The 72,089-nt window shown below is 41.6% G+C and overlaps 1 long non-coding RNA gene and 2 pseudogenes across 1 annotated transcript; 1 reads left to right on the top strand and 2 right to left on the bottom strand.

Moving 5' to 3' along the window:
- Positions 1-1,096: 1,096 nt before the first annotated feature.
- On the bottom strand, positions 1,097-2,371 carry LOC782058 (dnaJ homolog subfamily A member 2-like; annotated as a pseudogene).
- Positions 2,372-25,134: 22,763 nt separating this feature from the next.
- Positions 25,135-26,419, bottom strand: LOC112445869 (uncharacterized). The gene is made up of 2 exons (XR_003033877.1): positions 26,272-26,419; positions 25,135-25,289 (listed from the first exon to the last, which is right to left on the bottom strand). It is a non-coding gene; the product is annotated as an uncharacterized lncRNA (long non-coding RNA).
- A 9,505-nt stretch (positions 26,420-35,924) lies between these two features.
- Positions 35,925-41,103, top strand: LOC100140133 (ATP synthase subunit beta, mitochondrial-like; annotated as a pseudogene).
- The last annotated feature ends 30,986 nt before the right edge of the window (positions 41,104-72,089 follow it).

The raw sequence follows: 72,089 nt of genomic DNA, 5'->3' as shown, positions 1-72,089 counted from the left end.
GAATTTATTGAGACCTATTTTAGGGCCCAGAGTATGATCTAGGTGAATGTTTTATGTTCACTTAAAAATGTTTATTCTACTGTAGTTGGGTGCTATGTTCTATAAACATCAATTAAGATGGTTTGTCTACCTGTTGTATGATTACTGAGGAATATTAAAATCTGTAACTATACTCGTAATCTACCTGTACTTTCAGTTTTATCCATTTTTATTTAATTATTTAAAAACCTTTGTTATTAGATATGCATATATTTAATATTGTCTGTCTTCTTTTTCTGGATTGATTTTTAATAAAAATTATATGCTTAAGGTATACAACATGACGATTTAATAAACATATACAGTTGACCCTTGAACAATTTGGATGTTGGGGGAGCTAACCCCAAGCAGTCAAAAATCCAAGTACTACTTTTTTTTTTTTAATTTACACCAACTGCTTTTTATTATTCAGCTCCAGAAGCCTTTCACAAGATGGTAAAAAAAAGAAAAAAAAAAAAAAAAACAGGTGGGGGCGGGGGAGAAAGAAAGAAAGAAAAAGAAATGCCCCCCACCCCGCCCAAAACTTTACAACCACAGCTCACCTAATGATATTTTTTCCATTGTTCCCAGTCAGCTCCAAACCTATTGTGTGCAAAGCCCATTTTCCCATGCATCTAAATGATAGACACAGGCTATGAAATTCTTTATTCTATTTGTAGCAGCTTATGCAGGTGCAGCCAAACACAAAGCTTCAGGACGAACTGTACACAAACTTTACAATGTGGGAATTGAATTTAAAATATGAAACATAAAATCTACACAAAACTGATAAAAATCAAGCACAGATATCAGGACTGAAACTTATAACCCATGTGTGAAAGGGAGTCTTGTTTCCTTTCAAGTGCTTTATTCTGCTATAGAACAGTCGAAATGAAGATGGAAAGCTTTGTGGTTAGTTTAAATTATACACTCTGTAGATACTATACCAATTTTAAAAGTTACACATAGACCAACAGATGTCCATCAGTTCATCTGGGTTGACCAGACGCTCCAGCTGGATTGCGGAAAACAAACCAGGCCAATGTGGAAAGAAAATCCACCTGTGCAATTTGTTTGCAGAGTTTACTGACCGGCACATTGCACTCCTGGTCCATGATGGCTACTGCTTTCTTCATCAGAGCTATCATTATAGGCTTCATGCGCCTGGCTGCCTCCTGAGCCCCGAGTGCTATCAAATTCTTGAAGCTCTACTTCCTCAGTGTCTCCAATAACATTTGGAACTTCTGGTCTAAATGGCAGAAGATCTTCTAATTCAGAAAGTTTATCTGGGTTGATCTAGTTGTTTTCAGGAAACTGCACATCAAACTTTATGTAAAGATCACCTTTTTCAAAGGGATTACGATATTGTAGCATTCCTTCACCTCGAACTACACGAACACATCCTGGTTCAATTACTTTGCCGGGGGGTATTTCACCACAATCTGACGTCCATCAAGGTGCTTAAATGGGAACTGAAATCCTCAAAGAGCTTCAGCAAGTCCTATCTTATATGTCATGTGCAAATCATTCCCATCTCTCTGGAACACCTCATGCTCTTTTTCTTGTAGCAAAAGAACAATGTCTCCTGGTTCCACTCCTGGGGCCTGGTCTGCTTCCCCAGTAAATGTAATTCTCTGTCCATGTTTCATGCCTTTGTCTAAGTGGACTTCAAGAATCTTGACTTCTTTCATCACTTTCCTCCCTTCACATTTTTTACAGTGGTCCTTTTCATTAATTACCTCTCCTTCTCCATCACAGTCAGAACACACAGACTGCATCTGCTGTACCATCCCTGGAGCCAGCTGTCTGATCATGATGCGTAAACCTCGACCCCGACAAGCACTACACTTCTGAACAGCTCCAGACTTCCCACCTTGGCCACTGCATGCTCTACAGAGTACATTCTTGCTAAGTTGTAGTTTGGTTGTCCTGCCATTATACAGGTCTTCTAAAGATACTTTGAGTGGGTGCATCATGTCTTCTCTTCTGCCATTTCGACTTCTGCTCTGATTACCCATGAAGCTAAATAATCCTCTACCAAAGATGTAAGAGGAAATATCGTCCATGCCACCACCTCCACCAGTACCTTCCCGAAGACCTTGTTCTCCATATCTGTCATATAGTTTGCACTTCTCAGGATTTGATAGTACTTCATATGCAAAACTTATTTCTTTGAATTTGTCACCAGCATTTGGATTCTTATCAGGATGGTATTCTTCGGCTAACTTTCTGTATGCCTTCTTCAGCTCGTTCTCGCTGGTGCCAGGCGGGACGCCCAGGATGTCCTACAGTTTCATGTCGGCCACGTTCGCCATGGCGGCTGGCCGGGCAGCGCTCAGGAAAGAAGGCGGAGAAGGAGGAGGAGTGGAGCCGGGCCCTAAGCAGCGGCAGAGGTGGCGGCGGCACAGGTGGAGCCCAGGTACTACTTTCATTGCTTCAAAAATTGGTGGGAATGCAAACTAGTACAGCCACTATGGAGAACAGTGTGGAGATTCCTTAAAAAACTGGAAATAGAACTGCCTTATGACCCAGCAATCCCACTGCTGGGCATACACACTGAGGAAACCAGAAGGGAAAGAGACACGTGTACCCCAATGTTCATCGCAGCACTGTTTATAATAGCCAGGACATGGAAGCAACCTAGATGTACATCAGCAGATGAATGGATAAGAAAGCTGTGGTACATATACACAATGGAGTATTACTCAGCCGTTAAAAAGAATACATTTGAATCAGGTCTAATGAGGTGGATGAAACTGGAGCCTATTGTACAGAGTGAAGTAAGCCAGAAAGAAAAACACCAATACAGTATACTAATGCATATATATGGAATTGAGAAAGATGGTAACAATAACCCTGTGTACGAGACAGCAAAAGAGACACTAATGTATAGAACAGTCTTATGGATTCTGTTGGAGAGGGAGAGGGTGGGAAGATTTGGGAGAATGGCATTGAAACATGTATAATATCATGTATGAAACGAGTTGCCAGTCCAGGTTTGATGCACGATACTGGATGCTTGGGGCTGGTGCACTGGGACGATCCAGAGGGATGGTATGGGGAGGGAGGAGGGAGGAGGGTTCAGGATGGGGAACACATGTATACCTGTGGTGGATTCATTTCGATATTTGGCAAAACTAATACAATATTGTAAAGTTTAAAAATAAAATAAAATTAAAAACAAACAAACAAACGAACTGGGCTTCACTGGTAAAAAAAAAAAAATCACCCTACCAATATAGGAGACACAGGTTCGATCTCTGCTCTGGGAAGATCCCACATGCCACAGAGTAACTAACCTCATGCTCCACAATTACTGAGCCCATGCTCTGGAGCCTGGAAGCCACAGCTACTCAGCCCACCCATTCTAGATCCCGAGCACCGCAACTAGAGAGTAGCCCCTGCTTGCCACAACTCAGCACAGCCAAAAATAAATAAATAAGTAGTGTTTAAAAAAAGAAAAAACAAAGGAATTGATAAACGATGCAACCAAGGGCAGGAAGATGAAACAGTTTGGATAGAATTAGGACTCAAACCCTTGTTCTTTTGATTTCACAATGTTGTGAGCTCTAATTGAACACAAAATTTCCCCCACCCTTAGTTAATTTAGAAATCTAGAAAATGAAAATCTAGGTACTATGTTTATTGAAAAAAATCTGGGTATAGACGGACTGCACAGTTCAAATCTATATTGTTCAGGAGTTAACTGTATATAGTGAAATGATTGCTATTGTCAATATGTCTCCTTGATAAATCAAAACCATTATCATTATAAAATATCCATCTTTATTTATTTTTTTTTTAATATCCATCTTTATACTTGATATTATTTCTTTTCCTGAATCCCATTTCTGATATTAAGTCCACTTCAACTTTCTTTTGTTTGATGTTTGCATAGTATATTTTTCCTAACAGTGTCTTTATATGTCAAGTGCGTATTTGTAGGTAACATGTATCTGGATTCAGTTGTGGCTTTTGTTTTATTTTTGTTTGGGGTCTTTTTTAAATCAAATCTTATGATGTCTGTATTTTATTTATTATTATTTTTAAAATATCTATTTATTTATTTGGTTGGACAATGTCTCCCAGCACATAGGATCTTTAGTTGTGGCATATAAACTCTTAGTTGTGGCATATGGAATCTAGTTTTCTGAGCAGATATCGAAACTAGGCCCCCTGCATTGAGAGTGCAGAGTCTTAGCCACTGGACCACCATGGAACTCCCTCTGCATTTTAATTGGAGTGCTTTGACCATAACATTTAATTATTTAAGTTAAACATTTAATTAAACATTAAATATTTTACCTGTTAAACATTTAATTACTTAAGTTAAATACCACTTTGATATGTTTTCTATTTTGTCTACCAATTCTTTATTCTTTATTTCTTCCATTCAGTTCAGTTCAGTTCAGTCGCTCAGTCATGTCCGACTCTTTGCGACCCCATGAATCTCAGCATGCCAGGCCTCCCTGTCCATCCCCAACTCCCAGAGTTCACTCAGACTCACATCCATCGAGTCACTGATGCCATCCAGCCATCTCATCCTCTGTTGTCCCCTTCTCCTCCTGCCCCCAATCCCTTCCAGCATCAGTCTTTTCCAATGAGTCAACTCTTCGCATGAAGTAGCCTAAGTACTGGAGTTTCAGCTTTAGCATCATTCCTTCCAAAGAAATCCCAGGGCTGATCTCCTTCAGAATGGACTGGTTGGATCTCCTTTATTTCTTACTTTTAAAAAAATTAATCCAGTAGTTTTACTAATTCAAGTGTACTTCCTCTTGACTTACTAGCTATACTTCTTCATTTCATTATTTTAGTGGTTACTCTTGTGCTTACAATAAGCATCTTTGACTTTTTACAGTCCACCTTGAGATAGCACTATACCTCTTCATTGACATTATAAAGATCTCACCATCATTAACTTCCCTTTCACCTCTTTTCCTTTATGCTATGTTGTCATCTGTTTATTTCTTCATTATCTTATAAACACTAAAGTCCTGATGAGAACCAGCTCATTGGAAAAGACCCTGATGCTGGGAAAGATTGAAGACAAAAGGAGAAGGGGGTGGCAGAGAATGAGATGGTTTGATAGCATCACCAATTCAATAAGCATGAATCTGAGCAAACTGAGATAGTGAAGGACAGGGTAGCCTGGTGTGCTGCAATCCATGGGTTTACAAAGAGTTGGACACGAGTTAGTGACTGAACAATAGCAACAACATGATTAATTTTACTTTAAGCCATCTAATCATCTTTTTAAAAGATTTTTTTAATAAAAAAAATTATTTTTGTATTCTGATGATCATTAGTCCTAAGTCAAATTCAAATTCCTATTATTAGTTTTATTTTATCTGAAGAACTTTAAACATTTTTGGTTATAATATGGCATGATAATCTGTTAACATCTGATAACATTTCAGAGATTTTTTAGCATTATTTCATGCTCAGTTTTGAAAGATATTTTTGCTGAATATAGGATTCTAGATTGAATTTTTTGATATTTCTTTTTTATTATGGTAAAATGAGCGTAATATAAAAGTTACCATTTTAATTTATATTTTTAATGTGTATGGTTCAGTGGCATTAAATACTTAAATTTTTAAGGATGTCAGTCCATTGTATTTTGTCCTACTCTCTTTGATGAGAAGTCTACCATCATTCAAATATTGGTTTCTCTGTATAATTATTTATTCCCCTCTGGCTTGTTTTAGTATTTTCTCTTTATCTCTGGTTCTCAGAAATCTGATTATTACATACCATAGTGTGATTTCTTTATGTTTATTCTGCTTGAGATTTGTTGGGTTTCTTAATCTGTAGACTCACACTTTTCATCAAATTTGGAAAAACAATGGTCATTATTTCTTCAAATATATTATCTGCTTTTTCTTTCCTGTTCTTTTGGGACTCCATTTGTAAATTGAATATATATTCAATATGTTAGATCACTGATATTGTCCCATGGGTCAGTGAATCTCTGCTCACTTTTTCTCATTCTTTTTTTCTCTCTGCACTTCATTTTTGATAGCATCTATTGTTATGTGTTCAACTTCAGTGATGCTTACTTCTGTAGTATTTTCTCAATGTCAACCAATTTATTTTTCATTTCAGTTATTGTATTTTTTACTTAAATTTTTCTGAGTCTTTATCTTCTCCTCATCATGATGATGTTTTCTTTTACATTCTTGAGCAGAAGAAGTGTATTGGTCTGCTTGAGATGCCATATTAGAATACCCCAGATTTGGTGGCTTAAACAGAAATTTATTTCTCACGGTTCTGGAAGTTCACAAGTCCAAGATGCTTGTCTATTTGGTACCTGGTTAGAATTCTCTTCTTGGCTTGCAGATAGCAGTCTTCTCACTGTGTCCTCACATGGGTAGAGGAGAGAGTGAGAAAAACAGAAACAGAGAAAGATAGAGAGGCAGAGACAGAGAAAGCACTGGTGTCTCTTCTTGTAAGGACACTGATCCTGTTTTATCAGGGCCCCACCCTTATGACCTCACTTAATCTTAATTAACTTCTTATAGGCCCTATCTCTAAGTACAGTTACATTGGGGATTAAGACGTCAACATATGGATTTTGAGTGGTGACACGATTCAGTCAGTTACAAATTCAGGAGCATATTTATAATAGTTTTAAAGTCTTTGCTGCTAATTCCATCAGTACTGTTTTTCTCTTGGTCTGTTTCTGACTTTTGTCCTAGTTGTAGGTAAATCTGTTGCTTTGTATATTAGCAATATTAGAGTAGAGGCTAGAAATTGTGAATTTTATCTTGTTGGATGCTATATTTTGATGTTACTTTAAAGAGTGTTTAACTTTTATCAGCAGGCAATTAAGGTATTGCAGATTAGTTTGAGCTTCTTGCAGTTTGTTTTTAAACTCTTTTAAGGCAGGACCGGAGTTGTCTTCATTTCAGGCTAGTTTAGTCCTAATTGTAAGTTTGGATATTTCTGGAGACTGTATTTTATGCCCCATGTATTATATAAAGATTTCTCCAATTTGTCCAAAGAGAATTTTTACCATTCCCAGCCCTGTGAGAGCTCTTGAAATCATCATATAATTTTGAGTAATTGCTCTTGTTTCAGATGTTACTCATGCAAAACTTCACTGGATTTACTCTACATGTATACAGATAGGTATTCAATTCTTCTTCAGATTTCTGGAGCTCTTCCTTGGAGTCACTCTCTCCTCTTGTACATTCTATCCTTGAAATTCTTGCTGCTTCAGCTTTCCAGAACTCTGATAGTTGTCTTTTCAAAAAACAAGATTGGGGGAGTGGGAGTACAAACTGTCGGCTGTCAGATAGGCTCTAGAAGGTATTATACAACGTGGGGAATATAGCCAATATTTTGCAATAACTGTAAAGAGAAAACAACCTTTAAAAACTGTATAAAAATAAAAATAATTTTAAATAAAAGATAATACAGTTATATATTTAAAAGAAAAACAGGATTGGTGGAGTCTTTTGGGGCTTCTCCTTCCTGTACCCCAGTCTTGGAATTACCCCCAGACAGAAAGCGTAGGCACTGGTAAGCCTCACCTCATTTGTCTCCTTTTTCTCACTGACTGCACTCTTGTGCTATCATCCAGTGTCTGAAAATAGTTGTTTCCTATATGTTTTCCAGTTTTTAGATCAGGTCCCATGGGAATATAATTCCAGATCACCTTATTTCTTCATCACTGGAAGCAGGTGTTCACATCTGAAAGATTTCTTTGGTTTTATTTTTTCTTGTTTGGATTTAAAATCATAGAACGAAAAATAATTAAGAATAGTGGAATCGAAAGTCTGGAATGAGAACCTTTTTACATTTTACGGTACAATTAAGGCCTATGTACATACAACAATCTACAGATGATATATTACAGGGTCTAAAAATTCATGTCTAGTTCCTTCCCCTCTTGAAACTGTTTAATCCTCTGTGTCAGTGGTACAGATATTCTGTGTTCCGGTTCTATTTGAATATATTCTTCCAGGTTCTCTTGATATTTTCGTGTAGATGTCAAAAGGTGTTCTTTTCTTATCCCAGGTTGATCTTTGATCTTTGATGAACCATCATTTTCTTGTACAAAGTCCCAACTTTCAGGCACTCTTTTGGTAATCTGCTGCTGTATAGCAAAACCACCTCAAACTTCATGACCGAAAGTGGCTTTTCGCAAAGCTCATGGATTCTGTAGATCAGAAATTCAAGGATGCTGCAAGGATAGCTTGTTTCTGCTCTCTTATCTGGGACCTTGACTGGGGTTGACTCTAACACCTGCAAAATACGATCATTTGGAATCATTCTTACTCAGATAACTGATGCCTGTGGATTTGATGCTTGGGCTCAGCTGGAGCTGTTAGACCCCCACGTGGTCTCTCCAGGTGGCTTAGGATCCTTAGATCATAGACCTGGCTTCTAAGAGAGACCAACCTGAGAGGAAGCATCCAGAGTGAGTGTTCTAAAAGTCAAAAACTGAAGATGAAAATGTTTAATCTAGTATCAAAATTCATGCAGTGTTATTTCCACCGCATTCTCTTATTTAACGTAGATTCAAGGAGAGGGAAATTAATTTCCATCTCTCAGTAGAGTGACAAATAGGAAATGACAAGGTCACATTAAAGATGAGCATGTGGATGGTAGATATTGTTGTGGTTCTCTTTGGGAAATACAATTGGCCACAGTTCTCCATCTTATATCCTTCCTACTAGCAACATACTCCTTTCCCTGAATACCTTAAATTCCCATCTCATTACAGCATGAGACTTGGGCTCATGGTCCAATGTTGTATCATCTAAATCATGTCCATATGCAATTTGAAGACTTATGAGCTAAAAAGATAAGTTCTCTCCTCCCATCCCACACCTGACATATAACGGTGTGATGGGTATTGAATGACTGCAATTGATACTGCTGTTCAAAAAGGTGAAGCCAGAGCAGTCACTGGTCTATGGCAGTTCTGAAAGGTATCAGGGAATATGTTGCCAGCTCTTTGATTAGGGCTGTCTTGCTCTCTGGGTGTTGTACTCCATGATTCTAAGCTTCACCCTTTCAGTGATCTCTACATTTCCCTGAGAAAAGTCCATGCTTGCAAGAGTAGTTTTACCAAGCTGTTTCCTGTCCATAGAAATTATGGACATATAATTTTATTTTATATGTCTTTATTTTACATTGTCTTTAATCCTTTAGGGCCAACCTAGTGTAAAGTTTTAATTTATTGAGTTTCTCAGGTACCAATTTATAATTCACTTCATTATACAAAAGCTGTACCTTCAAATCTCAAAATCCTTCTTCCCTGAGTTCTCCATGAAACTGCTGAGGGACAGAAACCTGATCATTCCTAGATGCTCTCTTACACACCCAAGAGAGGATCTTGGAGGTGTACACCTGAGATATTGAAAAAGGCTATTTTTCTAAATCTGTTAGGCACTGTCTACAGTATATCTAAACTCTTAGCAAAGGGTTTTACACTTATAAACTTGGCTTCAACTTTACCCTGAGCTCACATTTTTTTGATCTCTGCCTTAAGGCCATTTCTCACTTAGAGAAAATTTTGTTGGTAGAAAATTGTTCTCAAACCTATATATTTTTGCCAAGTTCTACTTCAAAACTTAATAATTCCTATTTTTCATTATCTCCATCAGTACCCTATGCTGTACAACTAGAAACATTCAGGTAAATTCCTCAACTTTCTGCTCAGATATAGTTTTAACTAAATCATCATGTCTATTATATCCATTTCCAATCTCCCATATTTTCACAGAAGACAGCGTCGCAAAAATTTCTACCACTGTGCACCGTGAGTCCCCCTTTCGTCCAGCTGTCAGTAACAATTTGTCACTTTTCTTTAGGCTGTTACCATGGCCTCCTTGAGCCTATTGGACTTCTGCCTGCTATTCTGTCTCCAGACTTATGCTGCGTAGGTTAGAATTTATTACAATAGTACCCACTTCCAGCACCAAATTTTGTATCACTTAACATTTGAGCAAAGAAGGTAAAATTACTGAGTGATCTAGAATATGTGATTTTTTATGGGAATCTTAGCTTATGTAAAACGACATTGCTAGATAGGTTTTTCTCCCTCAATTTTTGCAAGTCACTTCCAACTTCTAAATGGCAAACCCGAAAATGACTTCATCGTTTGGCACCCTTGCCTAGGCCGTCCATCCATGGCACTGTGCTTCCAGCTTATCTGTCTGAAACTTTGTGGCGTCCTTCACAGCAAGTTGCTGCCAGAGAGTTCTTTCTCACTCTTGCCTCGGTGACCTTGCCAGCTGTTGACTACAAATTTCCTCACCACTTCCAGTTGGTGGCCAGTGGCTGACTCCTGGCTCTAGTTTTGCCTCTGCCTGCTAGATTGGCCTTGATGCTTCATACCAACCCTTTGTTTCTGGCTGGACTCTCACCCCAGTCTCAACCTTTAGCTCCCTTTCCAGTCTAACTTCCCAAGACCTACACAGCATTAGGGCCTCAGCCTTCTCGCACTGGAGTGGATACTGGAGAGTGGACTGATTTCTTGAAAGTTCAGGAGTAATGAGAGGGAAAAGTAATTTTTTGATTGGAATTTTAACTAAAAACCAATTATTCCATCTACTTTACAGTAGGAAGTGGTCACTATGCTGCTTCTTATACTTTTCTAGGGGCTTCCCAGATAGCTCAGCGGTAAAGCATCTGCCTACCAATGCAGAAGATGCAGGTTCAATCCCTGGATTGGGAAGATCCCCTGGAGAAGGAAATGGTAACCCACTTCAGTATTCTTGCCTGGAGAATCCCATGGACAAATGAGCCTGGCAGGCTACAGTCCATGGGGTGGCAAGGAACTGGACATGACTTAGCGGCTGGCACACACACATGCATTTCTAAGTTTGCCTTGTAGTGGTAGTGACTCAGAGACACCCCTGTTTGAGGATTTAATTGCTGTGGCTGAAACTGCAGTAGCACTGATGTGCTACTTATTTGGCATTTTCTATTAATTTAATAGTAGAAATAATAATTACCATCTATTGAGACAAACACTCTGCTAAGCACTTTGTGTACATTGTCTCATTTAATCCTTATAATAATCAAGGAACTAAGAAATATCTTCATTTTACAGACAAACAAAACAAAATAAATGTGTTCAATAATTTTCTGAACACCGGATACATAATAAGTATGGGAACCAGTATTTGATTTTAGGTCTATCCAAGGTCCATGTTCTTAACTCTATGCCAGTCTGTCCAAAACACGCAGACAAAGAACCAAAGCATGGGGACTGAGTCTTATTTCTGAGGCAGATGAGAACATGCACTTAAGCCCTGGCCTTAAACTGCTAGGTCAGTAAAGACCCTTATGACCTGGAGCCCCACAGATCCCTGGGCTCTGAAGCTACACCTGACACCAGAATGTGTCACTACCACCTTATCCAGATGAACAATGTCAAATATCTGGCAAGCTTTTTATAATTCTAATATTCCACTTCTTTAGACTGATTTTTTTTTTCTAAAAGTCTGAATGGGTAAGATGTTGCTATAAAACAAAACTTTAGAAATCAATGCTAGAAATGGTTAAAGGATTGGAAGCATCATTGCATTTACTCATGGGATAAATCTGAGACTTTCCATAGTGAGTTCCCATGAGAGTTTTAAGGCTTAATTCAGGAAGGATCCCATCATGCTAAATGCTGGGCTGAATGAAGCACAAGCTGGAATCAAGATTGCTGGGAGAAATACCAATAACCTTAGATACACAGATGATGCCACCCTTATAGAATAAAGCAAAGAACAACTAAAGAACCTGTTGATGAAAGTAAAAGAGGAGAGTGAAAAAGTTGGCTTAAAACTCACCATTCAGAAAAGTAAGATCATGGCATCTGGTCCCATCACTTCATGGCAAATAGATGGGGAAACAATGGAAACAGTGACAGGCTTTATTTTGGGGGGCTCCAAAATCACTGCAGATGGTGACTCTAGCCATGATATTAAAAGACACTTGCTCCTTGGATGAAAAGCTATGACCAACCTAGACAGCATATTGAAGAGCAGAGATGTTATTTTACCAACAAAGGTCTGTCTAGTCAAAACTATAGTTTTTCCAGTAGTCATGTATGGATATGAGAGTTGGACTATAAAGAAACCTGAGCACCAAAGAATTGATGCTTTTGAACTGTGGTGTTGGAGAAGACTCTTGAGAGTCCCTTGGACTGCAAGGAGATCCAGTCAATCCTAAAGGAAATCAGTCTTGAATATTCATTGGAAGGACTGATGCTGAAGCTGAAGCTGAAACTCCAATACTTTGGCCACCTGACATGAAGAACTGACTCATTGGAAAAGACCCTGCTGCTGGGAAAGATTGAAGGCAGGAGGAGAAAGGGATGACAGAGGATGAGATAGTTGGATGGCATCACTGACTTAATGGACATAAATTTGAGTAAGCTCCAGGAGCTGGTGATGGACAGGAAAGCCTGGTGTGCTGCAGTCTATGGGGTTGCAAAGAATCGGACATGATTGAGCAACTAAACTGAACTAAACTGAAGCTTTAGGATTTACTTATATTCAGGAGTTCAAGGGAGACGTGTTCTCACATGCTATGAAGAGGGATTGATCACCACTGAAAGTTCCCACATTATTTATGTAAAAGACTGTACTCTATAACATGTTTTAGACTGGCATAGACACAATAGCTTAACTCTCTTAATCATTTCCTTAAGACAGAGTTTGTTTAAAATATAGTGGACTCATTTCTTACATTGGTTTTAGGTTCTAAGTTCTTGACTATTAATATTGCATTGGAGTGGCTAATCAATATAATTAGTTGAGAGAGAAAGCAATTGAAGCATAAGAATTAGAAAGAAATAAAACTATCTTTATTTTCAGGAAACATAATTATTGAAAACCCTAAAAATAGATGTAGAAAGTATTAAAATAATAAAAGAATTTAATAGAGTAGCAAGTTATAAAATTAACATAAACTCAATAGGTTTTATATTACATATATAAACAAAAAACAGTTTGAGGTATAATGGAAGAGGAGAATCCATTTATGATAACAAATAAAAAAATAAAATATTTAGGCAGAAAATTAACAAGGAATGTCATAAAACTCTAAAACTCTTCTTAATGATACAAAGGTAAACCTAAACAAATGCAAATATTCCATGTTCTTATATAGAAAGACTCAATTTTATAAAGATGTTAATTCTCTCTAATTATTATGTATGATGCAATCCCAAAAAAAATCCTCTCAGGTTATTTTTTAGACCTAGACAATTTGGTTAGAAAATTCATTTGAAGAACAAATAAATAAGAATAGATAGGATAACCCTGAAAAAGAGAATTCAGTTAGACTGGACACTAAAACATACTATAAAACCTTTAAAATAGATTTATGTTAGTATGTGAGTAGACAGACTAATTACGGAGAAGGCAATGGCACCCCACTCCAGTACTCTTGCCTGGAAAATCCCATGGATGGAGGAGCCTGGTGGGCTGCAGTCCATGGGGTCAAGAAGAGTCAAACACGACTGAGCGACTTCACTTTTATTTCTCACTTTCATGCATTGGAGAAGGAAATGGCAACCCACTCCAGTGTTCTTGCCTGAGGAATCCCAGAGACGGGGGAGCCTGGTGGGCTACCTTCAATGGGGTCGCACAGAGTCGGACACGACTGAAGCGACTTAGCAGCAGCAGACAAATAAAACAAAATAAAAACTAAATAGATCCTATTGTTTATGAATGTTTTGTATACAATAAAAACATCATCTCAAATCAGCAGAGAGAAAGATCAATATTTTTTAAGTGGTATTAGGATAATTGACCGAGAAGGCAATGGCACCCCACTCCAGTACTTTTGCCTGGAAAACCCCATGGATGGCGGAACTTGGTGGGCTGCCATCTATGGGGTCGCACAGAGTCGGACACGACTGAAGCGACTTAGCAGCAGTAGCAGCAGCAGGATAATTGAATCACCACATGGAAAATAATAAAATTGGATGTATCCCTTACATTTGCTCACTAGGTTAAATTCCAAATGGATCATACAAATACAAGTACCAAAAAAGTGGCTATTTCAATAATTTGAAAGTAGTGAAAACTTAATCTAAATATGATTAAGGAAAAAAGTGACAAATGTGATTACATAATTTTTAAAAATTCCACATGGAAAAATAACACAAGTAAAATAAAAGACAAGAGATAAACTAGGAAAAATGTTTGCAACTTACATCACAGATTAATAGCTAATATATATAATATATTAAAAATAGAGAAGAAAAAAGCCAGCAGCCCTATAGAAAAATAAGCTAAAGATATAGACTACTGAACAAAAAACATGGAAATAGCTCTTAAGTGTTATGGGAAAATGTTCAGTCCTGCTCATGACAGGAGAAACCACACTGGGATATCATTTCTCATCTATCAGATTGGCAAAAATTCAATTCTGGCAACAAAGTCTATTGGCAAGCCTATGGGGAATTAGGTTCTCTCAAAATTGCTGGTGGAGATATAAAGTGTTGAATCCTATGAAGGGGAATTTGGCAAGATCTAGTAAAATTATCTATGTATTTGTTCTTTATTCTGGCAATCTACTTCTAGGAATATTTCCCAAAGATACACCTGCAAAATAATGAAAAGATATTTTCACAAAGCAATCCGTTGTAGTCCTATTAGTAGCAAAAGCCTACACCAACCAAATATCCGTCTGTAGGAGACTGCTTGAATAAATTATGCTGTATCTATGAATGGAACACTTATGCACCCGTATAAAGGAATGGTGATTCTCTTCATACATTACAATACGACAATGGTGAGATCCCCAGGATTTACTGTTAAGTAACAAAAGGCATGGTGAAGAAAAGCATGTAGAGTAATTCATCTTTTTATCTATGAATAGAGGATACACATACAGTTCATACATATACATATATTAATACGTACACATTTATATTTATATTTAAAATTTTAAATATTAAAGTGTTACTATGGTATTATATGAACTGGTGGTATCTCTATAAAATCATGATTTTTCTAGCTCACCAAAAAGACTTAGAGGCAGTGAGCAAAGCAATATTATTGAGCCCCTCTAGGACCCAAATTTTGCATAGAAGCATTATTTCCCACTAAAAGGAATCAGGCTTCTTAGAGAAAAGGCTGATTCCAGATCTGGGGGTGGAATGTACAAGATAAGCCTGAAGCATCTTGTCATACCAAAGTCAAAAATAGCCGTCAGCAACTACTGGGATCATGTCAAAAGGGCAGTGGGCCAATTGAACAGTCTCTCTTTGGGTGGAAAGGGAACAATTTGAGCATCAGTAAGGAAAATGACCGCCGTGGAATGAAATGCATCGAATATATTTAAATCCATGAGTTCATTTTTTAATTGATTGCCTCTGAAGGATATTAGAGAATGACTGAAAACAGAAATAAAACAATTGGATATTTATTATTGACTCCTAAACAAACTGTAGCTTAGGATTAAAGAAAACATTAGATGAAGAAAAATCTGCCTTTTAGAAGTATTGCATTTAATATATGAAGAAGGTATGACCACAAGTCCATTCCGTAGGTCTGCCTCTCCATTCCTTCCGATAAAATAGCTTCATCAGTGTTATTTACTGGAATTAGATTTTCACCAATTTGCAAAACCTAATGAAATAATGAGTCAGACATGCCTGAGCGACTTCACTTTCACTTTTCACTTTCATGCATTGGAGAAGGAAATGACAACCCACTCCAGTGTTCTTGCCTGGAGAATCCCGGGGATGGGGGAGCCTGGTGGGCTGCCATCTATGGGGTCGTACAGAGTCGGACATGACTGAAGTGACTTAGCAGCAGCAGCAATGAAATAATGGATCTACATGGCTATCATCAATGGCTGCTAAGGTCATAAAAAAGAGACATTTTGCACCTCCTGATAGAAACACACAATCCCTCCTGTGAAATGGTTTTGAAAAAAAGAAAAAAGAAAAAAACCAAATCTGAATCTAATTAAGCCTTCAGATCTAACTACCAATTTAAAGGATACATAGGGAATAAGGTAACATGTTAAAGAACACCATGAGGATGCAATTAGCAAAATCCAGACTGCAGGAAAGTACAAGTTAAACAATATAGTTTCTACAACAACAAAATAAGGTAATTTTTTAAAAAAAAACAATGGAGAAAGATCCTACAGATTAAAAGAAATTTGCTGCTGCTGCTGCTCAGTCATTTGTCATATCCGACTCTTTGCGACCCCGTGGACTGTACTCTGCCAGGTTCCTCTGTCCCTGTGATTTTCCCAGCAAAGATACTGGAGTGGGTTGGCATGCTGTCCTCCAGGGGATCTTCCCAACCCAGGGACTGAACCCCATGTCTCCAACATCTCCTGCACTGCAGGTGGACTCTTTACCACTGAGCTACCCGGGAAGCCCAAAAGAAATTTAAGAGAGTAACTAATTGAAAGGTATGGAATTTATTCAGATCCCAATTAAAACCTCAAACATATATATATATATATATACACACATATATATGTATGTATGTATAGACATTCATGTGTATTTGATAGTATGAAGGAATTATTGTTGGGTTTCTTTGTATGATGATGGTTTGTGATGATGTTTAAAAAGAAATCCTTATTTTGGAGATACTAAACTATACAGAGGAAAATTTTCAAAGATACAATAAAATCAGAGTGTAAAGTAAAAATCTCTTCTAGACAAAAACTATCCTTTTATAGACAAAGAAAAAAATCCCTTAAAACTCTCCATAAAGTACAGAACAGAGTCTGCCATCTTTAAATATATCTAACAGTTTTCTGTTTGCTGTTGGGACATATGAGTGTTTTTTTGTGCCAGATGAAATAGATGGCATTATATTTAAGACCTAAACAGTGTTTTAAAATGTGTATCAATAAATTCTAAAGCCATAAGTAGTGCTGAGAGTACATAGTTGAAATTATACAAGTGCAATGTGCAGCTGTGTGATTCTACCATGATCAACGTTAAACAAAGTGTCCTACCATGGGACATGGCAGCGCAAAATTCTTAATAGGGCTAGTCAAAGCACTCATTGTGAGAGGAGTGTTAAGTAAGAGAGATTCCGGCACTTGAACCACAGGACTTGGGGAAGTGGATAGTCAATGTCAGAGGCAACATTTGACATCTAGGATGGATAGCGAAAAACACGTCTCAGCTCAGACCACCCTGATAGGAAGAAGTCTTCCACTCATTCATTCATTCACTCACTTAAAAAAAAAAAAAAAACTTTTATTGAATACTATGCTAGACACTATCTTAGATGCTTCTGCTGCTGCTAAGTCACTTCAGTCGTGTCCGACTCTGTGCGACCCCATAGACAGCAGCCCACCAGGCTCCCCTGTCCCTGGGATTCTCCAGGCAAGAACACTGGAGTGGGTTGCCATTTCCTTCTCCAATGCATGAAAGTGAAAAGTGAAAGTGAAGTCGCTCACTCGTGTTTGACTCTTCTTGACCCCATGGACTGCAGCCTACCAGGCTCCTCTGTGCATGGGATTTTCCAGGCAAGAGTACTGGAGTGGGGTGCCATTGCCTTCTCCCTATCTTAGATGATGGGGATACAAAGATGAACATATATTCCCCGTCCTCCGTTTGCTCACAGTTGAGCATGGACAGGTGAGTGGATGAGTGATTGCAATGCACCTTACTAGGTGGTGGTAGGTAGAGATGCACCCAGGAGGCCATGGGAACCTAGAGGAGGAATGTTCACATTACCTAAGGGAAGGCAGTCCCGGGTAGGCTTCAGAGAGAAGGTGATGGTTGAGATGAGCTTTGAAGCAGGAATAAAAATTAAAGACGTGAGGAGGGGTTGAGAATAGGAGAGCACTGAGACATGAAACCACGTTGAGGGCCTGGTCTTAATGGAGGCCAAAGGTGTCTTGCAATAGACAATATCTGAGAAATTCAGACACTTGCCATCCAGGAAAAAACATATAATAGACTTGGATCCTAGGGCAGGAGTTCAGTCCTGGATAGATCCGATAAAGGCAGGAACCCTCATCCTAGTAACAGAACAGAATGATGGCAAAAGTTCAGTCATTTACAGTAGGATTTAGGGCAGGGAAAGACCAGCAGAAGGCTGATTCACACTACGGAGCTACAGCTGCCTTACTCCTTCATTGTACAAACATTTGCTGAGTAATTCCTATTCGTCAGGCACTGGCTAGATGCTGGGAATACAGAAGAGGACACAGTAGCTGCCTTCAGCTTGAATACTTCTTGCTGCCTCCATAGATCATAAAAGCAGATGGTAAGATATGTCTTGTTACGGGTCTGGTACTGTTGTTGAATACTTGGATGTGTCAACTAATTTGGTGTTAAGAGCCTCTGGATGTGAATTAAGTAGCTCATCTTGGAAGAAACTCAGGGTTCACACTGGAAGCCAAGCCTTACGGGGCCCAGCAGAAAAACATGGGAAAAGTTGTAACCTGTTGGCTCCCTGTCTTCACACTGACCATTGTGCCCAATCTATGATTGATACAAGTGATTCTCTTTCCTTTAGTTTTACCAGGGACCCAGGCAGGGTGTGACAATCTTGGCTCTCTGTGAGCTTGCCCCATGGATCGAGGAATGGCTGGTGGAAGAGGCACCCCCAGTGACACGGAGGTTACCTCTCTGCTTTCCATATCCCACTCTCTGCTTTCCATATCCCACTTTCTCTTTTTTGGATTCTAGCTTGACTCTGCTCTTACTCCCCGCTGATGCTGATAGAAACTGAAGATGTGGCATTGCTCAGGACTCAGAAATGGTCAACAGTTGTTGAATGTTTGCTCTAGCTTGCATGCCTGTGTGCTAAGTCACTTCATTCGTGTCTGACTCTTTGCAACCCCATGGACCATAGCCTGCCAGGCTCCTTTATCCATGGGATTCTCCAGGCAAGAATACTGGAGTGGGTTTTCATGCCCTCCTCCAGGGGATATTCCCAACCCAGGTGTGGAACCTGTGTCTCTTATGTCTTCTGCATTGGCAGGCAGTTTCTTTACCACTAGTGCCACCTGGGAAAGACAGCATCCTGAATGATATGGGAAGCTTTTGGAGAGGAACTTTTTCTGATTTTCCCTCTCCCTTCTCCTCTATATCAAAAGTCTAGCTAATCTTCCAAAACTACTTCTTTTATGGAGTATTTCACAATAGCATCTATCCACCATTTACCCATCCAACCATCCATCCATTCATCTATCCATCCATCTATCTACTTATTCATTTAACAAATATTTATTGAGCACCCACTATGTTAAAGACCCTGTGTATACAACATCGAACACTAGATTTTGTCCCCACCTTCATGGAGTTTAACCACTTCATCTACAGGTATCTCTCATTTTCCTGACTGACTGTAGTTCTCTTTAGAAAGTTAGTCCCCTACTACATCCTGCTGTGGCCGGACGTTTTCATGCATTTGTGACTTATCTCTCCAGTACAATTATAAGCACAACAAAACCAGAACTGTGTCTAATACTTTCTGATATCTGTCATGGGGCAGGTCCAGTTGCTACACAGAGAGTGTTTAATCTGTACTTGTGAATGAATCTGCAGGCGCAAATACTCTGCCCAGGTAGGAATGCAAGGTTCCTCTGGTGACTGTACTGGGACTTTGAGACACTGACTCATCCCTTTCCTGGCAGGCCTGCACTGGCCCATGGGTGGGGACTGAAGAGTGAGATGCTTTGTACAACAATCAGATTTAAGTACAAGGAAGAGCATGTACAATATAAATTTTAAAAAGGAAAAGTGAAATATGACACTGGATGTCCGTGATGAAAAAGTGTGACTGCAGCTGTTTTCTCAGAGTACCATTGGGCCACGTGACATCCTGCCATACCATCCTTATGTCACCTACTGCAATCTGATACATTCTGGACCAGAAACTCCTGTATGGCTACAAACTGAGGCTGGAGTATAAGGGTGGGCTGTCTTAGTCTTAATTATCAAAACCATCAAACTCACCTGTCCTAGAAATCTTAGGCATAGAATTTCATTTTTTATCTGTGAATTTCTCCTTTTTTTTTTTTTTTCACCTAAACTGAGAGCAGGACTGGCCTTTAGCAAACTGCAAATAAAAAGGTTTGGAGTACCCTCAATCTTTATTTTATTCACTCTTTCTCCCCTCCTTCCACCTTAACTACACTCCTTTTTTCACCCATGGGACTTTCCAGGTGACTGAACTAAACCTGAGCACTATATAACTACTGCAGCCCACTCCTTAGAGCCCAGGTTCTGCAACAAAAGAAACCACTGCAATGAGAAGCCCCCACATCTCACCTAGAGAGTAGCAAATGATCGCTGCAACTAGAGAAAGCCTGTGCGCAGCAACGAAAAGCCGGCACAGCCAAAAAAAAAAAAAAAAGATAAAGAAAAGAAAATAAGGCTATAAAAAATAAATAGAATCAAGACTGATGGTAAAGAAGAAGTCTTCCAGTGGAAGTTTGGATATCATCACTTAGAGGTAAAGGCATGAGAAACATTTGGGGCAAACATACAGTGGCTCTGAGATCATATTAATTGTCAATGACTTGATACTGACTTTAGTGCTTCTGTTTCCTCCTTGCCTTTGTTACCAGGTAGTTTATCTTGGGGTTTCCCTGGTGGCTCAGCAGTAAAGAATCTACCTGCAATGCAGGAGACCAGAAGACTCTGGTTCAATCTCTGGGTTGGGAAGATCTCCTGGAGGAAGAAATGGCAACCCACTCCTGCATTCTTGCTTGGTGAATCCAATGGACCAAGGAGCCTGCTGAGCTACAGTACATAGGGTCACAAAGAATCAGACGTGGTTGAAGCAACTGAGCATGCACACATGCAGCTTACCTTAAGCTCAAATCTTTTAAAAAGTCAACTTTTAATCTTTCACTATTGGGAAGACATGAGTTATAAACAAAGGGCATGGTTTCAGATATATTTATTTCCTAGATGCCCTGGGTTTATAGAGTTCGATAGCATGCATCTTTAATAGAATTGACTAAAACTGTTGACATTGTCAAATATCAAAGGAGAGTTTCTTTTGCTGACTAAGGAGATGAACACATGTCATAAAAGCAGTGACTCTTCAATTAGCTAATGACCTTCCCTGACGGCTCAGATGGTAAAGAATCTGCCTGCAATGTAGGAAACCCAGGTTTAATCCCTGGGTCAGGAAAATTCCCTGGAGAAGGAAATGGCAACCCACTCCAATATTCTTGCCTGGAGAATTCCATGGACAGAGAAGCCTGGTGGGCTACAGTCCATGGGGTTGCAAACAGTCTGACACAACTGAGTGATTAACACTTGCAACAATTTTGAGAGTCATTCTAACAGTCTATGAGGATAATTCAAGCAAGAAAAGTTGTCACGGTGTGATTGATTGTCATTTGCTGCTAAGATTGTCCTGAGTTCAGGTGGGGCGTGCTCAGGTCTATGGAGACTGGAAATCAAGACTTCTTGATTTGAAGTCTTAACCCTGAACAAAGGTCATTTTTTCCACAAAGTCTTTCCTGGTTTCCAGTCCCTGTGGAATTGACCAATCGCCTTATCTGTATCCTCGGCTTATCAGGAGTATGGCCTCTTCTGTTAGACTGTGAGTCTTACAGGCAGAGATTAGCCCATTCACATCTGTAGCCTCAGTGCTTACAAAGTGTCTGTACAAGTGGATGCAATAAAATATTTGTGAATGAATGAATAAATTTAGCCTTACTCCATTTGTGTGGGTGAACATATCTTTTTTGGATTGAACAGAAATCATAGAAACTTGGAATAAGGTAACTGTTCAGTCTTCACTGGTCTCATCCATTTAAGGTACTGGATTAAAGACACATACAGAGGAAGGTTATGGTAAGGACAAGGATGCTCTATCAATTTCAGCTTCCCAGATGATAGTGCAGATAAGTCGTCAAGTGTGTTTTGATACGCATGGTTTGCCCAGGAGTTGGTCAGAGCTCCAGGAACCTATGGGACTTACTCCAGATGTGGCTATTTTAGCAAGTATTTCCTAAGGTAGATAACACAAGTTTAAAGTTGAACTGTTCTATGCTATGATTATGTGGGGACCTGAGGCAATACTTTATCCTGTTCAAAATAGCTGAACTCCTCGGCATTGAGATAGTTCTAGCCAAGCTAGGATATTAAAATACCTCCTCTTGCCAAATACAACATGCAGCATGAACCCAGAGCCAATCTGCTAAGACACTGAAAGCAAACACGAGCAGGCAGACATACAAACAGCAATGTACACTGCTTGTAGCATAGATGGTTTTGGACAATTCAAGAATTCTGCATCCCAGCCAAGTGGTAAAAAGTTACAGGATGTGTTTTCATCTTGTTAGTAAAGGTGGGGCTGCCTGTCCTCCCAGAGCGTAAGACCTGGCCCTTCTTTGTTGGGTTAAGCTCATGTCCACTGACAGATCCTCCTGCCCCACCAAGTGATCTTGGGCCTCCGAAGAGCCAGCTCCTTCCAGCAATCAAAAAGTTGCTACAGTTTCCATTCATTGGGGTATTCCTCTCCTTCAGCCTCACCCTCCAATTGTAGTTGGCCTGCTGTGATGATGCTAGTAGAGGCAATGCCAGTCACTCCTCTCTCCTTTTGGATAGAGGAGGAAACGTTGCTGGGAGGGAAGAGGAAGAAACGCTATTCTGGAGAGGATTAGGAGTAGCTTTGAAGTACAGTGAATGCCACTATTGTTGACTGAATTCTACTCTGTGCTGGGCACTTTATCCCTATTTCATTGAATCCTTCAAACAATCTGTAAGGTAAATACTAATATGATGAGCTCCACTTTGCCAATGAGGTTCAGAGGGATTAAATAATCCACCAGCTCAGTTAACCAGTGAGGGCTGCCCTCTGATGATTCAGCTTACCCTTCTGTTCTGTGTGGCCTCCTCTGTGTGTTATGTCCCAAAGGAAAGCTCCCTTAACACCTAGTTCTACAACAGTCTATTACACAGAGTGAAGTAAGTCAGAAAAAGAAAAACAAATATCATATATTAATGCATATCTATGGAATCTAGAAAAATGGTATTGATGAACCTATTTGCAGGGCAGGAATAGAGACTCGGACATAGAGAACGGTCTTATGGACATAGTGCAGGCAGGAGAGGGTGGGACGAAATGAGAAAGCAGCATTAAAATTTGTACGTTACCATGTGTAGCATAGCTAGCTAATGGGAAGTTGCTGTATAACACAGTGAGCTCAACCTGGTGCTCTGTGACAACCTAGAGGGGTAGGATGGGGTAGGAGGTGGGAAGGAGGTTCAAGAGGCAGGGAACATATGTATATCTGTGACTGATTCATATTGACGTCTGGCAGAAACCAACACAACATTGTAAAGTAATTATCCTCCAGTTAGAAATAAATGATAGAAAAAGACCTGGTTCTACCCTTTCTCCAGGACAATTGAAATGGGGAGAGATGAGCCGAGGGCCACCTCTGAGATAGGAAGAGGCTTCACGCCCTAGAGAATGACTTCCTCCCTACGCTTGTGTGATGGCCCTTGGCCTTAAATAATTGAAACAAGATGACAAGGATGATCTCAAAAAGAGACCAGGCCTCGGAGCCTGGGCTTCTAGTTGGGGTTGCCTTCCATTCATTCAAACTCCTTTGGAGCCAATTTTTCAGAATTTAAGATTTTGTTTATTTAATATAAATTGATATAGTTTTCTTGACAATAATATACCCTTCACTGTGCTTGGGAAGGAAGTTTTATGATGGTCATTCTTGGTTATCAGATATTTTCTGAGCAACAACTTAATAGCTGAAGGGGAAATAGCATTGAAAAGTTTGTCTGTTGACAGCAGCAGCAAGCTAATATTAAACTTAATCTCATGTTTATCCTGGTACGACATTATTTAAACAACACGGAAAGAACCACGCTGGCCACTAGGACCAGGCAGTGGTCCTAGGCATCATAGGTCATAATCAGTGACCAGGCACCATTACCAAAATGATGACTTTGGTAATATATGACTTCCAAATTCTTATTTTTACCTCTCATTAGAAATTTTACTGTCCTGATTTATCCATATAATTTTAACTGATATTTGGTGTTACCAGGGGGGTTTATTTCAATATCCTTAACAATTCCCACTAGGAAACTATTTTTACTACTCACTGTAATTGGATTGTTAAAGTTTCCTGTGTAAGAAAATTAGCATTTTTCCCATAGTTTAAAAAAAAAAAAAAAAAAAAGCAGACATTAAAAAAAAAAAGACCTTAAGGGAGAAACTCAGTTTGTGCTCCTGATTTGTGGTGGCTTTTTCTGGTTCATTTTTAAAGTATCCATTACCCAAAAAATCTCTAGAACATGTCCATGTTACAAAGTATAGTTAACCTATAGTTATATTTATAGTATTTTTGTATTTACTTATATTAAATTATATGTTTAAATATAGTTAAGTTACACAAACAATAGTTAAATGAATTACAGAAGCTAGAGTAGGAAATCCTCATAAAAGAGAAAGAAGCCAGAAAAATAATGTCTGAGCATCTCTAACCCTCGGAGCCTGCCGTGTAGGTCAAGAGACAGGAGTGGAAAGAGTTGATGAGAAATCTCTTGAAGCACCCTTTCTTCTTCCTGAAAAATCCAGGGATAGCAGAGGAGAGTGGGGCATTCAAAGCCCTGGGCTGCTGTGCCAGGAATAAGGATAACCTGGTATCATGGGCCAAGATGCCCCTCAATAAATATTTGTTGATTTCACTGAGAGTGATGAGTCTTACTAGTGCCCAGGTTCAGAATCATAAACTTCTTGCATTGAAGCAATACTCTGAATTGCCCTTAGATGCAAGCAAAGAAATGCAGGTTTTGGAGGGCAAGCTAATGTGATGGAGACAGTTGGTAATTAGACTACTCTGAAATAGTTCCTGTTACACAAAGCTCTTATTTTGACGCAAATCAATGCATCACTCTTTCCCTTTAAACTTTCTCCATTTCCTATGCAACTAAATCACAGCATGACCTTTAACAGCCTCTCAGTCTAAAATTCCCTTTTTCTTGGCTTGGAGGCACCCTGTTGTGTGATCATTCTCTGTAATAATAACGTATTGATGTTGGCTCTTAGAATAATGACTATTTCACTAGGACACTGACTATTGTAACCAAAGGATTAGTTGAAACTACTCTTTTTTTTTGAAAGGAATCCAGCTGGAGAGGATCTTCTGTCCTGTTTGGAACTAATAGTCTTGAGAGGAGACTGTAGATTACATTTAATCCCAGGAATTATGTAGATGACGGAGGACGTTGCTAGAGCCAAGACGACTTGCTGGAGGGAGTCTTTTCTTCAGTCCATCCCTGCTGTACATGCTCCACCATGAACACTTAGAATGCAGCAAAGGTTGTTCACCTGTAACAAGAAGAGCCAATTCTGACTACATGTTGGATCTGTTTCTTTGACTTTCATCTCTGCCTTTCATTGCTTTTATTATTATAATAATAGCCTGCCTTAGAGAACCTTACCCCTCTGCCTGACTGTTAAACTAAAATGACTTAGTTCAGCTCATAAGGAGCTAACCCTGCCCATCTGTGAATGGCTGAAGGAAAGGAGAAATTAACACATCTCCAATTTTGCAAGATAATGGTCTTTTACTTTACTTCCCTACCTCCTTTCCCTTTCTGCTATATAAAAGAAACGGGCATGCAGACCTCAATGAGATGGGTTTGGAGACACTAGTCTGCAGTCTTCTTGGTCTGCTGCTGTGTGCATGCTCGTTGTGCCCGACTCTGAGGCCCCATGGACTGTAGCCCACCAGGCTCGTTGTGTCCATGGAATTTTTCAGGCAAGAATACTGGAGTGGGCTGCCACTTCCTACTCTAAGGGATCTTCCTGACCCAGGGATGAAACCCATGCCTGTTGCATCTCCTGCATTGGCAGGCAGATTCTTTACCACTAGCGCCATCTGAGAAACCAGATTTTGGAATAAAGTCGTATTCCTAGCCTCGACACCTCAGTTTATTGGTCTGTCATGCAGAGAGCAGAGTGAACTCGGTGTTGATAGCATATTCTTTGCTAGAAATTCTTGCCTCTTGCCTTCTCCCTTGTCTCTCTCCATTCAGAAAATGCCTACTCATCTTTCTAGATTCAAGTTCAAGTACTGCTTGCTCTGCCAGCCTTCCCCAGCCTTCCCCCAACCCTGTGCTGGAGCAGACACACTGCAGGTGGAGCTGGTGGCGTGCATTTCTTCCCAAATCTTTGCTCAGTGACTTCACTTTGGTATCTTGAAATCAATCAAGCTGGATATTACAAATCAAGGAAATTGCCAAATGCTACAAATAAGAACAGTCTCCCCGACCCCAAAGAGCTCATTTTTATCCATACCAGCACCTACTGGGTAACACTCAGCTGGTTACTGTACACAGAGAGAAAAACCTCGATGATAGTAGAACAAGGATTATAACATGGAAGAATGATCTTTTCAAGTTGCAAATCTCGCATGAGGAAACACACAGAGAGAAGGTCTTTGCCACTAATTCCAGTTCTCTTTCTACACACAATTGTGAAGTTCTAAAGTTCTAAGCAGTCTAAAGCGACAGGTTCTGTTTTGGCAACATTTAAGGTGGCAAAGGCTCCCTAGAAAAAGGTACTCCTGGGATTCAGTAAGACAAAGTGACAGTGAGGAAAGCTAAAATGCTGGGTTGGAGGGAGAAGCCAGGAGGTAGGGTGGGACAGGGACTCGGAAGTCCTACCAAGACAGAGAAACCCAAATCCAATCTTTTGATCTCCCTGTGGCTAACAGCTCCAAGCCACACAAAGCTGAGAGAGCCTTTCAAGATGAAGGATTTCCACTCTGTATTTTGTCATTAGCTTTGTTTTTTGTTTTATTTTTGTTATTTTAGCTGAAGGGTGGATTTGGACTGGACTGAGTGTATGTGCTATGGGGGAGGGGCACGCAGCTGTCTCAGAGGTGACAGCAAAGCTTTCTGGGAGCTGAGCCATAATTAAGTGATAGGACAAATGTCAAATTTCAACAAGTGAAGCTCAGGAGAATTATCCGGATATGTTTCTATCCCACATGAAAACACAGGACTAATCCCCAAACAGGGTGTTGATAACAGATACCAGGAACTTATCCTTTGAGATCCTCTTACGAGTTTAAAGCCAAGTTAATACCATTTGAAAGGTGATAAAAGTTGGGACTTCTATGAAATTGATTTAAGATCCATAAAATATTGCCAAGTGAACTCTGACGAGACTTCTTCTCTGAAGCTTTCAGGTAAGAAGAAATGAAAGAGGGACCAGAAAAACAAATAAAATTTCTAATATAGTTGAAGATTATCATTAGAGATGATACACCCCTAATGAACTCTGCATTAGGTGGGACAGAGACGGTCACTGAGTTTGGTATTTCTAATAAAAACGAAATTATATGAGCAATCCATGGTCCTTAGTAGTATTTATTTTCAAAGCTCAAGAGTTGTTTATATGTTTTTCCTTTATCCTGTGTTCCTAAAGCCAATTAGTCATGAAGCGGTGTCTCCCACTGTCTTGTTCTGTGGTATGTTTGCCTTCAGTCTGATACTCAGAGCTCTGGCTCTGGGGAGGAGGTCAGGGGGCGATCTGCTTCCCAGAACTAGCTTTAAAATGCTTTTCTTTCCCCTTGGTTTGTGGTTATCGTTAGCAGGGTCATAGACAGGGTTATGTTTTTGAGAAATGCATTCTTTTCTACCCAAGCTGGTGCTACCTACGAAATATCCCTCTCTGCCTGCAAAGAGAGGTTCAAGACATCAAGCGTTCTTGAGTGGGGTTCTCAAGAGAGGGGCTAAGGCACAGTGGTAGTCCTTGAGAAAGCAGGCAAAAGAATTTCAGCAGGCCTTTCTTTGGGTGCCCTCAAGCCTTCCCTTCTCATCATACCATGAGCCGGGCCCTCCGGAAAAAGCTCACAGGGTTGACAGCCAGTCCCCCCATCTGGAACCCAGTGATCCCAGAGCTCCAGGCTCTCAGCATATGGACGGCATTTATCTCTACTAGCTCCTTCTAATACATTCTTTCTGCACTCAGTCTGCAACCACAAAGGGATATTATTAAAAACACAAAAAAGACGTAGATAAGAAACTTAATATGCCAATTAAAATACCAAGCAGAAACCAGAAGAATACCATTCTCAGACTTACAATTCCCTGTACATATGCTGCCCCAAAGGAACTCCAGAAACCGCTACCCAAGCTAAAAGGAAATCTTTTAGTCATCTTGGAGCACAACACCGCTTAGAGCTGAGAGATTTACCTCCTGGCTTGAGAGAGGTTTTACACTGAATTATTTGACATCCCCAACTCCCACGTATTGGCAGCTCTGTAATTGTTTGTGAATTCCTAATAATAATAGCTACCATTTCCTAAGTCCTTGGGGCTTCCCTGATATCTCACTTGGTAAAGAATCTGCCTGCAATGCAGGAGACCTGGGTTGGATCCCTGGGTTGGGAAGATCCCCTGGAGGAGGGATAGGCTACCCACTGCAGTATTCTGGCCTGGAGAATTCCATGGAATATATAGTCCATGGAGTCACAAAGAATCGGACACGACTGAGTGACTTTCATTTTCACTAAGTCCTTATTTGGATCACAAACCATTAGATGTTTTATATATATATATATATATATGAAGGAAATGGCAACCCACTCCAGTACACTTGCCTGGAAAACCCCATGGATGGAGGAGCCTGGTAGGCTACAGTGCATGGGGTCACAGAGTTGGACACGACTGAGCGACTTCACTTCACTTCACTTCATACATGTACATATACATATAGACACACATATATATACAACCCATATATATGGTCTACCTGGTGGTTCAGATGGTAAAGAATCCATCTGCCTATGCAGAAGACCCAGGTTTGATCCCTGGTTGGGAATATCCCCTGGACAAGGAAATAGAAACTCACTCCAGAATTCTTGCCTGGAGAATCCCGTGCACAGGGGAGCTGCTGCTGCTGCTAGGTCGCTTCAGTCGTGTCCAACTGTGCGACCCCATAGACAGCAGCCCACCAGGCTCCACCATCCCTGGGATTCTCCAGGCAAGAACACTGGAGTGGGTTGCCATTTCCTTCTCCAATGCATGAAAGTGAAAAGTGAAAGTGAAGTTGCTCAGTCATGTCCGACTCGTAGCGACCCCATGGACTGCAGCCCACCAGGCTTCTCCGTCCATGGGATTTTCCAGGCGAGAGTACTGGAGTGAGGTGCCATTACCTTCTCTGACAGGGGAGCTAGGCAGGTTATAGTCCTGGGTCGCAAAGAGTCAAACATGACAGAAAGACTTTCATACACACACACACACACACACACATAATTTTATGTTCATAAGAACTCTATAAGAGAACTCTATACTAAGCCATAAAAAAGAATGAAATAATGCCATTTACAGCTACATGGATAACCTAGAGATTATCATACTAAGTGAAATAAGCCAGACAAAGGCAAATATCATATGATATCACTTACATGTGGAATCTAAAAAAAGATACAAATTAATTTATTTCAAAATAGAAACAGACTCATAGACATAGAAAAATAAGCTGTGGTTACCAAAGGGGAAAGGTGGAAGGGAGTGGTAAATCAGGAACTTGGGTGTAACATATACACACTGCTGTATATAAAATAGATAATCAATAAGGGCCTACTGTATAGCACAGTGAACTATACTCAGTATTATGTAATAACCTATATGGGAAAAGAATCATTGTGCTGTATACCTGAAATTAACATAACACTGTAAATTATACTTCAGTAACATTTTTTTTTTTAATTTCTACTATCCAGAAAAAATAGAACTCTATAAGATAGGTATTGCTGCTGCTGCTAAGTCGTGTCAGTCGTGTCTGACTCTGTGCAACCCCATAGACGGAAGCCCACCAATACCCCCATATTATAGATGAAGAAATTAAATGTTTAAAAATTTATTAATTTTCTTACCTAATGCCAGGTACTGGGATAGGGCTTTTACACAAATGACTTCATTTGTCCTTGGCCCATCCTTGGCAAGAGCTTTGCACATATTAATGCACATAATTCTCCCAACAGTACAATGATGTAGATGCCATCATATGGCCACTTTTCAGATGGTGAGGCGGAGCAGAGAGGTTAAGGGCTTTTCCATAGTTAAGTGGTAGAGCCAGGAGATGAACCCAGTCTGGCTTTCAGACATAGACTGAGCACATGGAGCCTAAACCACCTGAACACATTGCCTCTTCTCACAGCTGCCCTCTTAGGTGGGTGGGTGTTGTTTCAGACAAGACCATTTGCCCAAGAACCTCCAGCAGAAGAGGTTTTGAAGTGAGGTCTCTGGGACCCTAGGGCCTTGTTCAAGTTGCCTGCTATCTATCCATCCTGCCTTTCCCCATTAGGGCCTTGGAGCTTCAGATATTTCAGGAATAAAAAAAGGAACTTTACCAACTGCTCACCAGAATGAAGGACTGGACTCTGTTCCTAGTATATATTCAGTAAGCATTCTTAGCTAATTCTGAACATTAATTAGACATTACTTAGAAGGGAACAGATGCTCACATAGCATGGATCAGGGACCACAAAGATATTTCGTTTGGTTCTCATCCAAATTGCACAATATAGAAATCTTTGCAAAATAATACTTGTGTAAAAGTAATGGACATTGTGCCAGATGCTGCTTATCACTGTTATTTATCATTCTCTTTATTTTATTCTTATATTTTAAAAATTGAAACCAGCATGAAAAGAACATTTTAATATTGTTATATATATATATATATATATGTATATATGTGTCTATGCATATATATCCACATACATACACACATACAAACAGAATTACATTTTTCAATCTTTGAACTGCCTGTTTTAAAGTTGCATGTAACTTCTCTCAAATTCTTTCCTAAAAAATTTACAATAAAGAAAAGTTCATGAGAGATGCTAAACACAGATAGAATGTTTGGTTTTACTTAAGCAGAAGTTTAAATATAAATAATTTTTGTAAAGCAAAGAATATCTTAGGACTTAAAATCAAGTTCAGAGAGATGATTTCTATTGGACGCCCAGTGACCTCTACTTTGTGGTATTCATGTCTTTGTATAACCCCCTCTACTTGATCATCAGTTCAGTTGCTCAGTCATGTCTGACTCTTTGCGACCCCATGGACTATAGCATAACAGGCCTCCCTCCCCATCACCAACTCCCAGAGTTTATTCAAATTCCTGTCCATTGAGTCGGTGATGCCATCGAACCATCTCATCCTCTGTCGTCCCCTTCTCCTCCTGCCTTCAATCTTTGCCAGCATCAGGGTCTTTTCAAATGAGTCAGTTCTTCACATCAGGTGGCCAAAGTATTGGAGTTTCAGCTTCAGCTTCAGCATCAGTCCTTCCAATGAATATTCAGGACTGATTTCCTTTAGGATGGACTGGTTGGATCTCCTTGCAGTCCAAGGGACTCTCAAGACTCTTCTTCAACACCACAGTTCAAAAGCATCAATTCTTTGGCGCTCTGCTTTCTTCACAGTCCAACTCTCACATCCATACATGACCACTAGAAAAACCATAGCCTTGACTAGACGGACCTTTGTTGGCAAAGTAAAGTCTCTGCTTTTTAATATGCTGTCTAGGTTGGTCATAGCTTTTCTTCCAAGGAGTAAGCATCTTTTAATTTCATGGCTGCAATCACCATCTGCAGTGATTTTGGAGTCCCCCAAAATAAAGTCTGTCACCGTTTCCATTATTTCTCCATCTATTTGCTATGAAGTGATGGGACCAGATGCCATGACCTCAGTTTTCTGAATGTTGAGCTTTAAATGAACTTTTTCACTCTCCTCTTTCAGTTTCATCAAGAGGCTCTTTAAGTATTCTTCATTTTCTGCCATAAGGTGGCATCATCTGCATATCTGAGGTTATTGATATTTCTCCCAGCAATCTTGATTCCAGCTTGTGCTTCTTCCAGCCTAGTATTTCTCATGATGTACTCTGCATAGAAGTTAAATAAGCAGGGTGACAATATACAGCCTTGACGTTCTCCTTTTCCTATTTGGAACCAGTCTGTTGTTCCTTGTCCAGTTCTAACTGTTGCTTCTTGACCTGCATACAGTTTTCTCAAGAGGAAGGCTGGGTGGTCTGGTATTCCCATCTCTTTAAGAATTTTCCAGTTTATTGTGATTCACACAGTCAAAGGCTTTGGCATAGTCAATAAAGCAGAAGTAGATGTTTTTCTGGAACTCTCTTGCTTTTTCGATGATCCAGCGAATGTTGGTAATTTGATCTCTGGTTCTTCTGCCTTTTCTAAAACCAGCTTGAACATCTGGAAGTTCTCGGCTCATGTACTGCTGAAGCCTGGCTTGGAGAATTTTGAGCATAACTTTACTAGCGTGTGAGATGAGTGCAATTGTGTGGTAGTTTGAGTATTCTTTGGCATTGCCTTTCTTTGGAACTGGAATGAAAACTGACCTTTTCCAGCCCTGTGGCCACTGCTGAGTTTTCCAAATTTGCTGGCATTTTGAGTACACTACTTTCACAGCATCATTGGTTGGACTTACTGACTCATTTCTACAGACAAGAACACAGGAGAAGTGATGGCATGTTATCTCAAGATAAGTTATAAAAAGACAGTGGCTTCAGTCTCCAGTGTTCTCTCTCACTCTCAATTACTCACCCTGGAGGAGCCAGCTGCCATGCCGTGAGCTGCCCTTGTGGGGAGGTCCCCATGGCAAAAATGTATGTCTCCTGCCAACAGCCAATGAGAACGTGAGACCTACCAACAGCCATGTGAGTGAGCCTGGATATGCTGGCAGCCCCCAGCCCAAACCTTGACTGCAGCCTTGGGAGAGACCCTGAGTCAGAAGCACCCAGTCTAGCTGCACCCAGACCCTTGACTCATAGAACTTGTGAGATAATACATTTTTGTTGCTTTAAGCCAACTGAGTGTGGTGGTAATTTGTTTAGCAGCCCTGAAGAATCAATAAAGAGCTTCCTTGGTGACTCAGTGGTAAAGAATTTGCCTGCAATGCAGGAGACCTGGATTTGATCCCTGGGTTGGGAATATCCTCTAGAGAAGGAAATGGCAAGCCTCTCCAGTATTCTTGCCTGGGAAATCCCATGGACAGAATCCTTGGTGTCACAAGAGTCAGATAGGACTTAGTGACTAAACTACCACCACCATAGTCAATAATGCAACAACAACAAAAAAAAGGATAGGCTACAGAACCAAGGAAAGCTTGACTAAAGTCTACTTGAATAACACAGCTGTGCGACGGTGGACAATTTAACCTCTTTGAGCCTCCACTTCCTCATCTATGAAGCAGAATAATGGTTATTACCTTACAAGACTATTACCATTATTCAATTGAATAACGTTTATTAAGTGACTAGTGAAAGGTCTAAGATAATTTGGGTGCTGTTGGGCTACATCCCACAAGCCTGCAAGCCCTATACTTGCTTATCCTGAAGACCAAAAAGCCTGGAGTCAGTGACAGAGACATCAGTGGTTTAATGGATGGGGCAATCTTACATGTATGAAGCCAGGTCCTGGAACAACATCTGACTGTGTGTGGCCAATTGCAGGCAAGACATGGCAGCAGGCTTTGTTCCATGGTAGGGTAGGGGTAGGGGGATAGGGAGGGTAGTGTGTGCGTGTTTTCAGTTATAAGTGGAATTGACAGTCAGATTGACAGTCTGTTACCAGGGAAGCCCACAGAGGAAGATGCCCTTCACTGCTATCATAGTGGAGATGGTTTTGATCTAAAGATTAGAACCATCATTGCTGGGTCTGAGGGCAAGTACTGATTAGGCTCTGTGATTATGAGGGAAGGCCAGGTGAGTAGGATGTTAATGAAGCAGGGACTGGTCAAGCAGGGGATGTACAGAGAGCAAGAGAGCTGCCATCTTGAGTGGCCTGACCATTCAGATGCTAGTCTAATATTTCCTGTCTCTTTCCTCCCCTCTCAGTACTCCCTTTAATCCCATCTTTCTTCTTTATTACCCTTTATTGAGCAATGAAATATTTGAAACAATAGTGAGGGTGGAAAATTTTGAGTCCAATGGTGTTTAAGAAGACAGGATACAGCAGAATCTCAAACATAGTGACACTAACACTTGACCTAGAGGTGCAGAAAGAGATGAGCAGTCACCCCTAAAGATGCGTTTTCTTGTCAACAGGTTTGTTTTCTGATTTCATTACAGGACTGGTTATAAAGATATGCAGGTGTTTAGTTATCTCTTCCCCTTAAACTGAATATTCTCAGAGTAATGAATGAAAGATGAACTCAAGTTGCCATGATTTTTCCCGTAGTGTTAAATATACAATGTCTTCTCCCAACATTTCTGAAACTAATTTTATTCTTTTTCTGGGGAAGAATAAAACTGAACAAAAGAGCAAACCAGAGGTTCAGCAGCCTTTGACAGCTCCTCTGAGGTATACAGAGGCCCCAGGTTCCCAGTTGAGAGCAGGGTCTAATATCTGAAATGAAACAAAAGCATTTATTGACTGTTAGGCAGACAGACAGAGGAGCCTAGTGGGCTACAGTCCATGGGGTTGCAAAGAGTCGGATACGACTAAGCACACACATGCACAGAAGCAAACACCTTAAATTTCCTGATACTCCAAGACCAGTCCTAAATTCATCTTAGTTAAAAGTTTGGTTATAGGGCTTTCCTGGTGGCTCAGAGCCAAGGCAATGGCACCCCACTCCAGTACTCTTGCCTGGAAAATCCCATGGATGGAGGAGCCTGGTAGGCTGCAGTCCATGGGGTCGCTAAGAGTCGGACACGACTGAGCGACTTCACTTTCACTTTTCACTTTCATGCTTTGGAGAAGGAAATGGCAACCCACTCCAGTGTTCTTGCCTGGAGAATCCCAGGGATGGGGGAGCCTGGTGGGCTGCCGTCTATGGGGTTGCACAGAGTCGGACACGACTGAAGCGACTTAGCAGCAGCAGCAGCAGCAGAACTATAGAATCTGTTTACCAATGCAGGAGATGCAAGGTTGATCCCTGGTCCAGGAAGACCCCACATGCTGTGGAGCAATTAAGCCCAGGCACCACAATTATTGAGCCTGTGCTCTAGAGCCTGGGAGCTGCAAATACTGAGCCCACACATCATAACTACTGGAGCCTGCATGCCCTAGAGCCCATGCTCTGCAGTAAGAGGAGCCATTGCAGTAAGAAGCCTGTGCACTGCAACTGCAGAGTAGCCCAGCTCGCCACAAGTAGAGAAAAGCTCGAGCAGCAACGAAGACCCAGCACAGCCAAAAAAAAAGTTTGTTTACAGCATGGCAAGTGTCAAAGAGCACTAGAAACAGTGAGCAGAACCACCTGCTGGTCCTCTGTCATCCACATGCCACGTGACCATGAACCTAGGTAACAATATTTCTGAAGTTAAAAGAGAGGAAGAAATGGTTCCTAAGATTCCTTCTGGTGAAAAAAGCCATTAAACTAGTTACAGTCTTTCATTTTCCTTTCCCCTCCTGGCCTCCTGCTCCCTGAACTGAGCCTTCTACTTTGATATGTCTGAACAAGGAACAAATAAATATAACATTATGCTGTAATTTAGAGCACATAAAGTCTGCTTTTGATTATAAAATCTGGACTTAGAATGAGAACTCCTGATAGCCTGTAGTGGTGGGAGCAAAATGTATATGGAGCTAGGCATGGGGATAAAATTAAAGCCTCGTATCAAAGGGTCGGACACGACTGAGCGACTGAACTGAACTGAACTGATCGCTCAGTATGAAGTCGACAGAGAGTGCTCAACACTAAAAAGTGGAGAAGTAGCAATACACAAATGCTATTGAGAGATAAGAAAATAAATATCAAAAGAACTGACTGAAGACTTAAAAGTGAATGAGTCTGGGAAAAAAGGGGACTGCTATTCTTTATAACAAGAGTATTAAAATATCAATTCTTTGAAGTAAATACTTTTAAACTTTGATTAAAAAATAAAAATGACAACTAATAAACATATTCTCTCAAAAAATAAAAACATTTAAGCTGTAGTGGGTATGCAGGCAGACAGTAGATGAGGCTAGTATTAGTCGATATGAGGTAGGCCCATGTAAACACTGCAAGCCAGGATGAGATTTTTAGTCTTTGTTCTAAAATCTGTGGAAAACCCCAAAAATAACTTAAACAGAGATGCCACAAGATCAGATATGTTTTTGAAAACAGCAATCCATAAGACTAAAAGTCACGAGAAGAGGGATCAAAACAGCTTACTGTAACCACCGCATCTAGAGGCAGAGCCTGATGGCTGTCAATAAATAACTGATGAAGGAATGAAAGTCCATTTCCTTCCACATGTCTGCTTTCTCATCTGTATAATGGGGAGAATAAACCCTCTTCTTACCTTGTCTGCCCTCTTTTTATCTATTTCCAAGAAGACTGGGAAGATAAATGATGTAATAAATATAAAATATCTTGAGTATCTTATGAAGCACCAGTCCTTAAAAGAGTGGTAGCAAAAAGATCCTGGTAGGCTGAGAAGTAAAACATCTGTAAATTACATTAAATATGAATATCTGCTCTAGTTTATGACGGTAGAATTATCCCGAATGAGACAGTGAGTCTCATGAAGGGACTGAGAGTCCACTTCAGAAAAACTGATTCCTGAAATTGTTTTTCCATTTGCATTTAAAGATGTTTAGACTGAAATAAACATTTTCTTCTTGGGAGCATACTATAAATGCAGCCTAGTCAATAAGTCAGGTTGTGTGCGTGTGTGTATGTGTGTGTAAACACACACATATATATTGCATATTTATCATATGAGCATGCTTTCTAGAAATTTATGTGAGCAACAGGCGTTTGTCATAAGCAATAAAATCTTTTATGTGGATTCTTTCCCATTCTTTCCGAGGGGATTTCTCTCTCTCTCTCTTTTTTTTTTCCGCAGCTCAGTTTCAGACTCAAGTGAGTCCCTGCTGCTATTTTTTCCCCAGTCATTCTTGTCTTCCTTGCCTTTGCCAGAGCACACTGAAACGAAAGGCGGGCCATTCCTGGACTGGTATTTGCTTGATTAAATGAGGACTTTTGGCATCAATGGCTTTTTGCAGCTTGGCAGGTCATGAAGAGCTGGAGGAAACATTCCCAACCCATATTATTTGTGACAGAATTCAGGTGATTATAGAACAGAGAAATTCATGGAACTATTAACATTCCCCTGAGAGATCACTGTTGAAAGGATGAACCATGAGGGATATTCGAAGTGTGTGAAAGGCCTTTCTTGCCTCACTCCGACTCTTACTGTCAGAGCTGGATACTCTCAGCCTAAAGTCTGCACTCTGCCTTTGTGGCACTGAAATAGTCTCACTTTACTTTGACATTGTCAGGCACCCAAGCACTGAACTTGAGATTCACCATAATAGCTCTAGCCTCATTCTTAGTCTCCCCCTGCATCTGTCTTTCTACCTCACTCATTCTATCTTACAAATATGAAAAAATCTTCTCAGTTGTTAACTAAAAAATAAATTCCATCAGTCTTTAATTTGTTTGCAGAGAAATAGAAAAAGTGGAAGATTTATAAAGTGGAAAATACAAAACATTTTTAAAAGAAATTAAAGACCTAAATAAACAGGTCAATCCCATGTTCATGGATCAGAAGATTTAAGGTTGTTAAGAGAGCAATACTCCCCCAAACTTATTTACAGATGTGACATATTCTATTAAAATCTCAGCTGCCTTTTTTCTTTTTTACCAGATATTAACAAGCTGTTCCTAAATTTATATGGAAATCTAGGGATCCAAAATAGCCAAAACAATCTTTAAAAAGAACAGAGTTAGAAGACTCATACTTCCTGATCTGAAGACTCTGTATGCTGCTGCTGCTAAGTCACTTCAGTTGTGTCCGACTCTGTGTGACCCCCTAGACGGCAGCCCACTAGGCTCCCCCGTCCCTGGGATTCTCCAGGAAAGAACACTGGAGTGGCTTGCCATTTCCTTCTCCAATGCATGAAAGTGAAAAGTGAAAGTGAAGTCGCTCAAGTCGTGTCTGACCCCCAGCGACCCCATGGACTGCAGCCTACCAGGCTTCTCCTTCCATGGGATTTTCCAGGCAGGAGTACTGGAGTGGGGTGCCATTGCCTTCTCTGGAAGACTCTCTATAGATCTACAGTAATCAAGACAGTGTGATTTTGGCATAACGAAACACATACTGATCAACGGAATAGAACTGATGGGAGAGAAATAAACTCTTACATTTATGTCAAAGAACATGGGTGCCCAAACAATTCAATGTGTAAAGAATTATCTTCCACAAAGGGTGCTAAGACAACTAGATATTCACATGGAATGAATGAAGTTGAACCCCTTACCTTAAAAAATATATGGAATTAAGTGGAAATGGATTATAGACCTCAATGTAAGAGCTAAAACAATAAAAGAAAGCATAGGTGTAAGCTTTTGTGATTTGGATTATATAATCATTTTTTAGCATCACCAAAGCACAAACATACACAAAAAACATTAGACTTCATCAAAATTTAAAATTTTCATACCTCAAAGGACGCCATCAAGAAAGTAAAAGACAACTCAGAGGATTAGAGAAAATACGTGCAAATCATATATCTGCTAAGAGATTATATTCAGTGTCTATAAACAATACATAATTCAAGTATAAAAGACAAATAATCCAATAAAAAATGAATTTGAATAGAAACTACTCTGGAAGAGATGTGCAAATGGGCAATAAGCTCATGAAAAGATGTCCAACATCATTAGTCATTATATAAATGAAAATCAAAATCACAATGAGATACCATTTTGTATCCACTAGGATGGCTATAATCAAAAAGACAGATAATAACAAGCATTGATTAGTAAGTGGAGAAAGTAGGAATACCATTTAGAGGCAAATATCCAGGAGAACTGAAAACATGTCAACACAAAAACTTATACACAAATGTTCATAGTGGCATTATAATAATAGACCAAAAGTAGAAGCTGCAAATATCTATCAGTTGATGAATGAATAAACAAAATGATACATCCATACAGTGGATATACAAAGCAGTATAGCCATACAATGGGTTATTCAGTGATAAAAAGGACTGAAGCATTAATACATGCTGTAATATGCATGGGCCTTGAAAACATACTAAGTGAAAAAGTCAGACACAAAAGTCTACATATTATGTGAGTTCACTTATCTGAAATGTCTAAAGTAGGGAAATTCATAGAGATAGAAATTAATAGATAAGTAGTCTCCACCCAGGCACCACTCTGCTGGGACTCAAGGGTTGTGTGGCTGCTACCTGGGCCTCAGGGTCCTTTTGGGGATTCAGCCCTTCAGCACGGCTACCACAAGCCCAGCTCTTTCTGAGGATCACCTCAGTAGTGCTCCAGGCTGCCAGAGACTATGCTGACCAAACACTTCCATTGCCAAAGGCATGTGCCACCACTGGGCAATGGTGGCTGTCATTGGTGCAGTGGTAGATGTCCAATTTGGTGAGGAGCTGCCACCCATCCTAAATGCCCTGGAAGTGCAAGGCAGGGAGACCAAGCTGGTTTTGGAGATGGCCCAGTCTTTGAGTGAGAGAACAATAAGGACCATTGCCATGGATGGTATGGAAAGCATGGTTAGAGGCCAGAATGTCCTGGATTCTGGTACATCAATCAAAATTCCTGTTGGCCCTGAGACCTTGGGTAGATTTGTGAATGTCACTGGAGAATCTTTGATGACCGGGGTCCCATAAAAACCAAACAATTTGTAGCTATTCGTGCTGAAGCTCCTGAATTCATAGAGATGAGTGTTGAGCAGCAAATTCTGGTTACTGGTATAAAGATTGTGGATCTGCTGGCTCCCTATGCCAAAGGTGGCAAAATTGAGCACTTTGTTGGTGCTGGAATTGGCAAGACAGTACTTATCATAGTGTTAATCAACAATGTTGTTAAGCCTGTGGTGGGTACTCTGTGTTTGCTGGTGTTGGTGAGAGGATGCAAGAGGATAATGACTTCTACCATGAAATGACTGAGTCTGGTGATGCCAACTTAAAAAATTCTACCTCCAAGGTAGCACTGATATGTGATCAAATGAATGAACTGCCTGGTGCTCGAGTTGGCAACTCTGACTGTGTTGACTGTAGCTGAATACTTCAGAGACCAAGAAGGTCAAGATGTATTGTTGCTTATTGATACCATCTTTTGTTTCACCCAGGCTGGCTCAGAGGTATTGGCTTTATTGGGCAGAAGCCCTTCTTCAGTGAGTTATCAGCCTACCCTGGCCACTGACACGGGCACCATGCAGGAAAGAATAACCATCACCCAAAAGGGATCTATCACATCTCTAAGGCTATCTACATGCCTGCTGATTACTTGACCGGCCCTGTCCCTGCCACTACTTTTGCCCGTGTGGACGTGCACCACTGTGCTGTCCCATGTTATTGCTGAGCTGGGCATCTATCCAGCTATGGATTCTCTGGACTCCACCTCTTGCATTATGGATCCCATTGTTGGCAATGAGCATTATGATGTTGCCTCTGGGGTGCAAAAGATACTGTTGTTATTACTGCTTAGTTGCTAAGTCATGTCTGAGTCTTTTGTGACTCCAAGGACTGTAGCCCGCTAGGCTCCCCTGTCCATGGGACTTCCCAGGCAAGAATACTGGAGTAGTTTGCTATTTCCTTCTCCAGGGGATCTTCCTGACCCAGGGATAAAACCTGCATCTCCCCCATTGCAGGTGGATTCTTTACTTCTGAGTCACAGGGAAACCCAATTATGATAATAGGTAGAATTTATTGAAACCTCAACTTATTCCAGGTAGTGTGGCAAGCACTTTACATTATTCCCAACTATTAATTGTTTCCATGCAAATGATCCTGTGTGTGTTAGTCACTCAGTCGTGTCCAACTTTTTGCGACCCCATGAACCGCAGCCTGCCAGGCTCCTCTGAACATGGAATTCTCCAGGCAAGAATACTAGAGTGGGCTACCATTTATAGGATTACAAATCCCTCCAGAACATCATTGCTGTCTTGGGTATAGATGAACTTTCTGAAGGAACTGTGTCCTGTGCACTGAAAATACAGCTCTTCTTGTCTCAGGCATTCCATGCGGCCGAGGTCTTTACCTGTCATATGCGGAAACTGGTACCTCGAAGGAGATCATCAAAGGATACCAGCAGATTTTGGCAGGTGAATATGACCATCTCCCAGAATGGGCCTCTATATGGTGCGACCCACTGAAGAAGCTGAGGCAAAAGCTGATAAGCTCACTGAAGAGCACTAGAGAGGGTGTCCTTTCAGCAAACTAAGCGCTCATCCTCCAACTGTCCCTCTCCTTGCCCCGAATCCCAAAATCACCGTTTTCTCTCTGGGCCACTTGAGAGGCTGTATTAAAGATGTTGTATTCTGTCTGAAGAGTATTTAGGGTTTCTAGTGTTGCCAAGGACAGGAGGGAGAGGGAAATGGAGAATGACTGTTAATAGACATGGAGATTTTTGGAGGGAATGACAAAATGTTCTGGAATTAGGTAGTGATGGTTGTAAAACCTTGGGAGCATACTCAAAACCACTGAATTGGGCACATTAAATTTTGAGGGAGCGTATTATATTGCAAAACAAATTTGAAAAGATTGTTGTTAAAATGCATAATCAGTTCAGTTCAGTCACTCAGTCATGTCCAACACTTTGCAACCCCATGGACTGCAGCACGCCAGGCCTCCCTGTCCATCACCAACTCCCAGAGTTTACTCAAATTCATGTCCATTGAGTCGATGATGCCATCCAACCATCTCATCCTCTGTCGTCCCCTTCTCCTCCTGCCTTCAGTCTTTCCCAGGAGCAGGGTCTTTTCCAATGAGTCAGCCCTTCGCATCAGGTGGCCAAAGTACTGCAGTTTCAACTTCAACATCAGTCCTTCCAATGAACACCCAGGACTGATCTCCTTTAGGATGGACTGGGTGGATGGATCTCCTTGCAGTCCAAGGGACTCTCAAGACTCTTCTCCAACACCACAGTTCAAAAGCATCAATTCTACAGTGCTCAGCTTTCTTCACAGTCCAACTCTCACATCCATACATGACCACTGGGAAACCCATAGCCTTGACTAGATGGACTTTTGTTGGCAAAGTAAAGTCTCTGCTTTTTAATATGCTGTCTAGGTTGGTCATAACTTTTCTTCCAAGAAGCATCTTTTAATTTCATGGCTGCAATCACTATCTGCAGTGATTTTGGAGCCCAAAATATAAAGTCTGTCACTGTTTCCCCATCTATTTGCCATGAAGTGATGGGAATGGATGCCATGATCTTAGTTTCCTGAATATTGAGCTTTAAGTGAACTTTTCACTCTTCTCTTTCACTTTCATCAAGAGGCTTTTGAGTTCCTCTTCACTTTCTGCCATAAGGGTGGTGTCATCTGCATATCTGAGGTTATTGATATTTCTCCTGGCAATCTTGATTCCAGCTTGTGCTTCATCCAGCCCAGCGTTTCTCATGATGTACTCTGCATATAAGCTAAATAAGCAGGGTGACAATATACAGCCTCGATGTACTCCTTTCCTGATTTGGAACCATTCTGTTGTTTCATCTCCAGTTCTAACTGTTGCTTCCTGACCTGCATACAGATTTCTCAGGAGGCAGGTAAGGTGGTCCAGTATTCCCATCTCTTGAAGAATTTTCCAGTTTGTGGCAATCCACACAGTCAAAGACTTTGGCATAGTCAATAAAGCAGAAGTAGATGTTTTTGGGGGGCTTCCCTCATAGCTCAGTAGATAAAGAATCTACCTGCAATGCAGGAGACCCAGGTTCGATTCTTGGGTCAGGAAGATCTCCTGGAGAAGGAAATGGCAACCCACTCCAGTATTCTTGCCTAGAGAATCCCATTGACAGAGGAGCCTAGCAGGCTATAGTCCATGGGGTCGCAAGAGTTGGACACAACTTAGTAACTAAAGCACCACAGGTGTTTTTCTGAAACTCCCTTGTTTTTTCAATAATCCAACAAATGTTGGCAATTTGATCTCTGGTTCCTCTGCCTTTTCTAAAACCAGCTTGAACATCTGAAAGTTCACAGTTCATGTATTGTTGAAGCCTGGCTTGGAGAATTTTGAGCATTACTTTACTAGTGTATGAGATGAGTGCAATTGTGCAGTAGTTTGAGCATTCTTTGGAATTGCCTTTCTTTGGAACTGGAATGAAAACTGATCTTTTCCAGCCCTGTGGCCACTGCTGAGTTTTCCAAATTTGCTGGCATAGTGAGTGCAGCACTTTAGCAGCAGCATCTTTTAGGATTTAAAATAGCGCAACTGAAATTCCATCACTTCCACTAGCTTTGTTTATAGTGCTGCTTCCTAAGGCCCAGTTGACTTCGCATTCCAGGATGTCTGGCTCTAGGTGAGTGATCACACCATTGTGATTATCTGGGTTGTGAAGATCTTTTTGTGTAGTTCTTCTGTGTATTGCTACCACCTCTTCTTAATATCTTCTGCTTCTATTAGGTCCATACAATTTCTGTCCTTTATTGAGTCCATCTTTGCACAAAATGTTCCCTTGGTATCTCTAATTTTCTTGAAGAGATCACTAGTCTTTCCCATTCTATTGTTTTCCTCTATTTCTTTGCACTGATCACTGAGGAAAGCTTTCTTATCTCTCCTTGCTATTCTTGGGAACTCTGCATTCAAATGGGTATATCTTTCCTTTTCTCTTTTGCTTTTCACTTCTCTTCTTTTCACAGCTATTTGTAAGGCCTCCTCAGACAGCCATTTTGTTTTCTTGCATTTCTTTTTCTTGGGGATGGTCTTGCTACCTGTCTCATGTACAGTGTCATGAACTTCCATCCATAGTTCATCAGGCACTCTGTCTATCACATCTAGTCCCTTAGATCTATTTCTCACTTCCACTGTATAATCATAAGGGATTTGATTTAGGTCATACCTGAATGGTCTAGTGGTTTTCTCCACTTTTTTCAATTTAAGTCTGAATTTGACAATAAGGAGTTCATGATCTGAGCTACAGTCAGCTCTCGGTCAATCTGACTTCAGTGTTGACCATCTGGTGATGTCCATGTGTAGAGTCTTCTCTTGTGTTGTTGGAAGAGGGTGTTTGTTATGACCAGTGCGTTCTCTTGGCAAAACTCTATTAGCCTTTGCCCTGCTTCATTCTGTACTCCAAGGCCAAATTTGCCTGTTACTCCAGGTGTTTCTTGACTTCCTACTTTTGCATTCCAGTCCCCTGTAATGAAAAGGACATCTTTTTTGGGTGTTAGTTCTAGAAGGTCTTGTAGGTCTTCACAGTACCATTCAACTTTAGCTTCTTCAGCATTACTGGTTGTGGCATAGACTTGGATTACCATGATACTGAATGGGTTTCCTTGGAAATGAACAGAGATCATTCTGTCGTTTTTGAGATTGCATCCAAGTACTGCATTTCGGACGCTTTTGTTGAGTATGAGGGCTACTCCATTTCTTCTAAGGGATTCCTGCCCACAGTAGTAGATATAATGGTCATCTGAGTTATATTCACCCATTCCAGTTCATTTTAGTTCACTGATTCCTAAAATGTTGACATTCACTCTTGCTATCTCCTGTTTGACCACTTCTAATTTGCCTTGATTCATGGACCTGACATTCCAGGTTCCTATGCAATATTGCTCTTTACAGCATCGGACCTTGCTTCTATCACCAGTCTCATCCACAGCTGGGTATTTTTTTTTTTTTTTTTGCTTTGGCTCCATCCCTTCATTCTTTCTGGAGCTATTTCTCCACTGATCTCCAATAGCCTGTTGGGCACCTACTGACCGGGGAGTTCATCTTTCAGTGTCCTATCCTTTTGCCTTTTCATACTGTTCATGGGGTTCTCAAGGCAAGAATACTGAAGTGGTTTGCCATTCCCATCTCCAGTGGGCCACATTTTGTCAGAACTCTCCCCCATGACCCGTCCTTCTTGGGTGGCCCTACACGGCATGGCTTATAGTTTCACTGAGTTAGACAAGGCTGTGATCCATGTGATCAGATTGATTAGTTTTCTGTGATTGTGGTTTTCAGTCTGTCTGCCCTCTGATGGAGAAGGATGAGGCTTATGGAAGCTTCCTGATGGGAGAGATTGACTGAGGGGGAAATTGGGTCCTGTTCTGATGGATGGAGCCATCCTCAGTAAATCTTTAATCCAATTTTCTGTTGATTGGTGGAGCCATGTTCCCTCCCTGCTATACCTGGGGCCAAACTATGGTGGAGGTAATGAAGAAAATGGCCACCTCTTTCAAAAAATCCCATGCATGTACTGCTACACTCACTGCCTCCAACCCTGCAGCAGGTCACCACGGACCCAAGCCTCCACTGGAGACTCCTGGGCAAATGCATAATAATAGTGGCTAATATTTATTAAGTTCTTACTATGTTTGAGGCTAAAACAGACAATGGACTTCCCTTGTAGCTCAGTTGGTAAATAATCTGCCTACAGTGCAGATACCCGGGTTCAATTCCTGGGTCGGGAAGATCCCCTGGAGAAGGAAATGGCAACCCCCTCAGGTATTATTGCTTGGAGAATCCCATGGACTGTTGCCTGCCAGGCTCCTCTGTCCACGGGGTTGCAAGAGTCAGCCATAACTTAGTGACTAAACCACCACCACAGAACAAACATTGGCTAACACTCTGTAGAATAAGATTTGTTAATAGGGAAAAACTAATGGAAAAATCAAATTTGTCAGACAAAATCTACCTCTATAAACTTAACCCCACAGGAAGGCACCAAAAAATTAGCAGCAGCTATAATCAGAAAAAAGAAAACAAAACGAACAAAAACAAATTGCCAAATCAAATATTTATTAAATATTTATGTGCTTAATCCTTATAAAATGCTTTCAGTAAAATTTTTAAAAAGTGATGGAAAATTTTGTGATGGCTTAATAGCACTTATAGGAAATTGTCTTAACAAAATTCATGATGGAAAATGCTTCCCTTAAAAAATTTGTTAGTGTCTCCACTTTACTCAGTCTCATCTTTAAATTTGTTCTCAATATATAATTAAGAAATTTGTTCTCAATTACATCAATAACTCATGCTTTTTTTTTTTTTTTGCCAAGTAGTAATCCATGGTTTGAACATGGCACATTTTGAAAGGTATCTGAATTGTTTCCAGCTTTTGTAATATACAAAAAAAACTTCTATAAAGATTTGTATCTAGATATCATATGAAAACAAATGTTCATTTCTGTGTAGTAAATGCCCAGAGCACAGTTGCTGGGCTGCATGATGGTAGCCACATGCTTAGTTTAAGAAACTGCCAAACGTTTTTTTCCAGAGTGACTGTGCCAGTTCACACATTCACCAGCAATGTATGAGTGATCCAATTTCTCCACATCCCTGCCATCATCTGATGTGGTCACTATTTTTTATTTTAGTCATTCTGATAGGTGTAAAGTTAGTAATATTTCATTGTGGTTTTAATTTGCATTTTCCTAATGACTAATGATGTTGAGCAACCTTGCTTGTCATCTGCACATTTTCGTCAGTGAGATATCTGTATACGTCTTCTGTCCATTTTCAGATGGGTTTGTTTGTTTGTTTACTATTGAGTTTTCAGAGTTCTTTACATATTCTAGATACTAGTCTTCTGTTGTTTGTGGTTTGCAAATATTTCCTCCCAGTCTGTAGCTTGTCTCTTTATTCTCTTAATAAGATATTTTGCAGAGCCAAGGTTTTTAATTTTGATGAAAGCCATTTCCTTTTATGGATTGTGGTTTTGGTGTCAAGTCTAAGAACTTGGCATTGTCCTAGATTATGAAGATTTTTGTCTTTTCTCCTTAAGGCTTTATATTTTTACATTTTATGCTTATGCCTGTAATCCATTTTGAGTTTGTTTTTGTATAAGGTTTGAAACTTAGATCAAGGTTCATTATTTTGCCCTTTAGATGACCAGTTGTTCCAACATTGCTTAGAAGGCTATCTTTCCTTTATTAGATTACTTTTACAACCCTGCCAAAAATCAGCTTGGCATATTTGTGTGAGTCTATTTCTGGGTTCTCTATTCTCCTCCATTGATCTGTGTGTCTACGCCTCTGCTGATACCACATAATCTTTATTACTATATAATATCATAATATATCATATTATATCATAATATCATACTGTATAATATCAGTCATGAAATTGGAGAGATTTTATTCTTCTTAAAATTTTTTTAGCTATCTCAGTTCCTTTGCATTTCCATATGAATTTTAGAATAACCGTGTGTGTATCTGCAAAAAAATCTGGCTGGGAATTTAAAATGAATTTCATTAAACCAGTATATCAATTTGGGAAGACTTGATCTCTAGCTGTGAGAAGAAGAGAAGTGAAAAGCAAAGGAGAAGAGGAAAGATATAAACATGTGAATGCAGAGTTCCAAAGAATAGCAAGAAGAGATAAGAAAGCCTTCTTCATTGATCAATGCAAAGAAATAGAGGAAAACAAGAGAATGGGAAAGACTAGGGATCTCTTCAAGAAAATCAGAGATGCCAAGGGAACATTTCATGCAAAGATGGGCTCGATAAAGGACAGAAATGGTATGGACCTAACAGAAGCAGAAGATATTAAGAAGAGATGGCAAGAATACACAGAAGAACTGTACAAAAAAGATCTTCATGACCCAGATAATCATGATGGTGTGATCACTGACCTAGAGCCAGACATCCTGGAATGTGAAGTCAAGTGGGCCTTAGAAAGCATCACTATGAACAAAGCTAGTGGAGGTGATGGAATTCCAGTTGAGCTATTCCAAATCCTGAAAGATGATGCTGTGAAAGTGCTGCACTCAATATGCCAGCAAATTTGGAAAACTCAGCAGTGGTCACAGGACTGGAAAAGGTCAGTTTTCATTCCAATCCCAAAGAAAGGCAATGCCAAAGAATGCTCAAACTACCGGACAAGTGCACTCATCTCACATGCTAGTAAAGTAATGCTCAAAATTCTCCAGGCCAGGCTTCAGCAATATGTGAACCGTGAACTTCCTGATGTTCAAGCTGGTTTTAGAAAAGGCAGAGGAACCAGAGATCAAATTGCCAACATCCACTGAATCATGGAAAAAGCAAGAGAGTTCCAGAAAAGCATCTATTTCTGCTTTACTGACTATGCCAAAGCCTTTGACTGTGTGGATCACAATAAACTGTGGGAAATTCTGAAAGAGATGGGAGTACCAGACCACCTGATCTGCCTCTTGAGAAATTTGTATGCAGATCAGGAAGCAACAGTTAGAACTGGACATGGAACAACAGACTGGTTCCAAACAGGAAAAGGAGTTCGTCAAGGCTGTATATTGTCACCCTGCTTATTTAACTTCTATGCAGAGTACATCATGAGAAACGCTGGACTGGAAGAAACACAAGCTGGAATCAAGATTGCCGGGAGAAATATCAATAACCTCAGATATGCAGATGACACCACCCTTATGGCAGAAAGTGAAGAGGAACTAGAAAGCCTCTTGATGAAAGTGAGAGAGGAGAGGGGAAAAGTTGGCTTAAAGCTCAACATTCAGAAAATGAAGATCATGGCATTCGGTCCCCTCACTTCATGGGAAATAGATGGGGAAACAGTGGAAAGAGTGTCAGACTTTATTTTTCTGGGCTCCCAAATCACTGCAGATGGTGACTGCAGCCGTGAAATTAAAAGACGCTTACTCCTTGGAAGGAAAGTTATGACCAACCTAGATAGCATATTCAAAAGCAGAGACATTACTTTGCCAAAAAAGGTCCACCTAGTCAAGGCTATGGTTTTTCCAGTGGTCATGTGTGGATGTGAGAGTTGGACTGTGAAGAAGGCTGAGTGCCAAAGAATTGATGCTTTTGAACTGTGGTGTTGGAGAAGACTCTTGAGAGTCCCTTGGACTGCAAGGAGATCCAACCAGTCCATTCTGAAGGAGATCAGCCCTGGGATTTCTTTGGAAGGAATGATGCTGAAGCTGAAACTCCAGTACTTTGGCCACCTCATGCAAAGAGTTGATTCATTGGAAAAGACTCTGATGCTGGGAGGGATTGGGGGCAAGAGGAGAAGGGGACGACAGAAGATGAGATGGCTGGATGGCATCACTGACTCAATGGACGTGAGTCTCAGTGAACTCCGGGAGTTGGTGATGGATCTGATCTGAATACCATGTTCATGAATTGGAAAACTTAACTTAGTAAAGAGGTCAGATCAGATCAGATCACATCAGTCGCTCAGTCGTGTCCGACTCTTTGCGACCCCATGAATCACAGCACGCCAGGCCACCCTGTCCATCACCAACTCCCGGAGTTCACTCAGACTCACGTCCATTGAGTCAGTGATGCCATCCAGCCATCTCATCTTCTGTCGTCCCCTTCTCCTCCTGCCCTCAATCCCTCCTAGCATCAGAGTCTTTTCCAATGAGTCAACACTTTGCATGAGGTGGCCAAAGTACTGGAGTTTCAGCTTTAGCATCATTCCTTCCAAAGAAATCCTCGGGCTGATCTCCTTCAGAATGGACTGGTTGGATCTCCTTGCAGTCCAAGGGACTCTCAAGAGTCTTCTCCAACACCACAGTTCAAAAGCATCAATTCTTTGGCGCTCAGCCTTCTTCACAGTCCAACTCTCACATCCATACATGACCACAGGAAAAACCATAGCCTTGACTAGACGAACCTTTGTTGGCAAAGTAATTCAAAAGCAAAGCTTTTGAATATGCTGTCTAGGTTGGTCATAACTTTCCTTCCAAGGAGTAAGCGTCTTTTAATTTCCTTTGATTAGATTGGAGTAAAAGAGTTTTTTTTTTCAAGCTTCTTATCTAGGGAGGCTGCTCTTTCCTGGTACTCTTACTTGAGATAAAAGGTTGTTGTTGGGACTTTTTATGTTTGAGCCTCTGGCACGTCCACAGAACTGACCTCACCACCACCCAGTCTATGATGTGAAAGGCAAAAAGAAAACCTTGGAACTCACCTCTATGTTGCTTTTTGCATCCCAAGATCCCTAGAGAGTCTGTCTCTTCTCTCTACCTTTCAGACTCTTATTTTATTTTGTTTTGTTCATATATAATCCACGGGTTTTAATTGACCTAGAAAGAGAAAAACAAAGAAATATGTCTACTCTAACTTCCTAACTTTGGAATCAGTGAGATCTGATTCCAAAATGTTATAGTGACTGGTTTACTGAAGAGGCGGATCAGAAAGTAAGTAAGTTGGTTTTCTTTTATTGCTACCCTTCAAATTCACTCTGCCAGTCTCCCTACACTGGATGATGTGGTGAGCAGATCCTCATATTTCTCAGATCAGTTTCAAGTGTGAACAGTCTTCATTTCCGGAGAACAAAGGGTGTGGGTGTGCTTAGTCATTCAGTCATGTCCGACTCTTTGAAGGTGAGAACACTCTCGTGGGTTTCCATTTCCTCTTTCAGGGGATCTTCTCAACTCAGAAATTGAACCCGCATCTCCCGTGTCTCATGCATTTCAGGCAGATTGTTTACCTGCTGAGCCATCAGGGAAGCCTCTCTGCTTGGCTGTTTTCTCTCCAGTTCTCTGACTGTTGCTTCTTTACCCTCTATGATTGGGGGTCAGGAGAGGGAAAATTAAAGGAAAAGAGCTAAGTGTTATATTATGGGCTAGAACTGCTGGAGTCAGGTGTGAGTGCCCTCTGCCTGGCAGATGCCCACATGTGGGTTTTTCTCTCTATGTGGCTTCTCCTGAGACCCTGGTCTGAGAAGACCATGGATGTTCCTCTGTAACGGGTGATACAACCTCAGGGTGAGAGATTCCAGCTCCTGGCAGCTATTGCCCCCACCCTCGACCCTGGTCACTTGTGCTGGGGCTCATTTGCCCCAGCTGGGCAGCATTCTCTCCTGACAGTTCAAGCTCAACTGCCTTCCATGATATCTGTGGAAAGAGCGGCCTGCCCAAACGGCAGCACTTGGTTCTCTTTCAATTCTCATAAACAGCTCTAGTCCCTCTCTTCCCTTCAGAATTTTCCAGAGGACATTCAGGCAGTGGTGTCTGTGCTTTCCAAATGCCAAGGGACACAGTTGTGTTCTTCAAGAACGCTTCCACCCCTTTCAGCTGTGTTCTAGCAGCACTGGGGCAGCACAGCTGGTGTGAAGCAGAAATAAGAAACCTCCCTCCAGCTCTCACAAGGAACGTAGGGAACACACAGGACACAGGATGAGCTGTTGTAAAGGAATCTTGACTCCCCGACATCCTCAGACAAGCTCCAGCTGGAGGTGGGGGGTGGGACAAGGTGTTGGGCATTCTCTTAGTACATCCTATGTGGATGGTCTAGCAACTTCTTTAGAAAGAATTATTTGTCTCCTTGGGGTCCTCAGGTGAAACTCTGCAAAGATAGGTAAAGGCCCACTTAATATTCTGTCAGAGTGAGAAGGAAATCCCATGTTCTAAACCATGCCCTCAGCCTATGAAGGAGTGGTTCTGAGACACAGGCTTATCCCCCAAATCACATTGATCTTCATGTACAGTTTGGATTTTGAGCTGATCCATGCTGACCCACTAGCTAAGACACGGCCTCATTGTAATACAACCAGATGGGACACATGTGGAACCACATTTAACACAGGCTGAATGCAATTACACAGAACAAGCTGGACCTCAAACAGCACACCATGCCATAGGACAACTGGCAAGTGGACAGCAAAAGGAAGAACGAGCTAGAACAATCTGAAGCTCAGGACGCTTTTTGAGCAATGGAAGTTATGTAAGTCATTGAAGCAAAAAGATGGCACTTCATAGAGCCGAGTGGGCTTCACAGCCTCAAGCATTGCCTCACACCAACAGCAAGTCTCCCTGGAGTGCCCAGGACAGGCCCGTGGTCCTGCACGTGTCGCTTCAGCCTTGCTGGCATTCTTATAACAAAATCCAATGACATCATCTTCAAAGTAAAGAACAAAGAATTTGATTAATACTCAATATCTGATTCTGGTTGTCCCCATTCTGGTTCCTAGAGTCCATATAAATGACACACATGGATTATCAGTCTTCAAGGAATTGGAATAATAAAATGCATGCAGTGGGTCTTCCTGGTGGCTGAGATGGTAAAGAACCTGCCTGCAATGCGGGAGACCCGGGTTTGATCCTCAGGTTGGGAAGATCCCCTGGAGAAGGGAATAGCATACCACTCCAGTATTCTTGCCTGGAGAATTCCATGGACAGAGGAGCCTGCTGGGCTATCGTCCATGGGATCGCAAAGAGTCAGACACGACTGACTGACTAACGCTTTGACTTTCCTGAGATTATAGGGAGCATGGAAGGTGACTAAAGATCTTGTAGTGCCCATGATCATTATCACGAGCATCATTTGCTCTTGGACTGACAGTTGTAAGGAACGTTATTTAATAAGCTGCCCAGTTGAGAGAATAAACATCTGAGGAAGCTCAGGACCTGGAGAGGTAAGCTTATTTGCCCCATGACAAGCAGTGGATGTGGCAAACCTTGCAACTGCCAAGCAGATGTTTGGACTCCCAGGCCTCGGCTCTTCCCTCTGGCTGAGGGTACATTATGGAGAGAACCTCGAAGGGTGAGCTCATCATTGGTCTGGAGATCACATGAGAAAATGGAATAGATGTTAACAGGATAGCATTGCCTTGCCATTCATCTCCTCTGCCAAGAAGCACATTCCATCCAGGGAGCAGATGAAGGTGGGGACCTTCCTTTCCTCTCTACAGCCACCAGAAAACACCATGCCAAAGGAAGAATATAGCCAAGTCTTAGAATATTACATTTCTCAAGAGGAAAATTCATTTTCTCTGGTCAGTCACTGTTTTGTACATGACACCTGAGAGGAGGATTGCACACTGCCTGCTTGCAGGGCAACCATATGGAAGTCTCCCAGGGAAAGCGCAGAGCAGAGCTGATTTATGGCACCACCACAGGCCCTGGGACCAGGCTGGGGACACACCACAGCCCAGCCCTGTGGCCTCATTCCAGCCTGTGAACAAGTCCTGTGGGTTGGGAATACTGCTGCAAACCCAGTGTGCATGGACTGCCTGCCGTGCAGAAACCTCTGACAATGCTTTCCTGTGAGAGACCTGGGCTCTGGGGACCCTGGCTTCCTGCTGCGTCACTGTGATGTGACCATGAGGGTGGGAACCGAGCCCAGGAAAACTTCCTCCTGGACTGGGTCGACCCTTGTGCAGAATACTGGCTCAGAGCTGCGTGCTTTTCCCTGAGATATCAGGGCCTCTGTCACCCTGTCTGGAGGGGCCCCTCTGGCCGCTGCCCTGCCAGGATCTGTCTTAATGCACCCTTGAGACTCTGGAACTAGGAACCAGCCAATAACAGGACTGCTCATGTCTCAAGCCAAAGGGTCCAGATTTAGAAAATTTGATGACTCAGGTGCATGGGAATCTGAGGGTCTCTTATGCTATCAACAAAGCAAACAAAAAATGAATAAAATGTTGATTGGAACCCAAAAATGTCAACGGGACTGTCTCTAAACAGTAGAAATATGTTGATTTTTCCTCTTTTTACTTTGTTGCATTTTCCAAGTTTTCTTTTTTTTTTTTTTTTTTTTACTTTTATATTGGAAAAGTAGCTTTATTAAGAAAAAAATATTAGAATAAAAACTGATAGAGTCAGTTTAATGTTGCTCTCCAAGGGATCATAAATACTACTGGTAAGTAAAGCCTTATGGCTGTGAACACAAAGAGGTTGACTGCTGGGACCTTTATTTCTCTGGGCCAGGACCCTCAGATATTGCCTATCACCAAGACCTCAGTTGGAAGCATGTCACAAAATCCACACATTTCCTAATGAAGGAATCACTTTTGCATAGCTCCATTATAGTCACACAATAAACAAAACAGCTCGCCTTTGCAATCAAGTAGAAGCAATGACATGGTGATAACAACCATTTATTGAGCACTCACTGGGTGCCAGGAAGAAAGACCTTCTACCTAGGTCTTCAATCCTTGCAACAAGGATTAATGCAGGTGGTCGAGGGTGGGGTTTACTCAAGCCTCTGGGTTTAGATCCTGGCTCAACAACTTGTGATCTCTGTTACCTGAGTGGCCCTGTGACCTCTTTTAGCCTCAGTTTCCTCATCTGTAAACATATAATAATAATACTACCTACCTGATGAAGTTTTTGTGAGTATTAAATGAGATGCCTCTGATAAAACACATAACATGATGCCTGGCTTAAAGTAAGAATGCCATATATGCTAGTTATTATTATCCTAATTTAACAGGGTGGGAGGGGTGTATAGAAATAGCATACAGTATGGCTCCTGCCCTTGTGTAATTTATTTGAATAATAAATAGATAGAACTCTGTATCCCTAAGTTTCCAGGCCAAGCCACAGGGCCCTAGTTGAGTGTTCTCCTCCTGCTTTGCCTCACTGTGATTGTGAGTTTTGAGAGGACAGTGTTTGAAGGCCAGTTAGACAGAGGACATCTCCCAGGCTGTCCATGACTGCATAGACCACACACCTAGGAGACCTGCAGGCTGTATCAAGTCAGGTTCCAGGGGTCACCAGTAAGTACTCCTTAGAATGGTTAAAGTAAGCCCCAAAGACCACTGCCCAATGAAGACAGCCTCCAAGAAAATTCAAATGCCAAGGCAGATTTCTGGTGGGGGAAAGTTCCAGTACTTCTGGCTTCTACTGAGGCTGTTGACAGTTAAAACTAAAGTCAGGGTCTTCCAGTCAGAGTCCTCAGGAGTGAGGATAAAGAAGCAGAGAAGGAACAGAATTGCACTTGGAGCATTTCCCACATTAAGATATTTTAGGATCTGGTTGCTAGGTGTCCACATAAAATATCTTCATCAGAGAAGGAGGAAGTTGAACACATTTTGCTCAAGAGTGTTTTTCATCTGTTTGTCAAAATTAGTGCCTTAAAGAAAGAGAATAGAGGCAAAAACAGGCATGCTTGGATTTAATATCCAGAAGCACCCCAAAACAAAATTACTTGGACAATCCTATGTAGACTTGTTCTTACTTCTCAGCCACAAGTCCACTCAACCTAAGGATGGTCCCTCTAGGCCACCGAGATGTTGGAGTTGCTCTTTCACAGGCAGTAAGGAGGTATTCTTCATAATTAGATGAGTCCCATGAATAATTTAAAGGGCTCTACCTCTGCGTTTCTTCTGACTTTTTGCATTCTTCCTGGGTAATGTCATCTACTCTGTTGCTCTTACCTATCATATATGATATGTCTTGAAAACTACAGATACTATAGTCAAGAAAAAACTGTATAACCCACCACAACAACTCCCCTAAGCTCCAGATCAATTGGAACAGTTAGGAATTCTTTTGGTTGCAAGTAACAGCAACAATAGAATTCAACTTACATTGGTGTGGCACACTCAGCTGTTGGCAAAATCCATCCTTCCATATATAGAAGCTAATATGTGGTTTCCTAGTTACCCTACATTTCTGAGTTTTACTTACAGTTAGAGGTGGTCGTGTGATTCTGTTCTCTTCAATGGAACTTGAGTGGAAGTTGTGCATGCTGTTTATAGGCCTGGCCCACAAAACCTCCCTACAGGGCTTCTCTGTCTTGTTATTCCCTCTGGCTGACTGATTCCATGTTCAGAGACACCTTAGAGGCCGTATACTGAAAACAGCAGAGCCGACATTAGCTCGGGTCCTTGAGTTTCCACCACCATCCACCTGCAACATCCAGGCTTGACCACTTGAAAACAAGGAATAAATGTCTATTGTGTTTGAGCCATTATGTTGGGAGTCAATTTATTATCCCATTATAGCCTATCCTAAATAAAACAGAGGTCTTAAAGCTACAGAACATTTTTAACAAGATGTTCAATGATAGGAGATGCTATCTGATGTAGACTTTTTCAGATGCTCAATGTGCTGTCAGGAACCAAGTATCACTCCCCACCAACCTCTGGGGATTGACTTTGTTCTCACACTCTTGTCTCATGGTCACAAGATGGCAGCTGCAAGGGGATGTTTTGGATAGTTATGCTCACCTCCAGGCAGAGGGTTATTTCCCCAGATGATCTGTCTTTTTATTAATCCAGGGAAGCCCCTCATTATGTTTTGCTGCTGCTAAGTCAATTCAGTCGTTTCTGACTCTGTTCTACCCCAGAGATGGCAGCCCACCAGGTTCCCCCGTCCCTGGGATTCTCCAGGCAAGAACACTGGAGTGGGTTGCCATTTACTTCTCCAATGCATGAAAGTGAAAAGTTAAAGTGATGTCACTCAGTCGTGTCCAACTCTTAGCGACCCCATGGACTGCAGCCTACCAGGCTGCTCCTCTACCCATGGGATTTTCCAGTCTAGAGTACTGGAGTGGGTTGCCATTGCCTTCTCCATATGTTTTGCTAGCTGGAATAAATGAGTCACTTGCTTTCATTATACTAAATGGCCAAAGGGAATGAGATTAGCACAAGTCAGTCAGTTCAGTCACTCAGTTGTGTACAACACTTTGTGACCCCATGAACTGCAGCACGTCAGGCTTCCCTGTCCATCACCAAACCCAGAGCTTGCTCAAACTCATGTCCATTCAGTCAGTGATGCCATTCAACCATCTCATCCTCTGTCCTCCCCTTCTCCTCTCGCCTTCAATCTTTCCCAGCACCAGGGACTTTTCCAATGAGTCAGTTCTTCACATCAGGTGGCCAGAGTATTGGAGTTACAGCTTCAGCATCAGTCCTTCCAATGAATATTCAGGACTGATTTCCTTTAGGATGGACTGGTTGGATATCCTAGCAGTCCAAGGGACTCTTGAGAGTCTTCTCCAACACCACAGTTCAAAAGCATCACTCCTTTGGTGCTCAGCTTTCTTGAGCTTTCTTTTAATCTCAACTCTCACATCCATACATGACTACTGGAAAAACTATAGCTTTGACTAGATGGACCTTTGTTGGCAAAGTAATGTCTCTGCTTTTTAATATGCTGTCTAGGTTGATCATAGCTTTTCTTCCAAGGAGCAAGCATCTTTTAATTTCCTGGCTGCAGTCACCATCTGCAATGATTTTGGAGCCCAGAAAAATAAAGTCTGTCACTGTTTCCCCATCTATTTGCCATGAAGTGATGGGACCAGATGCCATGATCTTAGTTTTCTGAATGTTGAGTTTTAAGCCAACTTTTTCACTCTCCTCTTTCACTTTCATCAAGAGGCTCTTTAGTTCTTCCCTTTCTGCCATAAGGGTGGTGTCATCTGCATATCTGAGGTTATTGATATTTCTCCTGGCAATCTTTCCAGCTTGTGCTTCATCCAGCCCGGCATTTCACATGATGTACTGTGCGTGTAAGTTAAAGAAAGAAAGAGAAGTTGCTCAGTCGTGTCCAACTCTTTGTGACACCATGGACTGTAGCCTTTCAGGCTCCTCTGTCCATGGGATTTTCCAGGCAAGAGTACTGGAGTGGGTTGCCATTTCCTTCTCCAGGGGATCCTCCAGACCAAGGGATCTGACCCAGGGATCTAACCCAGTTCTCCCACATTGCAGGCAGACGCTTTATCGTCTGAGCCACCAGGGAAGCCAAGTTAAATAAGCAGGGTGACAATATACAGCCTTAATATACTCCTTTCCCGACTTGAAACCAGTCTGTTGTTCCATGTCCAGTTCTAACTGTTGCTTCTTGACCTGCATACATATTTCTCAGGAGGCAGGTAAGGTGGTCTGGTATTCTCATCTCTTTCAGAATTTTCCATAGTTTGTGGTGATCCACACAGTCAAAGGCTTTGGCATAGTCAATAAAGCAGAAGTAGATGTCTTTCTGGATCTCTCTTGCTTTTTCAATGATCCAGCAGATGTTGGCAATTTGATCTCTGGTTCCTCTGCCTTTTCTAAAACCAGCTTGAATATCTGGAAGTTCTTGGCTCACATACTGTTGAAGCCTGGCTTGGAGAATTTTGAGCATTACTTTACTAGCATGTGAGATGAGTGCAATTGTGCAGTAGTTTGAACATTCTTTGGCATTGCCTTTCTTTGGGATTGGAATGAAAACTGACCATTTTCAGTCCTGTGGCCACTGCTGAGTTTTCCAAATTTGCTGGCATATTGAGTGCAGCACTTTAGCAGCAGCATCTTTTAGGATTTGAAATAGCTCAACTGGAATTCCATCCCCTCCACTAGCTTTGTTCATAGTGATGCTTCCTAAGGCACGCTTGACTTTGCATTCCAGGATGCCTGGCTCTGGGTGAGTGATTACACCATCATGGTTATCTGGGTCATGATGATCTTTTTTATATAGTTCTTCTGTGTATTCTTGCCACCTCTTCTTAATATCTTCTGCTTCTGTTAGGTCCATACCATTTCTGTATTTTATTGAGCCCATCTTTGCATGAAATGTTCCCTTGGTATTTCTCATTTTCTTGAAGAGATCTCTAGTCTTTCCCATTCTGTTGTTTTCATCTATTTATTTGCATTGATCACTGAGGAAAGCTTTCTTTTCTCTCCTTGCTATTCTTGGGAACTCTGTATTTAAATGGGTGTATCTTTCCTTTTCTCTTTTGCCTTTAGCTTCTCTTCTTTTCTCAGCTATTTGTAAGGCCTCCTCAGACAACCATTTTGCCTTTTTGCATTTCTTTTTCTTGAGGATGGTCTTGCTCCCTGTCTGCTGTACAATGTCATGAACCTCCATCCATAGCTCATCAGGCACTCTGTCTATCAGATATAGTCCCTTAAATCTATTTCTCACTTCCATTGTATAATTGTAAGGGACTTGATTTAGGTCATTCCTGAATAGGCTAGTGGTTTTCCCTACTTTCTTCAATTTAAGTCTGAATTTGGCAATAAGGAGTTCATGATCTGAGCCACAGTCAGCTCCTGGTCTTGTTTTTGCTGACTGTATAGAGCTTCTCCATCTTTGGCTGCAAAGAATAGACTCAATCTGATTTCAGTGTTGACCATCTGGTGATGTCCACATGTAGAGTCTTCTCTTGTGTTGTTGGGAGAGGGTTTTTGCTTTTCTAATAGGAAAGGATCTCTGCCTGTTTCTTAATCAACTGGGGTTCTAGCAGGATGAAAATGGGACATAGCGGATGTTGTTAGGAAGCAAAGATTGGTGTCTGCCATATCTGGGTACTCATGTACCCAACTGTTTGCTAAACATTTTCACCTATTTCGCACTCCAGGAATCATCTTTAACATCTTTACTTCTCTCACTTCCACTTCTCATTTCCCCCCTTTTTCTTTATTCACTGCTACAGCACTCTCCTGCCTGCCCTTCGGTGCCATTTCCCACACGGTCACCGGTGGGATGCTACAGAAACTCAAATCTGACCCCAACACTCCACTGCTTAAATACTCCAGTGGCCACCCACGGCTGCAGAGTAACTGTGTGTGAGTGCTAGAGCTCTTCATGACGAGATCTCTGTCTTCATGGTCCACTAACCAGCAATTTGTAAGGCACACACAGGCACATTTTATGCCTCTCTTTCTTCTTCACATAATACACTTTCCCTTCCTTTTCATCTGTCTGAACTCAAACCTTCATTCAATCTTAGATCAGTTCTCCCTGCCTCCACCCCAGCACTGATGTCGGCCCTCCTTGCTACGGTCTGTGCCCTCAAGCTTCTCCTGCTCCACTAGTGCCCACATCCCCAGCTTCTCCCATTCCCGGTCCATATGTCTGTCTTCCCGACTACCCTGTGATCTGCCTGAGGACTGGGCCATATGTTATTCACCCAGTAACTGACACAAATCAAACACTTCTGCAAATGAAACAATATCCTAAATCAGCACAATGCAAGGGATCTGAAATGAGACTTTTGCACCTGGGGCTCCCATACAATTTCTTTGGCATGTTTCTTCGTCTTTGACAAATAAATATTCCTCTTCATAGTGTACACTGTTAAAAGATTAATTTTTTATTAAGTAGGATTTCCAGATAGACACAGAGAGTTCCCAACAGAGTACTAAGTAAATGTGTTCTTGGGATGAATGAGTAGATAGCAGAATCTGGGAATTATGATATTGTTATTTCCTGATAATGGCAATAAACTGTGGAAAATTCTGAAAGAGAAGGGAATACCAGAGCACCTGACCTGCCTCTTGAGAAACCTGTATGCAGGTCAGGAAGCAACAGTTAGAACTGGACATGGAACAACAGACTGGTTCCAAATAGGAAGAGGAGTACGTCAAGGCTGTATATTGTCTCCCTGCTTATTTAACTTATATGCAGAGTACATCATGAGAAATGCTGGGCTGGAGGAAGCACAAGCTGGAATCAAGATTGCAGGGAGAAATATCAATAACCTCAGATATGCAGATGACATCATCCTTATGGCAGAAAGTGAAGGAGAACTAAAGAGCCTCTTGATGAAAGTAAAAGAGGAGAGTGAAAAAGTTGGCTTAAAGCTCAACATTCAGACAACTAATTCATGGCATCCGGTCCCATCACTTCATGGCAAATAGATGGGGAAACAGTGGAAACAGTAGCTGACTTTATTTCTGGGGGGCTCCAAAATCACGGCTGCAAATGGTGACTGCAGCCATGAAATTAAAAGACGCTTATTCCTTGGAAGAAAAGTTATGACCAACCTAGACAGCATATTAAAAAGCAGAGACATTACTTTGCCAACAAAGATTTGTCTAGTCAAGGCTATGGTTTTTCCAGTAGTCATGTATGGATGTGAGAGTTAGACTATAAAGAAAGCTGAGCACCGAAGAATTGATGCTCTTGAACTGTGGTGTTGGAGAAGACTCTCAAGAGTCCCTTGGACTGCAAGGAGATCCAACCAGTCCATCCTAAAGGAGATCAGTCCTGGGTGTTCATTGGAAGGACTAATATTGAAGCTGAAACTCTAACAGTTTGGCTACCTGATGCGAAGAACTGACTCATTGGAAAAGACCCTGATGCTGGGAAAGATTGAGGGCAGGAGGAGAAGGGGAGGACAGAGGATGAGATGGTTGGATGGCATCACCAACTCAATGGACATGAGTTTGGGTAGGCTCTGGGAGTTGGTAATGGACAGGGAAGCCTGGCATGCTGCGGTTCATAGCGTCCCAAAGAGTCAGACATGACTGAGTGACTGAACTGAACTGAACTAAATAATGGCAATGATAGCAGCCGGTTGCTGGGCACTTACATTGTGACAGCACTCGGCACATAGTTTAGAAATTAATCCTGGAAAAGGGTGGGTGGAGGAGGGATGGATTGGAAAGTTGGGGTTAGCAGATGCAAACTGTTATATATAGAATGGGTAAACAACAAGGTTCTACAGGGAACTATATTTAATATCCTGTAATAAACCATAACAGAAAAGAATATGAAAAAGAATATATATATATGTGTCTAATTGAATCACTTTGTTATATGCCAGAGGCTGACATAACATTGTAAATCAACTATACTTTAATAAAATAGAAATTTTAAAAGACCAGGAAAAAAATTAATCCCTGTTATAATCTCATGAAATAGTTGCTCTTACTATTCTCATTCCACAGATAAGAAAGCTATGCATCAAGAGTATAAAAGTTTTCTTAGGTTTACACGGCCAAGAAGAAAAGCAGAACCAAGACAGAAACCCAGTTCTTCCGATTTCAAAGCCTGCTTTTTGAACTCATCTACTGGGTTTCCCAGGTGGCTCAGAGGTTAAAGCATCTGCCCTCAATGTGGGAGACCTGGGTTCAATTCCTGGGTTGGGAAGATTCCCTGGAGAAGTAAATGGCAACACATTCCAGTATCCTTGCCTGGAGAATCCTGTGGTGGAGGAGCCTGGTGGGCTACAGTCCACGGGGCCGCAAAGAGTTGGACACGACTGAGCGACTTCACTTTTTTCACTCACTGACTTCCCTTTAACTTCATCTATTGGGAAATCATGAGAGTGTCTGCAGCATGCGAAAAGAAAGAGCTTTTTGTTTTTTGAAGTTCAGCCTGAGAACTAGATTTATTCTCCTTAATGAAAAAAGTGTGAATGGTGGTGATGAGATGTGGAGAGTCACTCTGGACGGGCTGCTTCCACCTCAAAACTTCTCTGCCCAGAATTTCAGGGATTGCTTGAGGGAGGCGAGAATGTTAGCTCAGTGCTTTCCTAACTGAGTGTGTATAGCCATGACCTGAGGTGGGATCTTGCTGAAAAGCAGCGAGGACCAGGGGTACATCAGCATCTTGCGTCTTACTGCTGCAGACCTCCACCTCTTTGAGCCCTTGGAGGGCCCATGAGGTCACCCCACTGTGCCTCCAGGGCAAACTTACCCGCTGATGGCTGGTGGGGGTGAAAGTTCAGCAGTTCCCAATACTCTGTGTCTGAGGGGACCAGGGACAACTGCTTCACAATGGTCTTGAAAAAGGCTTGAGAAAAGAAAATGAAAGTTGCTCAGTTGTGTATGACTGTCTACAACCGCATGGACTATACAGTCCATGGAATTCTCCAGGCCAGAATACTGGAATGGGTACCCTCTCCCTTCTCCAGGGGATCTTCCCAACCCAGGGATCGAACCCAGATCTCTGGCATTGTGGGCAGATTCTTCACCAGCTGAGCCATAAGAAAGCCCAAGAATACTGGAATGGGTAGCCTATCCCTTTGCCAGTGGATCTTCCCCACCCAGGAATCCAACTGGGGTCTCCTGCATTGCAGGCAGATGGGAAGCTTGGTGGTGGTGGTTTAGTCCTTAAATCATGTCCAACTCTTGTGACCCCATTAACTTTAGCCTGCCAGGCACCTCTGTCCATGGGATACTCTGGGCAAGAATACTGGAATGGGTTGCCATTTCCTTGTTTTATCCAATCTCTCTCCCTGTAGAAAAAAATCTACTTTAAAAGAAGTTAAATATCCATCTAAACATCTGTCACAACCATCCTGTGAAATAAGTAAGAGAACTGATTAGCCCATCAACCTCTAATGTTATCTATTCTCTTCACACTTTCATGACCCAACAAAGTCTCCTAAAATAGGGCTGCGAGGTGTTTTAGAAGCTGAAAAGCAGCTGAGCATGGCTGAGGCCCTGCAGGGAGCGCTGGGTGGGATCCTGGCCCATTTGTGCTTGCACGCAGGTTCAGGGCTCACCTGCCACGTGATACTACTGAGCAGCCCCCTGGACTCCTGGACCCACGTCCCAGGCTTGGGGAGGGGACAATAGGCTTGCAGGCTCTGGGTGCCCTTAGCGAAGGAGACTCACTCCCAGGAGCACCTTTCTCTAAATGGGACAGAGGAAACACAGTGTCCTCAGTGACTTGTTAACAGACACCAATATTTTTTTTTCTCCAGCAGGGCGCTTCTTGCTATGTGGTTCTCGCAATATCCTCTCCTCCCACACATTTTTCCTCTGTCAGAAAAAGTTTCGATCTTGTTCTTTGAAAACCTTTTTCCTCCTTCTTCTTCTCCTTCTTTCTCTCCTTCTGTTTTTTCCTCTTACTTTCCAGCCATCTTTTCTCTAATGAGGTCAAAGAGAGCCATCTGATCATGACCTGTAGAGTATTTGGCTTAAGTTGAGGACATGAAATTCAAACATCCAGAAATCTCAGGCTTTTTTTTTTTTTTTTTTGCAGGGAATAAATACTGAATGAGTTGCAGCAAAGGAATGGAGGAGGAAACACTATTTATTGAGTGCTGACTGGGCACTAGTCACAATGCTGGCAGTTTTCACATACCCTGCTTCACATATGCTCCACAGCAAATCTGCAGGGCAGGCAGGGCAGTACTATGATCCCATCTTACAGAAGGAGAAACAGGTTTAGAGAGATCACAGCCAGAGCTTACACACCTGGACAGGAAGAAAGCCAGAATTCAAACCCAGGAATTCTAGAGCCACTGCCCAGTTTCTGTCCACTGCACCAGACTGTAATTCTAGACCTTGACCCTTCTTAATTATGAAGCTTCCACTTTCCCTCTCTAATTGAGAAGGAACTAGATACCCCAGGAGGCTCAGAGACTCACCACGTGTGTGCTGACTGGCTGCGCCCTGCGCTTCACTGACAATAATTTCATGTTGTTTGTGTTTTGGGAAGTAACCATATAATTGGGCTTCCCCGGTGGTGCTAGTGGTAAAGAACTTGCCTGCCAATGCTGCAAATGTAAGAGAGAAGCAGGTTTAATCCCTGGGTCTAGAAGATCCCCTGGAGGAAGGCATAGCTACCCACTGCAGTATTCTTGCCTGGAGAACCCCACCGACAGAGGAGCTTGGTGGGTTACAGTCCATAGGGCACCAAAGAGTTGGACATGACTGAAGCAACTTAGCATGCATGCATGTGTTTGGGGTGTAAATGTGTTCCTGAGGGTTTCTCTGCCTCTTGACACCAGCTTCACGGACCCTCTTTAAGTCTCAGTTTCCTAGTCTGTAAAATGGAGGCAATAATAATACCTACCTTGTCAATGTTTCTCACACTGATGAGAAACATTCCACACAGTGTATGATTCATAATATACACTTAATCACTGTTATCTATTGCAATTGTTGCAGCTGCTGTTATAATCAGTGCTCCTGTCATTATCACTGGTACTCAAGATAAAATTCAATACCAGTGTTCTCCAGTCATGTATTCAGCAGTAATTGAGGGCCTGGCTCTGTGGCAGGCACTGTCCTACATACGAGAGATATAGCAGTGCCTGGGAGGCAATCCTGCCTGTCACAGAGCTGACATCCTAATCCAAGGGCAGACTCAACACATAAAGAAACAGGGTGATTTCAGGCAGTGGAAAGCACTCTGAAGCACCTAAAACAAGAAAATGTGATGGAGTGATTGAGGCTTGGGGTGGGGAGGGCTGCTTCAGATTAAAGGTCGAGGAAATTATTTTCAAGAAGCATTTCAGTACGTACGAGCTGAGCCCTGAATGATGAGAAACAGCCAGTTGAGCAAAGATGTGGGGAACAGCAGGCCAGGCAGGGGGAACAGCCAGTGCAAGGTCCTGAGATGGGAATGATCTCAGCATGTCAAATATGCTTTCCTGATTCCAGAAACGTCCTTACACCAGTAGGAAGTATTTATAGTCATTACAAGTGCAGACAGACACTGGAGCCAAGACTGCTTGGTTTCATACCCAGACTGTGATCTTGGAAAAGTCACTCAACCTTCTATACTCTAATTTGAAAAATTGGGAAAACAATAATGAATATGAATGTAGTTAGATATGAAGACACATAACAGTTCTTGGTACATAATGAGCAGTCAATAAGGGAAAACTATTAATATCAAATTAAAAGATGCTTGCTCCTTGGAAGAGAAGCTATGACCAACCTAGACAGCATATTAAAAAGCAGAGACATTATTTTGCCAACAAAGGTCTATCTACTCAAAGCTATGGTTTTTCCAGTAGTCATGTATGGATGTGAGAGCTGGACTATAAAGAAAGCTGAGTGCTGAAGAATTGATGCTTTTGAACTGTGGTGTTGGAGAAGAGTCTTGAGAGTCCCTTGGACTGCAAGGAGATCCAACCAGTCCATCCTAAAGGAAATCAGCCCTTAATATTCATTGGAAGGACTGATGCTGAAACTGAAGCTCTAATCCTTTGGCCACTTGATGAGAAGAACCAACTCAATGGAAAAGACCCAGGTGCTGAGAAAGATTGAAGGTGGGAGGAGAAGGGGATGACGGAGGATGAGATGGTTGGATGGTATCACCAACTCAATGGACATGAGTTTGACAAGCTCCAGGAGTTGGTGATGGACAGAGAGGCCTGGCGTGCTGTGATCCTTGGGGTCACAAATAGTCAGACATGCCTGAGGGACTGAACTTAACTGACTAATATTATTATTACAAGTCTTAATTAATACATACGTAGCACTTGAATAGTTCCTAAAAGTAATCAGCAGTCAACAAGACCCCATGGGCTGTAGCCCACCAGGCTCCTCTGTCCGTGGAATTCTCTAGGCAAGAATATGAGTGGGTAGTCATTTCCTTCTCCAGGGGACCTTCCCAACCCAGGGATCAAACCCAAATCTCCCACATTGCAGGCAGATTCTTTACCATCTGAGCCACCAGGGAAGCCCCAGCAAGCACGAGCTGTTGCTACTGGTGCCTGACACCTAGTATGTTATCAATAACATGTGCACTGAATGGGTTTCTCATGGTGCCCTTCCATCTAGATCGAGTGTAGAGGAAGGACTCTTCATATCATTTTAGGATTTCATTTACAAATGCATCAGTATAATCTCCATGTTCAGGGTGACTTTTGTTTATCAACATGTCTGCCTTATTGAATGGAAATGATGCTTTTAAAAAATAAAAGAAAAAACAGAATTATAACACTTGGAGCACTTTTTTGCCAAATGATTTAACTCCTGTTTCCTCAGTGCTGACTTGAGAAATGTGGTGCATAATATCTCTGTTGCCTTAATCATTTCCTGAAGACGCTCATTCCCTTCAGGAGGTGAAATGCTGCTACGAAAGGGTCAGTTCAAATTCGGCCACTATGGAGCTTGGATTGGTTTCAATGACTTCCCATCAGTGTTTTTCTGGTTATTACCTATGGGCTATTGGCCCTGGAGACACCATAACTCACAGCAGACATGGTTTTGTTTTCACGCCAGTCAGAGAGTACAAATTCCCTCACACAACTGTCAAGAACTGGGTTTTATGGGCCCCAAACCAAGAGGTCCTGGCTGGGCCATGATGGCACAGGTCTATTGCAGCAGAAGTCCCTGGTGGTGTTTCTCTACTTGGGGGACCTTCCCCAGTGTTAGAGCCACCGGACCTGAGTACTGGCGCTCCTTGGGCAGGCTCCCTTTCCAATTGCTTGGCCCTTCATAGAGAAACTGATTTTACAGATCCTCTATTTAGGACATCAAGATAGGTTGCCATGGAAAAATGACATCTTCTAATTAAAAACACAGAGAGGTCACAAGTTTCCCAGAACAACTAGGGCACAGATCCTAAGAGGAAAGAAACGAAACATTTGAGAAAAAAAATAAAAAACTCAAACAAACCTCCAGAGCTGCGTCAGCCTGTAACTTTCCAAACCTGAATGAAATGCCTTGTGTAGACAGAGCATGCTGAGTGGATAGTGTAAATTCACCCCAGTTGATGTCGATTTTGGCCAGCAAGGGTTTAGTTGGGCAACAGATCAGAGATGCTTAGGGAATACTGATCGAGGGCAATGATTCAGGGCTGTCTTTTAAACTGTGGACATCTTAATCTCCCTCCTTGGGACATGAAGGATACATGAAAAGGAAGAACTTTAGACTCAGAAAGCTGCTAGTTGCAGGGCAGAACACTCCCATCACTCTGTCAGTTTCCCTTCCTTGTAACTTGCTCTGGGCCTGTATTGAGAGCAGCACCTGTGACGTGTGTGCTAACTGCTGTCACCCCCAGAAAACTAGTTTTCTCCAGGACACGCATGATGTTATATTTATCTCTGTATTGCCAGTGCCCAACATAATGTTTGGCACATAGAACACGTACAGTAAATCCTGGTTGAGTGAATATTAATAAAAAATAATAACAGTTGTCATTTACTGAGCACACTGGGCCTTGGGATATTATTAACCTTCTTTTACAGTAAACAAACTGCAATTCGAGGAGGTAAAGTAACCCACATAAATCCACACTGCTAAGAAGTGACAGAGCCTGGATTTAAACCTGACACTGTCTGACTCCAAGGCTCAGGAATAAGTGGATCCTTATGGATGTGATTATCTCTCACTCAGAGACTGATGAACCAACATGTGGTTGGAGGGGTCCTTTGCCCCAGCTCCTTCTCCCTCTCCCTAACTGGATCTGGCGTTCTCTAGGCTCCAGTAAGTCCTGTACCAGAGTGAGCAAGGGAAGAAAAACTTTGCACTTCAATCTGGCTGTTTTAACCAAGGCTGCTGTAAAAAGGGGGCTTCCCAGGTGGCTCACTGGTAAAGAATCCACCAGCCAAGCAGCAGACTCGAGTTTGATTCCTGGATCAGGAAGATCCCCTGGAGAAGGAAATGGCAACCCTCTCCAGTATTCTTGCCTGGAAAATCCCATGGTCAGAAGAGCCTGATGGGCTACAGTCCATGGGGTTGCAGAGAGTCAGGCACAACTTAGGGACTAAACAGCAGCAGCAGCAGCTGTAAAAAAAGAAGCCCATGATAGCAATGTGTAAGGATGGGGATTCCCAGTTCTTTTCTCTCCTTTCTTTCTGCGCATTCCTTATGAGCACTCCCCACTGAAACCAGCTATGCTGACACATCCTTTATCACTGGGCATGTAGGGGTCCTTAGTGCGGATTGAATTTGGAATGGATCCCCATCTACAATGAGTTGAATGGAGGAGATTCTCATTTAGCCAACACCACCATGTTGCCCAACTCTGTGGGATCCAGGGGATAGGGTATCATGTGAATAGCACCACTGAGGTCTGTGTAAGAATATTTTGGATGAATTTTTTCAACTTGCAGGTATGTTTTGCATTATACATTAGAAGCAGTGGATCACAATAACAACATTGGTAGCCTTTGATAGTTTAAAGACTTCCACACATGCATTCATTATTAGCCTGTGAGGTGAGTAATGCTATTTACCCCTCTTAGGAATGATGAAACTAGGATTTGAGGCCTGAGTTACTTAACCCTCTCTCAGTCCTGTTCAAAGTATTGTCCACAGACAGGAAGTAGCTACAGAAGCTGGAAGCTTGTTAGCTGTTTAAATGCTTAGGCCCTATCTCAGAACTACTGAATCAGGATGGTTGGGCCCAGGAACCTGAGTTTTAACAGCTCTCCAGGTGGTTCTGTGCATAATAAAGTTTCAGAAGTTCTGCCCTAGACACAGAATGAGTGATATTCTCTCCTACCTTGTTCTGCCAAGCTGGAGGTACTGGAAAAGGTACAGAACAAGTTAAAATCTTGAGTACAAATTACAAGGAAACTTTCATCTGTTGAGAGAAGGTGGACTCAGCATTTAACCTCTCAGAGATTCAGTCATTTGTTCTATACTAATAGTATAGAATGCTAATAGTGTACTAATAGTACACTAGGCATACTGCTACTACTAAGTCGCTTCAGTCATGTCCAACTCTGTGCGACCCCACAGACGGCAGCCCACCAGGCTCCCCGTCCCTGGGATTCTCCAGGCAAGAACACTGGAGTGGGTTGCCATTTCCTTCTCCAATGCATGAAAGTGAAAAGTGAAAGTGAAGTCACTCAGTCGTGTCCGACTCTTAGCGACCCCATGGACTGCAGCCTACCAGGCTCCTCTATCCATGGGATTTTCCAGGCAACAGTACTGGAGTGGGTTGCATACTATCTACTTAATTAACTTTAGTGGGCAGTTGTGAAAATCAGATACATAAATGCAAGTTAAAGTACCTTATAAACTGTTAAGTACCAACATCTATAAATTTTGTAGTTTACTATTATTGTAACCACAGTAATTACTGTATTGTTATATTTTAAACATAGAAAAACTAAGGACAAATCGGTTAACTGAGGTTTAGAATATATAATAATTCCCCAAAGGTTCCCATTACATAATCCTATTCTGTAAGTATAAATGAATTTCACAGAAGAGAAAATGAAGGCCCACTGAGTGAACCCCAGCTGGTGAACAATGACACGAATCACTGAGATAATGCCTTGTGTATAAAGAGGTGCCGAACTGTCTGCCCACAGGGACCCGGCCTGACAGAAAGGAAGGAAGATGGGAAGCAGCTGCCAAATACCTGGGCCCAGGCACCGCCACTTACAGGTCATTTGATCTCAGATAAGTCACTTCACCTCTAAGAGCCTTGTTCCTCCCAGGTAAACTTGAAATCATCAGGATAACTACATTAGAATAAGAACGATTTGTTGGATGCGAGGCTTGAAGACAAGGATGTCTGTGAAAATGCTCTGCAAACTGCAATTCACTGTACAAACATGAATTGTTCTGGTGGCTGTTACAGTTTACAGTAGGAGAGACGCAACGGCGCTGCAGAGAGACAACAATGGCTCCAAGAGGAACCTCTGAGGCCTGCAAGGAGAGAGACTGGGAAGGGAGAAAGACCAGAAAAAGGGTGTGTGGGGGGAGATTAGCCCCCTTAGAGACTGGGAAGCAAAGGAGGACAGCTCTCAGATGAGCCTGAGGAAGCCCAGAGCCTGAGGGTAGCAGGTGCCACTGCGAAGACACCAAATTCTGGGAGGCTTCCACAGTCACCCAGGAGCAGAGCAGCAGCCCATTGGAACTGGGAGGACCAGACCAACAAGCCCAGCTCAGGGTGAACACAGACCTGGCCTAACTACCCAGGACTCACATCCACAATGGCTTCAAACATAGACTTCTGATGCTATTTCCAGATGAATTCACTGGGTCACAGAGATACGACAGAGCAAGCTCGTTAGACTATGCCTATTTCCAGTGCACTAGGAATTCCCTTCATATAAACCCTTTGATCATATCGTGCGTATCCCAAGTACATTTTCAATAAAAATACTGATTTTTAATTACAAAATGCTGAAAATGAGCCAGAATTTTTATGACTGTTTTGTCCTGTCTTCATTTTTCACTGTATCAAGAGCCTCTGAAGAGCTCCAACCAGGGTCAGCAGATTTAGAAATCCCGCTGCCTCGTGGGACAGAGCTGGAAGATCCATCATGTTCAGAGATGTGCTTGTGTGTTACCTGAATCTTCCTACCAGAACTCTTTGCATTTGCATAGTTTTTAAAACATACAAAGTGTTTCATCTACATTCTCTGCTTCACAACTTTATAAGTTAAGCAGGTATTGTTTTTTTATCCTTTATTGTTCTTATTCTCTATCGCAGTATAACAAATGTTCTCAAACCAAGTAGGAGAAAACAACAAATCCACTTTATGAATGAATCTTCCATCTGCCCCTGGAAGGGACGGCTCAGCTCTTGCTCTACTCAGCACGGGGTGTTGTGATGCAAACCTGGGACCTAGAGTCACCTGGAGGCTTGCTCACTTGCCTATGTGTCTGGGGACCAGGCCAGAAAGATTTACACTGGGGGGCTAGGACAGCTGGGACTCCTCCATCTTTCTCATGTGGTCAATTACTGATTGTAATAGAAGATACAGAGGATCTAAATAGGCTGCTCATGCAATGGCTGCTCAGTAAATGACAAATACTTGCTGTTGAATGTACCTCCCTAGAGGAAAAAAAAGAAAACATTGTAAAGTTATTGTTACACCTTGGTGGAAAGTCAGGGAGAAGACTTGTGGTATGGTCAGATAGCTGAAGGTCTGAGTGGTATTTAGTTATAGGGGATGTTACCAAAATAGCCCATTCATTTTCTATTTTTGAATATGAGCACTACTCATGGTTTCATTGCAGAAAGCAGAAATGGACAAGGACACAGAGCTGATCACCTCAAATGCCCTGTCTAGTACTCTTAACTCCCCAAACACGTCTTTGAAGAAATGGGCCTTGGTAGATGCGTATGTCTAGGTCTGTGTGGGTTTTGTTTCCAAATTAGCTTGCTTTCCAACTCACGCTGGGGGTTTTTGAACTCACCATAGGTCACCCCCCTATGTGACCCAAGATTTAGCTGCTAGGAATGAGGTGGCAAAAAGTCAAGTGGTTCGGTGAAGAGCAGAAAATGAGAAAGCTGCTCTCAGAGGTTTTATCCCCCTGCTGCTTTCTAAAAAGCCAGACACACTTTAATTGGGTTTATATTTCTCAAAGCCGATACAGTTGTACCAAACTCTAACAGAAAGAGCTATAATGTAAAAGTTCACAAAGAGTGCTTGTCTTGCTGGGATTTTTAAGCGCCATGACTAATCAGGATGAGGGCTAGAGGCATGCAAGTCTTTTCAGAATGCTGATCTATACTTTGGCAAATGTAGAAAATGCCATTCATCTTCACTTAATGAGAAGGGATCCTTTTTGAAGTGTAAAACTCAAACTCTCTGACCAGAACATAGTCTATCTACTGATCCTTAACTGTGCAACAGTGGTAAATTCCTTGTGGCTCTCCTGGTAAAAGCGGCGCCAGTATTCTCTCTGAGAAAGATACAGTCAAAGTTTGTATAATAGTATGAACCATGACACTTTTTTCTTTCTGCACTTTCGGATACATGGAGTTTAGGTTCTTGGTCAAGTTCTGCCAGCCCTGGAGGTATGGTGGTAATAATAACAGCAACAAGAGCAGCAGCAACAACAGCTAACACATAGCATTTACAATGTGCTGGACACTGTATTTTATACATATCATCTCAACTAATCCTCTCAGTAACACTAGGAGGTAGGTCCTATTATTATACCAGTTTTACAGATGAGAAAATTGAGACTGAGGGTAATTTGCTCAAGGTCACACAGCTAATAAGTACTGAACCTAAAATCTAAGGCAAGGCAGTTCGGCTACAGAATCAAAGTTCTCACAAAGGACAGAGTCCTAGCAAACTGGTGTATTCAGGGGTGTGAACAGAGGAAAACTGCTTGCAAAGCTCCAAACAGTCTGTCAGTCACATGGTACTACCTTCCCTATGGAAGTGTGGGTGGGCACATGACACAGTTGGCCAATCAGAGCACCTTACCTAAGAAATTTG

This window comes from Bos taurus, chromosome 3, assembly GCF_002263795.3.
Source record: "Bos taurus isolate L1 Dominette 01449 registration number 42190680 breed Hereford chromosome 3, ARS-UCD2.0, whole genome shotgun sequence".
In the NCBI taxonomy this organism is placed as follows: Eukaryota; Metazoa; Chordata; class Mammalia; order Artiodactyla; family Bovidae; genus Bos; species Bos taurus.
Note: the sequence above shows the minus strand (reverse complement) of the source record. Positions and strands in the feature narration are given on the sequence as shown.